This window comes from Triticum urartu, chromosome 3A (genome assembly GCF_056163025.1).
Source record: "Triticum urartu cultivar PI428250 chromosome 3A, HENAU_Tu73, whole genome shotgun sequence".
NCBI lineage: Eukaryota > Viridiplantae > Streptophyta > Magnoliopsida > Poales > Poaceae > Triticum > Triticum urartu.
Genome location: NC_141875.1, coordinates 101162016 through 101234104, shown reverse-complemented (window position 1 = coordinate 101234104; position 72089 = coordinate 101162016). Strand labels below are relative to the sequence as shown.

Sequence of the window (72089 nt, the reverse complement as noted above, 5' to 3'; positions counted from 1 at the left end):
CAAAGAAAGGGTTCTTGCCTGTGTTGCAAGGTGTGAAGTTGAGTCAGACTCAATGCCCGACCACTACAGAGATAGAGAGAAAATGAAAGTCATTCCCTATGCCTCAGCCATAGGTTCTATCATGTATGCAATGCTGTGTAACAGACCTGATGTGTGCCTTGCTATAAGTTTAGCAGGGAGGTACCAAAGTAATCCAGGAGTGGATCACTGGACAGCGGCCAAGAACATCCTAAAATACCTGAAAAGGACTAAGGATATGTTTCTCATTTATGGAGGTGACAAAGATCTTGTCGTAAATGGTTACGTCGATGCAAGCTTTGACACTGATTTGGATGACTCTAAGTCACAAACTGGATACGTATTTATATTGAATGGTGGAGCTGTAAGTTGGTGCAGTTCCAAGCAGAGCGTCGTGGCGGGATCTACGTGTGAAGAAGAGTACATAGCTGCTTCGGAAGTAGCAAATGAAGGAGTCTGGATGAAAGAGTTCACATCCGATCTAGGTGTAATACCTAGTGCATCGGGTCCAATGAAAATCTTTTGTGACAATACTGGAGCAAATGCCTTGGGGAAGGAATCCAGATTTCACAAGATTATTGACTCTAGTGCAAGTGGGAGATTGAAGGAAATATGCCCTAGAGGCAATAATAAAGTTGTTATTTATATTTACTTATATCATGATAAATGTTTATTATTCATGCTAGAATTGTATTAACCGGAAACTTAGTACATGTGTGAATACATAGACAAACAAAGGGTCCCTACTATGCCTCTACTTGACTAGCTCGTTAATCAAAGATGGTTAAGTTTCCTAGCCATAGACATGTGTTGTCACTTGATGAACGGGATCACATCATTAGAGAATGATGTGATGGACAAGACCCATCCGTTAGCTTAGCACTATGATCGTTTAGTTTATTGCTATTGCTTTTTTCATGACTTATACATGTTCCTCAGACTATGAGATTATGCAACTCCCGAATACCGGAGGAACACCTTGTGTGCTATCAAACGTCACAACGTAACTGGGTGATTATAAAGATGCTCTACAGGTATCTCCGATGGTGTTTTTTGAGTTGGCTTAGATCGAGACTAGGAATTGTCACTCCGTGTATCGGAGAGGTATCTCTGGGCCCTCTCGGTAATGCACATCACTATGAGCCTTGCAAGCAATGTGACTAATGAGTTTGTCACGGGATGATGCATTACGGAACGAGTAAAGAGACTTGCCGGTAACGAGATTGAACTAGGTATTGAGATACCGATGGTCGAATCTCGGGCAAGTAACATACCGATGACAAAGGGAACAACGTATGTTGTTATGCGGTTTGACCGATAAAGATCTTCGTAGAATATGTAGGAACCAATATGAGCATCTAGGTTCTGTTATTGGTTATTGACCGGAGATGTGTCTCAATCATGTCTACATAGTTCTTGAACCCGTAGGGTCCGCACGCTTAACGTTCGATCACGATTTGTATTATGAGTTATGTGATTTGATGTACCGAAGTTTGTTCGGAGTCCGATATGAGAGCACGGACATGACGAGGAGTCTCGAAATGTTCAAGAGGTAAAGATTCATATATTGGAAGGTTGCATTTGGACATCGAAATGGTTCTGAGTGGTTCATGCATTTTTTCGGAGTACCGGGAGGTTACCGGAACCCCCCGGGATAAGTTATGGGCCTTATGGGCGATTAGAGGGAAGCACACTATCCCACAAGGGGATGGTGTGTCCCCCTAGGGCAGGAGGTCGATTAGGACTAGGAGAAGGGGGCGCCCCCCCCCTTCCTTCTCCCTTCCCCCTTTCCTACTCCGTGTGGGAGGTGGAATCCTACTAGGACTAGGGAGTCCTAGTAGGACTCCACACCTTGGCGCGCGCCCCTAGGGCCGGCTGCCTATCCCTCTCCCTCCTTTATATACGGAGGCAGGGGGCACCCCAAGGACACACAAGTTGATCTTTTAGCCATGTGTGGTGCCCCCTCCACAGTTACACACCTCGATCATATCGTTGTAGTGCTTAGGCGAAGCCCTATGTCGGTAAATTCATCATCACCGTCACCACGCCGTCGTGCTGACAGAACTCTCCCTCGGCCTCAACTAGATCAAGAGTTTGAGGGACGTCAGCGAGTTGAACGTGTGCAGATCGCGGAGGTGCCGTGTGTTTGGTACTTGGATCGGTTGGATCGCAAAGACGTTCGACTACATCAACCGCATTACTAAACGCTTCCGCTTTCTGTAACATCCCAAATTTGCAATTTGGAATGTTATACACTAGATCATCATGCATAGCATATTTTCTTGCATTTTGGTCGATCCTAGAAATTTCACGCAACTCAAGGACCCACGGAGAGAGTTGGAGATTTCGTTATTTTCATATTTGAGAGTTTTCTCAAATTTTGAAAAGAGGATCATTTGATTTATTTATTGCATCTTCAATTATTTTTCCAATATCAAATATAAGAGAGGGAATAATATGACTTTCCCAAATTTAGGAAAAATGAAGATCTAATGAATAAATCAAATTTTGGTTTTCGGTGTTTGTTTGCTTTTTATTTGGATAGGGAAAAATGCGCGTTTTCAAAAAATTGCATTCTAGGTCCGGAGTAAAGTTCATTTTCTTCGACTCATTTTTAGGAGTCGGGGAAAATTTACTTTAGTAATTTTGGAGTTCGTTTAGTTTAGTTTTCTTTTGTTTTTCTGCGGGCGAATCCAGTCAAAAAAAAGGACCAAGGCCAGCCGGGCCAAAGGCCCAGCCAGCCGGCCGCCTCCCCAGCCAGTGCGCGCGCCAGGCGCAGCGCCAGGCCGCCGCCTCCCTCGCTCTAGGCCGAGTCCCAGAGGGACTCTAGGCCGGTTAGCCTCCCCCCCTTTCCTTGTTTTGTTTTCCCTCTTTTGCTTGCCCCCTACCCCAAGTAATCCCCCCCCTATATAAATACACCCCAAACCCCCCCTCTCCTCACATCAATCCCAAGCCCCTCTCCTCCTTAGCCGCGCCCCACCCCGCGCCCCTCACCCGCCGCCGCCGCCCTATAGCCGCCATTCGCCGGAGCCTCGCCGAGGTTGTCCCGTGCCGCGTCTCTTTTTCTCCCCTCGGTTCAGTTTTTCTTCTAAACCGTTCCGGTTCTTTCTTAACCGTTCCGGTTTTCTTTCGTTCTTTGTTTCGGTTTTCTTTTCCGAAAACCCTAGATCGGTTTTCGTTCTTCTTTCAGACCGTTCGTCTCAACGAACGTGATCACCGATTTTTCCCCCGTTAACGACGCCCGTTCGTTTAATCGTTCTTCTTTTTCTTTTCGTCGGATTTATTCCGCGATCGTGATCTCAGATCCGATCTTCGTTCTAGTCTTTCTTTCCGCTCGCTTATCGGAATCAGGTGATTCAAGCGCCTGGAGTTTCGTTTCGAAACCGCCATTCCGACTAATCAACTTGAACAAGCCTTTGCTACAGTAAAATTTGACCTAGTTTCAACTTGCTAGAACCGAGTTGTTTCTTCCGCCGTTTGTTTTTCGTTTCTTTGTTCGGTTCGCTCTTTCTTTGCAACCGGAGTTCTTAAGTTAAACTTTCTGGTTCGTTCTCTTGTTCGAGTTTTACCTGTGCATTAGATGAGTACTTATTGTGTGCTTGTTGTTTGTCGATGATAGATCACCTGGATTGCGCCGCTTGTTACTTCGAAACCCTAGGTCTCGCGGATCATCAGCAAGGCAAGTAACACTTTGATCATACCTTTTCTACAACCCATGTTTTATTGCATTAGATCAATCCTCTCACATTGCATGATTAGGATCTAATTAAATTGTGGGATGGGAAGTAGATGAGGTAGTACCTATTACCTGTATTATTATGAAACCTTTGGGAGTTACTTCTACGTTTGCTTATTATGCCATGCTATGCTAGTAGACGTGGATTGGGTGAGTGATATCCATGACAGATGTGAGTTGATAATTTTAATGGTTTATCTAAGGTGGCCACTTAAACACACATCTGGGTGGATTGAGGCACCTGATGTCTATCAGGACTTGCCTGTTTTTATTTCGGACCGCCACCCAGGCTCAAAGGGATCATAAGATAATTCATGCTAGAAACTTCCGTGTGCATCCATATGCTACTATGGGCTCTGGCATAGTTGACTAAGTTTTGCGAACTCTTATGGGGTGGACTAGCAGATGTAGGGGTTGTAGGTGGTACGGTCTACCCCACATGTAAGGTGCTAGCGCTTCTGAAAGACTATGTCTCGGTCATCCGTTTCTCAAACACCATGTAGTGCGAGAAAACAAACGGAGGCGATCAAGTCATGTGGGGAAAAGTGCGCAAACCTCTGCAGAGTGTACAAACTAATCATGATTAGCCGTGTCCCCGGTTATGGACAACTTGAGTATCTAGTACTTGAATATCATGTGAATCTCAACATGTTACTTCTAATTAATGTTGTTGGGTTTTAATTGTTCACTTAATTGGGATCAGAATGCTGTCAACCATTCTCGATGTTTAACAACTACCATGATAGTTAAATAAATTTATTCCTTTGCAGTAGGGAAAAATTGGCTTTACGCAAAACTATAACCATAGAGCTTTCCACCAGCCATATATGCATGTAGTATAGCTGTTTCATTCCATTACTCTCTATGTGTTACATTGCCAGCATATTCCTTGTGCTGACCCGTTTTCGGGCTGCAACTTCTCATGTTGCAGACTTTTCAGACGATGAGTAAGGTGCTTTTAGGTCGTGGTTCTATACTCAGTGATGCCGTTGGAGTTGATGGACCCATTTATCTTCCGAGTCTTCCGTTGTTATCGTTATTAGATGGCCTTAAGCCATATTTATTGTAATAAGTTCTCTTTGAGACAACGATGTAATAAGTGTGTGATTGCCACTCTGCTATAAATCCTTCGATGTACTGTGTGGTGTCAGCATTACTGATCCAGGGATGACACCGGAGCACAGAGCACTTGATCCATTCGGGTCGGGTCGCTACAGAGATGGTATCAGAGCACACGCTGACTGTAGGACACGACCACTAAGTTAAAGCCATAGATCACCATTCTCTTCTCATATTCTAACTCCTCATCTTTTCTACCCTTTTAGGATGACGAACGCGAAGATTAAGTACGCTCAACCGGATGAAGGCACACCATTTGGATTTCACCTGAAGGAAGTCACCAAGTACCTGAACATTGGATTACCAAGCTTCACGGGCACCTTCAACGCCACTCTGCCTGAAGAGGAGCGTTGGAAGATTCAAGCTCACGTTCCGGGAAGGACATTCACGCCAATCACGAAGTCTATAGATAGTGTTTTCAATGCACCAACCTGGAGTCTGGGAAAGAGCATGGCAGCTCATATCACCATAGGACGCATTGGGGAAGTTTATCAAGAAGACCTTAAGGACACTATCTACCAGATTTGCAGACGCCGAGACGAACAGTGGGAGTTAGTCAGCACCAAGAAGGATAGATCCATTGCATCTTTCATCTAGGAGTTAAACCAGCACATTCGACGCCACGAGAACCAGATGTGCAATGATATGATAGAGTTGAAGAATGCGAAGGCAAGGATCATCGAGCTAGAAGGAGAACTGAAGTCTACACGCAAGGACTACATGGACGAGATCGTAGCTTTAGCAAGACACAATGGCGATCTTAAGCAGGAGATTGAAGAACTCGAGAGGAAGTTAGCATCCCAGGAGGAAGACGAGTACGTCGCATGTCCGGACAACTACATCATCATCAATGACATCGATTCGGATCCAAGTGAACCCGACTTTGAAGACGAAGCTGGAGCAGATATCATGGAGTCTTCCACCGGTTCAAATTTCTAGATGATCACCAGATAGTAGTAGTATTCCCCCATGTAAACACAATAGTTTGAGCACTTTTGCGATAGTTTTAGACCGATTGTAAGCCCTTGTTTGATTGAATGAAGTGATTTTGTGTGCATTTGCTCATGTGCATTGGGGTAGTGTTTTCCCTTTAGACCTCACTCTATTCTTAATTCTCGTCTTTTCTAAACCCTCAGATGCCTCCGAGACGTGACAATGGATTCCCACCGGAGCTCACTCAGTCGATCCAGCAGCAGAATCAATTGATGCAGATGTTAGTTCAGAACCAGCAGAACAACAACAACAACCCACCACCACCACCACCACCTGTTGACCACTTAGCCCGTTTCCTTAGGCTGAATCCGCCGGTGTTTTCCAGTAGCACCGAGCCAATAGTAGCAGACGATTGGCTCCGCAAGATAGGAAGGGAGTTGACCACTGCAGGATGCACGGATGGTGAGAAAGTGAAGTTTGCCATTCACCAGCTTGACGGACCCGCGGCAGCATGGTGGGAGAATTTCACAGCCACTTACCCAGTTGACACTGTCACATGGGATCAGTTTCAGCAAGCTTTCCACACTGCCCATGTTTCAGCAGGAGCTATGGCCATGAAGAAGCGTGAGTTTCGCAACTTACGCCAAGGAGGAAGGACAGTTGGCCAGTACGTTGACGATTTCAGCAAGTTAGCATGTTATGCCCCAGATGATGTTGCTACGGATGCAGCTAAGCAGGAGAAGTTTCTGGAAGGACTGAATGATGAACTAAGCATGAAGTTGATGGTAGCGAGTTTCAACAACTACCAGGAGTTGGTAGATCGTGCCATCATGATTGAAGGAAAGCAACAGCAGATTGAGAACCGTAAGAGGAAGTATGGACAGGGGAAGTATAACTTTGGAGCCCAGCAGAAGCCCTGTTTTACCCCTAAACCGGGATTTCAGTTTCAGCACACCCATGGAGGAGGTAGTTCGCACAACCATAATGGCCACAAGAATGGTAATGGGAATGGAGGAAGCAACGGCCAGAACCGTACCACCCCATCGACCCCAACCAAGAGAGATCTGAGTCAAGTCACTTGTTTTAAGTGTTCGAAGACCGGACATTATGCCAATGAATGTCCCGAAGGCCAGAATGGAAATGGCAATGGAAGCTCTGGGAAGAAGCCGAACCCTTTCAATAGGGGACAGGTGAACCACATTAATGTGGAGGAGGTTGAAGATCAGCCTGATGCAGTAATCGGTAAGTTTTGGTTAAGTCATTTACTGCACTCGTTCTTTTTGATACTGGTGCATCGCATTCATACATATCAAGGGGATTTGTGGATAAATATAACCTGCCAACCCAAGCCCTTAGGTCACCCATGTTAGTAAGCTCACCAGGAGCGGAGTTTATGGCTAGACGATGGTGTGAGCGGTTACCATTAAGGATTGGTAACTATGTGTTTCCCTCAGACCTAATAGTATTGGAATCTCAAGGATTGGATGTGATTCTTGGTATGGATTGGCTGTCGATGTATGGAGGAAACATCGATTGCGCCAGTAAGACAATTTTGCTTACCACACCAGAAGGAAGAAGGATCAAGTATGTATCCCGGCATGTGCCAAACAGGACACAAGTAAACTGCCTAACAGGAGTTGTGCAAGAGGAATTACCGGTGGTGAAGGATTTTCCTGATGTATTTCCTGAGGAATTGCCAGGCATGCCACCGGATAGAGACATTGAGTTTTTGATTGAGTTATTACCAGGTACAGGCCCAATATCGAAGCGACCGTACCGGATGCCAGCAAAGGATTTGGTGGAAATTAAGAATCAGATTAAGGAGTTATTGGATGAAGGTTACATTCGCCCAAGTTCTTCGCCTTGGGGATCACCCGTACTTCTAGTGGAAAAGAAGGATGGATCATTAAGGATGGTTGTAGATTATCGGGGATTGAATGAAGTAACCATCAAGAACAAGTACCCACTGCCAATGATCAACGATCTGTTTGATCGGTTGCAAGGAGCTAAAGTGTTTTCCAAGATCAATTTGCGATCAGGGTACCATCAATTGAAGATTCGGGAGCAGGACATACCTAAGACAGCATTCACCACGAGATATGGACTGTATGAGTATACCGTTATGTCATTTGGATTGACTAACGCACCTGCCTATTTTATGAACCTGATGAACAAAGTGTTTATGGAGTTTTTGGATAAGTTCGTCGTAGTGTTCATTGATGACATCCTAGTTTATTCAAAGAATGAAGAGGAGCATAAGGAACATTTGCGTTTGGTTTTGGAGAAACTAAGGGAACATCAGTTATACGCCAAATTCAGCAAATGTGAGTTTTGGTTGAAGGAAGTTGGATTCCTCGGACACGTTATATCCGGAGAAGGTATAGCAATTGACCCCACTAAGGTTGAGACCGTGACCAAATGGGAATCACCAACGACAATTGGAGAGATCCGGAGTTTTCTTGGACTCGCAGGATACTACCGGAGGTTCATTGAGAACTTTTCAAGGATTGCAAAGCCTATGACTGAATTGTTGAAGAAGGATACTAAGTTCAATTGGACTGAGGAATGTGAGGATAGTTTCCAAGAGCTGAAGAAACGTTTGGTTACCTCACCAGTATTGATTTTGCCAGATCAGACCAAGGATTATGAGGTGTATTGCGACGCTTCACGTCGAGGACTTGGAGCAGTGCTTATGCAGGAAGGGAGAGTTGTTTCGTATGCTTCACGGCAACTGAAGCCTCATGAGTTGAATTTTGCCACGCATGATTTGGAGTTAGCAGCCGTAGTGCATGCATTGAAGACGTGGAGACATTTCCTCATTGGAAATCATTGTGAGGTGTACACGGATCACAAGAGTTTGAAGTACATTTTCACGCAGAAGGAGTTGAACCTCAGACAAAGGAGATGGTTGGAGCTCATCAAGGATTATGACCTGAGATTGCATTACCATCCCGGAAAAGCTAATGTAGTAGCTGACGCATTGAGCCGTAAGAGCCATGTCAATACTCTAATGACGGGGAAAATACCAAAGGAGTTAGCAGAAAACCTTCGTGAGCTATGTTTGGAAATAGTTCCGAGAGGCTATGTAGCAGCATTGGAGATTCAGTCAACATTGATGGATAAGATCAGAGAAGCTCAGAAATCTGACAAGGAGATTGCTGCTATAAAAGAGAAATTGAGCGAAGGAAACGCAAAGGGATTTCGTGAGGACGAGCATGATACCTTATGGTTTGAGGACCGTGTTTATGTGCCCAATGACCCAGAGATCAGGAAGTTGATTTTGCAAGAGGCACATGATTCACCGTATTCGATTCACCCAGGGAATACCAAGATGTATTTGGATTTGAAGGAAACATTGGTGGACCGGAATGAAGAAGGATATTGCAGCATATGTAGCAGTTTGTGACGTATGTCAGAGAGTAAAGGCAGAGCATCAGAAGCCAGCAGGATTGTTACAACCATTGTCGATACCCGAACAGAAGTGGGATAAGATAGGCATGGATTTTATCATAGGACTACCCAGGACAAAAGCAGGCTATGACTCGATATGGGTAGTAGTTGATCGTTTGACGAAGGTAGCACATTTCATTCCAGTTAAGACTACTTACACCAGTGCTAAGTTGGCAAAGATATACATGACTAGAATCATTTGTTTGCATGGAGTTCCGAGGAGTATTGTATCAGATAAAGGAACCCAATTTACCTCAAAATTTTGGAATCAGTTGCATGAAACTTTAGGAACCAGACTGGAGTTCAGCACAGCTTTTCACCCACAGACGGATGGACAGACCGAGAGAGTCAATCAGATTTTGGAAGATATGCTGAGAGCTTGTGCACTAGATTATGGATCTAGTTGGGACGATAACTTGCCGTATGCGGAGTTTTCTTATAACAACAGTTACCAAACCAGTTTGAAGATGGCACCTTTCGAAGCTTTATACGGAAGGGGGTGCAGGACACCGTTGTCATGGGACGAAGTTGGAGACCGTCAACTCTTTGGACCAGATTTGATTAAGGAGTCTGAACGGAAAGTTAAGTTGATTCGCGATAGGCTCAAGGTAGCCCAGTCCAGGTAGAAGAGCTACGCAGATTCTAAACGCAAGGAGACAGTTTACGAAACCGGAGACAGAGTTTATCTTCGAGTATCTCCACTTCGAGGAGTTAAGCGCTTTGGAGTTAAGGGAAAGTTAGCACCGCGTTTCGTTGGACCGTACAAGATCTTGCAACGTATGGGAGAAGTCGCTTATAAGTTGGAATTACCCGAGGAGCTGTCAGGAGTTCATGATGTATTCCATGTTTCTCAGCTGAAGAAATGTCACGCCGAGATGGCGGAGGTACCGCTAAGAGATACCGTGCCACTCGAAGCGATTCAGTTGAAGGACGACTTAACGTATGAGGAGAAGCCAGTCAAGATTCTCGATTATGCCAGCAGAGTTACCCGCAGCAAGGTTATCAAGTTTTGCAAAGTTCAGTGGAACCACCACTCAGAGGATGAAGCCACCTGGGAAAGAGAAGAAGATTTGCTCAAGGACCACCCTCACCTATTTTCTAGCCAACCCGAATCTCGAGGGCGAGATTCATCTTAAGGGGGTAGGTTTGTAACATCCCAAATTTGCAATTTGGAATGTTATACACTAGATCATCATGCATAGCATATTTTCTTGCATTTTGGTCGATCCTAGAAATTTCACGCAACTCAAGGACCCACGGAGAGAGTTGGAGATTTCGTTATTTTCATATTTGAGAGTTTTCTCAAATTTTGAAAAGAGGATCATTTGATTTATTTATTGCATCTTCAATTATTTTTCCAATATCAAATATAAGAGAGGGAATAATATGACTTTCCCAAATTTAGGAAAAATGAAGATCTAATGAATAAATCAAATTTTGGTTTTCGGTGTTTGTTTGCTTTTTATTTGGATAGGGAAAAATGCGCGTTTTCAAAAAATTGCATTCTAGGTCCGGAGTAAAGTTCATTTTGTTCGACTCATTTTTAGGAGTCGGGGAAAATTTACTTTAGTAATTTTGGAGTTCGTTTAGTTTAGTTTTATTTTGTTTTTCTGCGCGCGAATCCAGTCAAAAAAAAGGACCAAGGCCAGCCGGGCCAAAGGCCCAGCCAGCCGGCCGCCTCCCCAGCCAGTGCGCGCGCCAGGCGCAGCGCCAGGCCGCCGCCTCCCTCGCTCTAGGCCGAGTCCCAGAGGGACTCTAGGCCGGTTAGCCCCCCCCCCCTTTCCTTGTTTTGTTTTCCCTCTTTTGCTTGCCCCCTACCCCAAGTAATCCCCCCCCTATATAAATACACCCCAAACCCCCCCTCTCCTCACATCAATCCCAAGCCCCTCTCCTCCTTAGCCGCGCCCCACCCCGCGCCCCTCACCCGCCGCCGCCGTCGCCGCCGTTCGTCAGAGCCTCGCCGAGGTTGTCCCGCGCCGCGTCTCTTTTTCTCCCCTCGGTTCAGTTTTTCTTCTAAACCGTTCTGGTTCTTTCTTAACCGTTCCGGTTTTCTTTCGTTCTTTGTTTCAGTTTTCTTTTCCGAAAACCCTAGATCGGTTTTCGTTCTTCTTTCGGACCGTTCGTCTCAACGAACGTGATCACCGATTTTTCCCCGGTTAACGACGCCCGTTCGTTTAATCGTTCTTCTTTTTCTTTTCGTCGGATTTATTCCGCGATCGTGATCTCAGATCCGATCTTCGTTCTAGTCTTTCTTTCCGCTCGCTTATCGGAATCAGGTGATTCAAGCGCCTGGAGTTTTGTTTCGAAACCGCCATTCCGACTAATCAACTTGAACAAGCCTTTGCTACAGTAAAATTTGACCTAGTTTCAACTTGCTAGAACCGAGTTGTTTCTTCCGCCGTTTGTTTTCCGTTTCTTTGTTCGGTTCGTTCTTTCTTTGCAACCGGAGTTCTTAAGTTGAACTTTCTGGTTCGTTCTCTTGTTCGAGTTTTACCTGTGCATTAGATGAGTACTTATTGTGTGCTTGTTGTTTGTCTGCGATAGATCACCCGGATTGCGCCGCTTGTTACTTCGAAACCCTAGGTCTCGCGGATCATCAGCAAGGCAAGTAACACTTTGATCATACCTTTTCTACAACCCATGTTTTATTGCATTAGATCAATCCTCTCACATTGCATGATTAGGATCTAATTAAATTGTGGGATGGGAAGTAGATGAGGTAGTACCTATTACCTGTATTATTATGAAACCTTTGGGAGTTACTTCTATGTTTGCTTATTATGCCATGCTATGCTAGTAGACGTGGATTGGGTGAGTGATATCCATGACAGATGTGAGTTGATAATTTTAATGGTTTATCTAAGGTGGCCACTTAAACACACATCTGGGTGGATTGAGGCACCTGATGTCTATCAGGACTTGCCTGTTTTTATTTCGGACCGCCACCCAGGCTCAAAGGGATCATAAGATAATTCATGCTAGAAACTTCCGTGTGCAGCCACATGCTACTATGGGCTCTGGCATAGTTGACTAAGTTTTGCGAACTCTTACGGGGTGGACTAGCAGATGTAGGGGTTGTAGGTGGTACGGTCTACCCCACATGTAAGGTGCTAGCGCTTCTGAAAGACTATGTCTCGGTCATCCGTTTCTCAAACACCATGTAGTGCGAGAAAACAAACGGAGGCGATCGAGTCATGTGGGGAAAAGTGCGCAAACCTCTGCAGAGTGTACAAACTAATCATGATTAGCCGTGTCCCCGGTTATGGACAACTTGAGTATCTAGTACTTGAATATCATGTGAATCTCAACATGTTACTTCTAATTAATGTTGTTGGGTTTTAATTGTTCACTTAATTGGGATCGGAATGCTGTCAACCATTCTCGATGTTTAACAACTACCATGATAGTTAAATAAATTTATTCCTTTGCAGTAGGGAAAAATTGGCTTTACGCAAAACTATAACCATAGAGCTTTCCACCAGCCATATATGCATGTAGTATAGCTGTTTCATTTCATTACTCTCTATGTGTTACATTGCCAGCATATTCCATGTGCTGACCCGTTTTCGGGCTGCAACTTCTCATGTTGCAGACTTTTCAGACGACGAGTAAGGTGCTTTTAGGTCGTGGTTCTATACTCAGTGATGCCGTTGGAGATGATGGACCCATTTATCTTCCGAGTCTTCCACTGTTATCGTTATTAGATGGCCTTAAGCCATATTTATTGTAATAAGTTCTCTTTGAGACAACGATGTAATAAGTGTGTGATTGCCACTCTGCTATAAATCCTTCGATGTACTGTGTGGTGTCAGCATTACTGATCCAGGGATGACACCGGAGCACAGAGCACTTGATCCATTCGGGTCGGGTCGCTACACTTTCAGTCTATGAGGGTATGCAGACATACTATCCCCTCTCGTTGCTATGCATCTCCTAGATAGATCTTGTGTGATCGTAGGTAAAAAATTTGAAATACTGCGTTCCCCAATAGTGGCATCAGAGCCAGGTCTATGTGTAGATGTTATATGCATGAGTAGAACCCAAGGAGCTGTGGGCGATAATAGTCATACTGCTTACCAGCATGTCATACTTTGATTCGGCGGTATTGTTGGATGAAGTGGCCCAGACCGACATTACATGTCCGCATTCATGAGACTGGTTCTACCGCCGTGCTTCGCACATAGGTGGCTAGTGGGTGTCTGTTTCTCCATCTTTAGTTGAATCGAGTTTGACTATGCCCGGTCCTTGTTGAAGGTTAAAATAGCACACTTGACGAATAATCGTTGTGGTTTTGATGCGTAGGTAAGAACCGTTCTTGCTAGAAGCCCATAGCAGCCACGTAAAACTTGCAACAACAAAGTAGAGGGCGTCTAACTTGTTTTTGCAGGGCATGTTGTGATGTGATATGGTCAAGACGTGATTATATAAATTGTTGTATGAGATGATCATGTTTTGTAACAGTTATCGGCAACTGGGAGGATCCATATGGTTGTCACTTTATTGTATGAAATGCAATCACCATGTAATTGCTTTACTTTATCACTAAGCGGTAGCGATAGTCATAGAGGCAATAGTTGGCGAGATGACAACGATGCTACGATGGTGATCATGACGGTGCTTTGGAGATGGAGATCAAAGGCACAAGATGATGATGGCCATATCATATCACTTATATTGATTTCATGTGATGTTTATACTTTATGCATCTTATTTTTCTTAGTTCGGTGGTAGCATTATAAGATGATCTCTCACTAAATTTCAAGGTATAAGTGTTCTCCCTGAGTATGCACCGTTGCTATAGTTCGTCGTGCCGAGACACCACGCGATGATCGGGTGTGATAAGCTCTACGTTCACATACAACGGGTGCAAGCCATTTTTTTGCACGTGCAGAATACTCGGGTTAAACTTGACGAGCCTAGCATATGCAGATATGGCCTCGGAACACTGAGACCGAAAGGTCGAGCATGAATCATATAGTAGATATGATGAACATAGTGATGTTCACCATTGAAAACTTCTCCATCTCACGTGATGATCGGACATGGTTTAGTTGATATGGATCACGTGATCATTTAGATGACTAGAGGGATGTCTATCTAAGTGAGAGTTCTTAAGTAATATGATTAACTGAACTTTAATTCATCATGAACTTAGTACCTGATAGTATTTTGCATGTCTATGTTGTTGTAGATAAATGGCCCGTGCTACTGTTCCTTTGAATTTTAATGTGTTCCTAGAGAAAGCTAAGCCGGAAGACGATGGTAGCAACTACACAGACTGGGTCTGTAACCTAAGGATTATCCTCATTGTTGCACAGAAGAATTATGTCCTTGATGCACCACTAGGTGACGGACCTATTGTAGGAGCAGATTTCGATGTTATGAACGTTTGGCAAGCTCGGTATGATGACTACTTGATAGTTTAGTGCACCATGCTTTACGGCTTAGAACCGGGATTTCAAAAACGTTTTGAATGCCACAGAGCATATAAGAAGTTCCAAGAGCTAAAATTGGTATTTCAGACTCATGCCCGAGTCGAGAGGTATGAGACCTCTGACAAGTACTTTGCCTACAAGATGGAGGAGAATAGCTCAACCAGTGAGCATGTGCTAAGAATGTCTGAGTACTACAATCGCTTGAATCAAGTGGGAGTTAATCTTCCAGATAAGATAGTAATTAACAGAGTTCTCTAGTCACTATCGCCAAGTTACTAGAACTTCGTGATGAACTATAATATGCAAGGGATTGCGAAAATGATTCCCGAGCTCTTCATGATGCTGAAATCAACGAAGGTAGAAATCAAGAAAAGCATCAAATTTTGATGGTTGACAAGACCACTAGTTTTAAGTAAAAGGGCAAGGGAAAGAAAGAGAACTTCAAGAAGAATGGCAAGCAAGTTGTCACTCTCATGAAGAAGCCCAAAGCTAGACCCAAGCCTGAAACTGAGTGCTTCTACTGCAAAGGAAATGGTCACTAGAAGCGGAACTGCCCCAATTACTTGGCAAATAAGAAGGATGGCAAATTGAACAAAAGTATATATGGTATACATGTTATTGATGTGTACTTTACTAGTATTCATAGTAGCCCCTGGGTATTTGATACCGGTTCAGTTGCTAAGATTAGTAACTCGAAACAGGAGTTACAAAATGAACAGAGACTAGTTGAGGGTGAAGTGACGATGTGTGTTGGAAGAGATTCCAAGGTTGATAAGATCACCATCGCACACTCCCTTTACCATCGGGATTAGTGTTGAACCTAAAATAAATGTTCTTTGGTGTTTGCGTTGAGCATAATATGATTGGATCATGTTTATTGCAATACGGTTATTCATTTAAGTCAAAGAATAATTGATATTCTGTTTACATGAATAAAACCTTCTGTGGCCATACTCCCAAGGTGAATGGTTTATTGAATCTCGATCGTAGTGATACACATATTCATGATATTGATGCCAAAAGATGCAAAGTTGATAATGATAGTGCAAAATAATAGTGGCACTGCCGTTTAGGTCATATTGGTGTAAAGCGCATGAAGAAACTCCATGTTGACGGGCTTTTGGAATCACTTGATTATGAATCACTTGATGCTTGCGAACCATGCCTCATGGGCAAGATGAATAAGACTCCGTTCTCCGGAACAATGGAGCGAGCAACAGACTTATTAGAAATAATACATACTGATGTATGCGATCCAATGAGTGTTGAGGCTCGCGGCGGGTATCGTTATTTTCTGACCTTCACAGGTGATTTGAGCAGATATGAGTATATCTACTTAATGAAACACAAGTCTGAAACGTTTGGAAAGTTCAAAGAATTTCATAGTGAAGTGGAGAATCATCGTAACAAGAAAATAAAGTTTCTACGATCTGATCGCGGAGACAAAATATTTGAGTAACAAGTTTGGCCTTCAGTTGAAACAATGTCGAATAGTTTCGCAACTCACGCCACCTGGAACACCATAGTGTAATGGTGTGTCCGAACGTCATAACCGTACTTTATTATATATGGTGCGATCTATGATGTCTCTTACCGATTTACCACTATCATTTTAGGGTTATGCATTAGAGACAACTGCATTCACGTTAAATAGGGCACCGTCTAAAAAACCGTTGAGATGACACTATATGTACTGTGGTTTAGCAAGAAACCTAAGCTGTTGTTTCTTAAAGTTTGGGGTTGCGATGCTTATGTGAAAAAGTTTCAGCCTGATAAGATCAAACCCAAATCGGAGAAGTGCATCTTCATAGGATACCCAAAAGAAACTGTTGGGTACACCTTCTATCACAAATCCAAAGGCAAGATCTTTGTTGCTAAGAGTGGATTCTTTCGAGAGAAGGAGTTTTTCTTGAAAGAAGTGAGTGGGAGGAAAGTAGAACTTGATGTGGTAATTGTACCTTCTCCCAAATTGGAAAGTAGTTCAACACAGAAATTAGTTCCAGTGATGCCTACACCAATTAGTGAGGAAGTTAATGATGATGATCGTGAAACTTCAGATCAAGTTACTACCGAACCTCATAGGTCAACCAGAGTACGTTCCGCACCAGAGTGGTACAGTAATCATGTACTGGAAGTCATGTTACTAGACCGTGACGAACCTACGAACTATGAGGAAGCGATGATGAGCCCAGATTCCGCGAAATGGCTTAAGGCCATGAAATCTGAGGTGGGATCCATGTATGAGAACAAAGTATGGACTTTGATTGACTTTCCTGATGATCGGTGAGCCATTCAGAATAAATGGATCTTTAAGAGGAAGATGGACGCTGATAGTAGTGTTACTATCTACAAAGCTCGAATTGTCGCAAAAGGCTTTCGACAAGTTCAAGGTGTTGACTACGATGAGATTTTGTCACTCGTATCGATGCTTAAAAGTCTGTCCAAATCATGTTAGCAGTTGCCGCATTTTATGAAATCTGGCAAATGGATATCAAAACTACATTCCTTAATGAATTTATTAAAGAAGAGTTGTATACGATGCAACCAGAAGGTTTTGTCAATCCTAAAGGTGCTAACAAAGTGTACAAGCTCCAGCGATCCATTTATGGACTAGTGCAAGCATCTTGGAGTTGGAATATACGCTTTGATGAGTTGATCAAAGCATATAGTTTTATACAGACTTTTGGAGAAGCATGTATTTACAAGAAAGTGAGTGGGAGCTCTGTAGCATTTCTGATATTATATGTGGATGACATACTGTTGATCAGAAATGATACTGAATTTCTGGATAGCATAAAAGGATACTTGAATAAGAATTTTTCAATGGAAGACCTTGGTGAAGCTGCTTACATATTGGGCATCAAGATCTATAGAGATAGATCAAGACGCTTGATAATTTTTTTTCAATAAGTACATACCTTCACAAGTTTTTGAAGTAGTTCAAAATGGAATAGTGAAAGAAGGAGTTCTTGCCTGTGTTGCAAGGTGTGAAGTGAGTAAAGACTCAAAACCCGACCACGGCAGAAAATAGAAAGAGAATGAAAAGTCATTCCCTATGCCTCAGTCATAGGTTCTATAAAGTATGTTATGCTGTGTACCAGATCTATTGTATACCTTAGCATGATTTTGGCAAGGGAGTACAATAGTGATCTAGGATTAGATCACTGGACAGCGGTCAAAATTATCCTTAGAGGACTAAGGAAATATTTCTCGGTTATGGAGGTGATAAAAGAGTTCGTCGCAAAGAGTTACGTCAATGCAATATTTTGGCACCGATCTAGATGACTCTAAGTCTCTAGATACATATTGAAAGTGGGAGCAATTAGCTAGAGTAGCTCCGTGCAAAGTATTGTAGAAATAGAAATTTGCAAAATACATACGGATCTGAATGTTGCAGACCCATAGATTAAACTTCTCTCACAAGCAAAACATGACCACTCTTTGGGAGTTAATCACATAGCGATGTGAACTAGACTATTGACACTAGTAAACCCTTTGGGTATTAGTCACATGAAGATGTGAACTGATCACATAAAGATGTGAACTATTGCTGTGAAATCACATGATGATGTGAACTAGATTATTGACTCTAGTGCAAGTGTGGGAGACTGAAGGAAATATGCCCTAGAGGCAATAATAAAGTTGTTATTTATATTTACTTATATCATGATAAATGTTTATTATTCATGCCAGAATTGTATTAACCGGAAACTTAGTACATGTGTGAATACAAAGACAAACAAAGGGTCCCTAGTATGCCTCTACTTGACTAGCTCGTTAATCAAAGATGGTTAAGTTTCCTAGCCATAGACATGTGTTGTCATTTGATGAATGGGATCACATCATTAGACAATGATGTGATGGACAAGACCCATCTATTAGCTTAGCACTATGATCGTTTAGTTTATTGCTATTGCTTTCTTCATGACTTATACATGTTCCTCGGACTATGAGATTATGCAACTTCCGAATACCGGAGGAACACCTTGTGTGCTATCAAACATCGCAACGTAACTGGGTGATTATAAAGATGCTCTATAGGTGTCTCCGATGGTGTTTGTTGAGTTGGCATAGATCGAAATTAGGATTTGTCACTCTGTGTATCGAAGAGGTATCTCTGAGCCCTCTCGGTAATGCACATCACTATGAGCCTTGCAAGCGATGTGACTAATGAGTTAGTCACGGGATGATGCATTACGGAACGAGTAAAGAGACTTGCCGGTAACGAGATTGAACTAGGTATGATGATACCGACGATCGAGTCTCGGGGAAGTAACATACCGATGACAAAGGGAACAACGTATGTTGTTATGCGGTTTGACCGATAAAGATCTCCGTAGAATATGTAGGAACCAATATGAGCGTCCAAGTTCTGCTATTGGTTATTGACTGGAGATATGTCTCGGTCATGTCTACATAGTTCTCGAATCCGTAGGGTCCGCACGCTTAACGTTCGATGATGATTTCTATTATGAGTTATGTGATTTGATGTACCGAAGTTTGTTCGGAGTCCCGGATAAGATCATGGACATGACGAGGAGTCTAGAAATGGTCGAGAGGTAAAGATTCATATATTGCATGGTTGCATTTGGACATCGGAATTGTTCCAATTGGTTCGGGCATTTTTCCGGAGTACCGGGAGGTTACCGGAACCCCCCGGGAGAAGTTATGGGCCTTATGGGACATAAGAGGGAAGCACACCAGCCCACAAGGGGCTAGTGCGCCCCCCTAGGGCAGGAGGTCGATTAGGACTAGGAGAAGCCCCCCTTCCTTCTCCTTCTCCCTTCCCCCTTTCCTACTCCGCATGGGAGGTGGAATCCTACTAGGACTAGGGAGTCCTAGTAGGACTCCACACCTTGGCGCGCCCCCCTAGGGCCGGCTGCCTCTCCCTTTCCCTCTCCCTCCTAAATATACGGAGGCAGGGGCACCCCAAAGACACACAAGTTGATCTTTTAGCCGTGTGCGGTGCCCCCCTCCTTAGTTACACACCTCGGTCATATCGTTGTAGTGCTTAGGCGAAGCCCTGCGTCGGTAACTTCATCATCACCGTCACCACGCCGTCGTGCTGACGGAACTCTCCCTCGGCCTCAACTGGATCAAGATTTCCAGGGATGTCACCGAGATGAACGTGTGCAGATCGCGGAGGTGCCGTGCGTTCGGTACTTGGATCGGTTGGATCGCGAAGATGTTCGACTACATCAACCGCGTTACTAAACGCTTCCGCTTTCGGTCTACGAGGGTACGTAGACATACTCTCCCCTCTCATTGCTATGCATCTCCTATATAGATCTTGTGTGATCGTAGGTAAAAAATTTGAAATACCGTGTTCCCCGACAGTATGGATGAAGGAGTTCATATCCGATCTAGGTGTAATACCTAGTGCATCGGGTCCAATGAAAATCTTTTGTGACAATACTGGAGCAATTGCTTAGCGAAGGAATCCAGATTTCACAAGAGAACCAAGCACATCAAGAGACGCTTCAATTCCATCCGTGATCAAGTCAAGGAGCGAGACATAGAGATTTGCAAGATACATACGGATCTGAATGTTGCAGGCTCATTGACTAAACCTCTTCCACGAGCAAAACATGATCCGCACCAAGACTCCATGGGTGTTAGAATCATTACAATGTAGTCTAGATTATTGACTCTAGTGCAAGTGGGAGACTGAAGGAAATATGCCCTAGAGGCAATAATAAAGTTGTTATTTATATTTCCTTATATCATGGTGAATGTTTATTATTCATGCTAGAATTGTATTAACCAGAAAGTTGATACATGTGTGAATACATGCAATAATAAAGTTGTTATTTGATGAACGATATCACATCATTAGGAGAATGATGAGATGGACAAGACCCATCCGTTAGCTTAGCATAATGATCGTTAAGTTTTATTGCTATTGCTTTCTTCATGACTTATACATATTCCTTTGACTATGAGATTATGCAACTCCCGAATACCGGAAGGATACCTTGTGTGCTATCAAACATCACAACATAACTGGGTGATTATAAAGATGCTCTATAGGTATCTCCGAAGGTGTTTGTTGGGTTGGCATAGATCGAGATTAGGATTTGTCACTCCGAGTATCAGAGAGGTATCACTGGGCCCTCTCGGTAATGCACATCATGATAAGCCTTGCAAGCAATGTGACTAATGAGTTAGTTACGGGATGATGCATTACGGAACGAGTAAAGAGACTTGCCGGTAACGAGATTGAACTAGGTATGAAGATACCGACAATCGAATCTCGGGCAAGTAACATACCAATGACAAAGGGAATAACGTATGTTGTCATTGCGGTTTGACCAATAAAGATCTTCGTTGCATATGTAGGAACCAATATGAGCATCCAGGTTCCGATGTTGGTTATTGACATGTGATGTGTCTCGGTCATGTCTACATAGTAATCGAACCCCTAGGGTCCGCACGCTTAACGTTCGATGACGATTGTATTATGAGTTATGTGTTTTGGCAACCGAAGATTGTTCGGAGTCCCGGATGAGATTACGGACATGACGAGGAGTCTCGAAATGGTCAAGAGGTAAAGATTAATATATTGGATGATAGTATTCATACACCGGAATGGTTCCGAAGTGTTTTGGGTATTTATTGGAATACCGGGAGGTTACCGGAACCCCCCGGGGGAAGTAATGGGCCACATGGGCCATAGGGGAGAGGCAAGGCAGCCCACAAGGGGGTGGCGCCCCCCCCCCCATGGGGAGTCCGAATTGGACAAGGGGAGGGGCGCGGCCCCCCTTTCCTTCTCCCTCTCCCTCTCCTTCCCCATTTCTCCCTCCAATAGAAGGAAGGGGGCGAATAGGACTAGGAGTCCAAGTGGGTTTCCCCCCACTTGGCGCGCCCCCTAGGCCGGCCTCCTCCCCTCTCCCTCCTTTATATATGGGGGCAGGGGCACCTCTAAGGCACATCAATTGTTCTTAGCTGTGTGTGGTGCCCCCCTCCACCGTTTAATCCTCCAGTCATATTGTCGTAGTGCTTAGGTGAAGCCCTGCGCGGATCACTTCACGATCACCGTTGTGACGCCCGGGTAATTAAGCTACAGTGATCCTTTGCTAATGATGCCACGTCACCTCGTTTATAGTTGCTAATCTCGAGTTAGTTCGAAACCGATTCAAATTCAAATTTAAAATATAGGCAAACGACAAAAGTTTTCAAATAATAAAACTAAAATGTTCGGTGGGTGCCGAATATTACAAGGGTAATTATAATAAAGAAAACATATTTTTAGAAAGTGTCTGAATATTTTAAAATGAATTAAAACAGAAAAGGAAAAATAAGAAAAGAAAAACAAACAAAATAAATAAAGGGGGGAAACCCCCTGGCCAACTGGGCCAAACGGCCCAGCCGGCCGGCCCACTGACCCCTCCGGCCAGCCCACTGGCCCATCCAGCCCCCTCACTCCCTTAACCCCCCCACTCCCCACCGAACCCTAACCCCACCCGCAGCACCCCCAACTCCCCCCCGTCGCCCCCACGAGCTGGATCGGGCTCGCCCCCGATCCTGTCGCCCCATCCCACGATCCCACTCGCCCTCCCCACTACGCTCCCCCCCCGATCCGATCTGGACCAGGGCTTTTCTCGTCGCCCCTGACGCCGCTCGTCGCCGCACCGCCGGCGCCCGTCGCTCCGACTCGCCGGCCCGACCTCGCTTCCTCGTCCTCCTCCCCGACTCGCAGCACCGAGCCCCCACCGCGCCCGACGTCGCCGTCCTCTCCGCCGTCGCCTCGCCCCGTCACCAACCCCGAAGCCGCCAGATCGATCCGCGCCGCCCCTCGCCGATTGGACACCGCCGCCCGGAGCCCGCGCCACCACCGCCGACTTCGTCCTCTTCCTCTCCCTCGTCGGACCTCCCCGACCTCCGCCGAGCCCGCTGCCCCGCCCCCTACATCCCCCCTGTGAGCTGCGCCCCTCCCCTCTCTCCCGTCACCGGATCTGGCCGCGCCTCCGCGCGCACGCGCCCCCGCCACCACGCCGACCGCGGCTCTCCCCCGACCGCGCGCTCGCGTGCCCAGCGCCCCGCTGCCATCCCGGGGCCGCGACCTCCTTCTCCGCGCCGTGCCTGGGCCGCGTGCCCCACCATCCCGCTCGCCCGCTCGCCTACGCGCACCCACCCCGTCGCGCCGCGCCTCCCCCTGTAGCCTCGCCTCCCACCTCAGCTTCGCCGCGCCAGGCCGCGCCGGCGCCGTCCCTTGGCCGCTGCCGCTGCTCCAGTCGAAGCGGCGCCCCTGCCGAGCCCGCTCCTCCCTCCGTCCGCCCCTGTTCCGTGCGCCGTCGCAATCCCCGTCCTCCGCCCGGTTGGCGCCCGGCGAGCCCCGCCGTGGTCACCAACCCCCCCTGCTCCGGCGATCTGCCGGCTCCGCCCGCCCCTGTGGTGCACCCGAAAGAGCGGGTGCTGGACACCGTTGCGCCCGCGCCCATTCGGGCGACAACCGCGCGGCCATGCGCCCGAAAACCGCAAGGCCCCCTGGGGCCAATGACATGGGGGCCCCACCCCACAGAACGTTTTAATAAAAAAAAGAAAAGGAAAAGAATTTAAAAAATATATATAATAATAAAATTAATTAATTAATTAATTAATTAATTAAGGAATTAATTAAGTTAATTAATTATAATTAGATTAACCTAATCACTAATTAACCTAATTAACTGTTAGTTAATTAAAACAGAGTATGAAGAACGGGACCCACCTGTCAGGTTGACCAAGTCAACTACTGACGTCATGCTGACGTCATGATGATGTCAGCAGACACTATTCTGGATAATGTTGATTAAATTAAATAAATAAATCCTAAAAATGATTTAAATCTTTTAAAATTAATATAAAATAAACCGTAGCTCGGATGGAAAAACTTTGTACATGAAAGTTGCTCAGAACGACGAGATGAATTCGGATACGCAACCCGTTCGTCCGCCACGCATCCCTAGCATAGCAAACACGCAACTTCCCCCCTCCGGTTCATCTGTCCAAAAACGCGAAACACCGGGGATACTTTCCCGGATGTTTTCCCCCTTCACCGGTATCTCCTCATACCGCGATAGGGCACCCCTAGCACCGCTACTTGTCTTGTCATGCATCGTTATGCATCTGTTTGCATTATATTTATTGTTTCTTCCCCCCTCTTCTTCCGCTAGACACCGAGACCGACGCCGCTGCTACCCAGTACGACTACGGAGTTGACGACCCCTCTCTCTTGCCAGAGCAACCAGGCAGGCCCCCCCTTTGATCAGCAGATATCGCCTACTCTTCTCTATACTGCTTGCATTAGAGTAGTGTAGCATGTTACTGCTTCCCGTTAATCCTATCCTGATGCATAGCCTATCCTTGCTACTACTGTTGTTACCTTTACCTGCAATCCTAATGCTTAGTATAGGATGCTAGTTTATCATCAGTGGCCCTACATCCTTGTCCGTCTGCCATGCTATACTATCGGGCCGTGATCACTCGGGAGTTGATCACGGGTATATACTATATACTTTATACATGATACATGTGGTGACTAAAGACGGGTCGGCTTGAGGAGCACCCGCGAGTGGAGTTTTGAGGCGGAGCGGCAGGGCAGGTTCCGACCACCTAGGAGAGAGGTGGGCCTGGCCCTGGTCGGCGTTCGCAGATACTTAACACGCTTAACGAGATCTGGGTATTTGATCTAAGTCTGGCCATTTGGTCTATACGCACTAACCATCTACGTGGGAGTAGTTATGGGTATCCCGGCGTCGTGGTATCAGCCGAAGCCTTCGTGACGTCAGCGACTGAGTGGCGCGCGCCGGATTGGACTAGAAGGCCACTAGGCTAGGTCTGCTTTCGGCCGCGTTCGCAACGTGCAGGTGTGCTAAGGGCGATGGGCCCAGACCCCTGGGCGCTTAGGTTTAGACCGGCGTGCTGACCTCTCTGTTGGTCTAGGTGGGGCTGCGACGTGTTGATCTTCCGAGGCCGGGCATGACCCAGGAAAGTGTGTCCGGCCAAATGGGATCGAGCGTGTTGGGGTATGTGGTGCACCCCTGCAGGGAAGTTAATCTATTCGAATAGCCGTGATCTTCGGTAACAGGACGACTTGGAGTTGTATCTTGACCTTATGACAACTAGAACCGGATACTTAATAAAACACACCCTTCCAAGTGCCAGATACAACCGGTGGTCGCTCTCTCACAGGGCGACGAGGGGAGGATCATCGGTTAGGGTTATGCTATGCGATGATACTTGGAGGACTTCAGTCTACTCCCTTCTACATGCTGCAAGACGAAGGCTGCCAGAAGCGTAGTCTTCGAAAGGACTAGCTATCCCCCCCTTATTCCGGCTTTCTACAGTTCAGTCCACATATGATACCCTTATTCCATTTGATACCAATGCATACATATGTAGTATAGCTCCTTGCTTGCGAGTACTTTGGATGAGTACTCACGGTTGCTTTCTCCTTCTTTTCCCTCTATCCCTTCTACCTGGTTGTCGCAACCAGATGTTGGAGCCCAGGAGCCAGACGCCACCTTCGACGACGACTCCTACTACACCGGAGGTGCCTACTACTACGTGATGCCCGCTGACGACGACCAGGAGTAGTTAGGAGGATCCCAGGCAGGAGGCCTGCGCCTCTTTTGATCTGTATCCCAGTTTGTGCTAGCCTTCTTAAGGCAAACTTGTTTAACTTATGTCTGTACTCAGATATTGTTGCTTCCGCTGACTCGTCTATGATCGAGCTCTTGTATTCGAGCCCTCGAGGCCCCTGGCTTGTAATATGATGCTTGTATGACTTATTTTAATTGTAGAGTTGTGTTGTGATATCTTCCCGTGAGTCCTTGATCTTGATCGTACACATTTGCGTGCATGATTAGTGTACGGTCAAATCGGGGGCGTCACAACCGTCACCACGCCATAGTTCTGACGAAACTCTCCCTTGACACTTTGCTGGATCAAGAGTTAGAGGGACGTCATCGAGCTGAACATGTGCAGAACTCGGAGGTGCCGTACGTTCAGTGCTTGATTGGTTGAATCGAGAAGACGTTCGACTACATCAACCGCGTTAAGCTAACGCTTCCGCTTTCGGTCTACGAGGGTATGTGGACACACTCTCCCCCTCTCGTTGCTATGCATCTCCTGGATAGATCTTGCGTGATCATAGGAAATTTTTTGAAATTGCATGCTACGTTCCCCAACACTTGCACTAGTGAAAGTATGAACCCTAGGCCTTGTTTTCAAGCATTGCAATACCGTTTTCGCTCACTTTTACTACTAGTTACCTTGTTGTTTTTATATTTTCAGATTACAAAAACCTATATCTACCATCCATATTGCATTTGTATCACCATCTCTTCGCCGAACTAGTGCACCTATACAATTTACCATTCTATTTGGTGTGTTGGGGAGACAAGAAACTCTTTTGTTATTTGGTTGCAGGGTTGTTTGAGAGAGACCATTTTCATCCTACGCCTCCCACGGATTGATAAACCTTATCCACTTGAGGGAAATTTGCTACTGTCCTACAAAACTCTGCGCTTGGAGGCCCAACACGAGTCTACAAGAAGAAGGTTGCGTAGTAGACATCAAGCTCTTTTCTGGCGTCGTTGCTGGGGAGGTAAGTGCTTGAAGGTATATCTTTAGATCTTGCAATTAAATCTTTTAGTTTCTTGTTTTATCACTAGTTTAGTCTATAAAAGAAAACTACAAATAAATTGAATTGAGGTTGCCTCATATGCTTCATCTTTTTAATGTCTTTTGTGAAAATGATGGAAAAGAAAATTGTGCTCAAGTATTATAAGAAGTTAATAAAATGTTTGGCACTAAATTTTTGAATGATTAGCATGATTGCAATGTTCTTAGTATGAATTCTTTGAATATCCATGATGCTAATGATATGCAGAGCTACAAGCTTGGGGATGCTATGTTTGATGAAGATGATATTTTTAGTCCCTCAAGTTTTGATGAGCAAATTTATTATGATGATAGCATGCCTCCTATTTATGATGATTATGTTGATGAAAGTGGTTTCGGAGAGGTCATGACTTTATTTAGTGATGAATCCACTATTTTAGAAGAGGTTCCAATTGATTATGGGAACAAAGTTGCTATCTATGATGATTATTGTGATGACATGTATGCTATAAAGAAAAATGATAACCATGAAACTTGTCATCATGATTTTAATTTTTAATTGGATTATGCCTCACATGATAGTTATTTTCTTGAGTTTGCTCCCACTACTATGAATGAGAAGAATTTTGCTTATGTGGAGAGTAGTAAAATTTCTATGCTTGTGCATCATGAAAATAATGCTTTATGAGATGGTTACACTACAAAAAAAGACATCCGTGACATTTTGGGCCGAACAAATTTTTTTCCTGTCATGCTTATGACATTTCTATGACGATAATTGTGACAAAACCCGGTATCATCATAGATGTGGTAGGCTCTTACTTCTATGACAAAAAATCATGACAGAAAATGGGCTTTTCGTCCTCGGCAGGATGGAGACTGTAACGCCCTCGATGCGGCTATATCTCCCACGTGTCGAAGCACGACTTAGAGGCATAACCGCATTGAAAGCAATGTCGCAAGTGAGGTAATCTTCACACAACCCATGTAATACATAAGGGAAAGAGATACATAGTTGGCTTACAATCGCCACTTCACACAATACATGAATAAAGCATTACATCATCCAGATACAATCAAGGTCCGACTACGGAACCAAAATAAAAGAAGACTACCCCAAAGGCTACACAGATCCCCGATCGTCCCGACTGGGCTCCAGTACTGATCAACTAGAACGAAACAACACAAAGGACAAGATCTTCATCGAGCTCCTCCTTGAGCTTGGTTGCGTCCCTTGTAGGGTTCAACGGCACCTGCAAACTGGTTTTGGAAGTATCTGTGAGTCACGGGGACTCAGCAATCTCACACCCTCACGATCAAGACTATTTAAGCTTATAGGTAAGGTAAAGGTATGAGGTGGATCTGCAGCAAGCGACTAGCATATTTGGTGGCTAACAACGCAAATGAGAGCGAGAAGAGAAGGCAAAAGCACGGTCGAACAACTATGATCAAGAAGTGATCCTAGAACAACCTACGTCAAGCATTACTCCAATACCGTGTTCACTTTCCGGACTCCACCGGAAAGAGACCATCACGGCTACACACGCGGTTGATGCATTTTAATTAAGATCAACTTCAGGTTTTCTACAACCGGACATTAACAAATTCCCATCTGCCCATAACCGCGGGCATGGCTTTCGAAAGTTCAAATCCCTGCAGGGGTGTCCCAACTTAGCCCATCACAAGCTCTCACGGTCAACGAAGGATATTCCTTCTCCCAAGACAATCCGATCAGACTCGGCATCCCGGTTACAAGACATCCTCGACAATGGTAAAACAAGTCCAGCAAGACCGCCCGATGCGCCGACATCCTGATGGGAGCTGCACATATCTCGTTCTCAGGGCAACACCAGATAAGCAATCCGTACAACTAAAACCAGCCCTCGAGTTTCCCCGAGGTGGCACTGCAAGGGGCTCTAGTTTGTACCAACACTTAGACAAGCACTGGCCCGAGGGGGTTAAAATAAGATGACCCTCGGGATGCGTGACTCCCAAGGGAAAAAGGCTAGGTGGCGAATGGTAAAACCAAGGTTGGGCCTTGCTAGAGGAGTTTTATTCAAAGCGAACTGTCAAGGGGTTCCCATTATGACCCAACCATGTAAGGAACGCAAAATCTGGGAACATAACACCGATATGACGGAAACTAGGGCGGCAAGAGTGGAACAAAACACCAGGCATAAGGCCGAGCCTTCCACCCTTTACCAAGTATATAGATGCATTAATTAAATAAGAGATATTGTGATATCCCAACAATAATATCCATGTTCCAAACACGGAACAAGCTCCAATCTTCACCTACAACTAACAACGCTATAAGAGGGGCTGAGCAAAGCGGTAACATAGCCAAATAATGGTTTGCTAGGACAAGGTGGGTTAGAGGCTTGGCTTAACAATATGGGAGGCATGATAAGCAAGTGGTAGGTATCGCAGCATAGGCATAGCAAAAGAGCGAGCATCTAGCAAGCAAAGATAGAAGTGATTTCGAGGGTATGGTCATCTTGTCTGAAATCCCGCAAGGAAGAAGAACGAGACCATGAAGAATACAAACGGACATAGTCGAACGGGTCCTCACAAGCGCGACGTTAACAGAACCAACCCGAAGAAGCAACACCGGAAAGAAGAACACACAACATAGTAAACAACCAACACACGAACATGGTATGATATGCGGTATGCGGTATGCGGTGCATATGCATGATTTGGAAAATAATGTTTGAACCTGGCCTCAACTTGGAAATCCAAGAGTGCCACTGGAAAGATGAGGTGATTTCGGTCGAAATCGATATAAAGATCACCGGAATCGGATGCACGGTTTGGAAATGGCAAGCAAAACAAATATGGCACCGGTCTGCGATAATCAGCAAGTAGCCATCTAAATGCATCAAGATAAATAAACTACTGCACTCAAACATGGCAACAAAATACATGGAAGGGATCCACTCATGATGCTTGACAAAAGATGAACACTGAGCTACGTCTAATTCACTCAATAACAGGTTCAAACAAGCATGGCAAAAGTGCAAAAGATAACAGGTTTCAGACTTCGTGAAATTAACAGGATAACAGGAATTTATCATCAGGAAGCAATGTTTAGAGCACGAAAACTACATGCTACAGGAACATATCATGGCAAAGCAAGGCATGGCATGAAGCTACTCAAAGCATACAACAAAAGTCCCTTAATGACCATGAGCCAAAAGGGATCAGAAAATACAATTGCAAGCATGTGAACATAGCAATTAACAAAAACAGATTCAGACTTAGTGAAAAACTGGAGCATGCAAAACAGTTAACGAGTAGGCATGTTTACAAGCTCGATGCACTCACTACAGAGCATGGCATGACAACCTAAGCATACACCCATCAAGAATACATGGCATAGAAGCTAGACGTGGCAAGAACAACAACATAGCATGCACGGATCAACAACAACACCCTCGGCAAAATTGCTAAACATGCTAACAATCTGTCAGGAACATATTATAACAAAAGTAGAGCTCGATTGAATCAAGCTAGGCTACTCCATAAATGCAAACAAAGACATGGATGGATAGATCACAACAATATTAACAAAACATCCTTACTGATCATCCTCAAAAGAGACACGGATCACTAGGAAACAACATGAACATATGACATAAAAATAATGATAGGGCAAGGACAGTGAAATTCTAAGTCCCTAAAATCAGCATCATCGAGTAAGCTACTTTGCATGCTTGTGCTAGTCACCACAAAGATCAAAAAAATACATGGCATACACCCCTATAAAGATGGCATGGCATATAACAGAACACATGCAGAGCTCAGGATCATAGCATGCACACATTAAACATGACAAAAATGACAAAAGGCCATTTGTTGAAACAGATCTGAAATATTCCTCACATAGCCCTCTTCCAACAGCATTTCGGGCATCAAGATGAGCTCAAATGAAAATGATGCATGCAATGAGATGAAATGATGTACTCGTCGAGACGAACATCTTGATATGCTACACGCACGAATCAGAGCTACGAATGCAGATTTATGGCATGATGAAGATTGCATAAAAATTAGGGTTCGGAGGGAAAAGTCAACCCCAAGATTTCGGATCTAAGATCTGGCACTGTAGCGGTTCGTCTCCTGAGGTGCTCCGGCGAGAGGACGCGGCTCCGGCGAGCAGGGGCTCGCTCCGGCGAGGGGGGAGCGAGGAGGAAGCCGGAGAGGAGCTCCGGTGGCCGGCGCGTGAAGGCGGTGGCCAGGCGGCGTGCCGCGACGGACGGCGTCGGCCGGCGAACTCGGGTGCCGAGACGAGCGACGGCGATGCGGAGCGACGAGCTCCGGCGAGCGGCGGTGCCGGCCGGCGAGAAGGCGGCAGCGGCGAACGGGGAGGCAAGGCGTGGCTCGCGGCGGCATCTCCCGGGCGGCGGCGCTCGATCCGGGCCGGGCGGGCCCCGCCTGGGCTCCGCGGGCCAGCGGCGGGCGCGGGAGGACAGAGAAGGAGGAGGCCGCTGAGGTGGTGGCGCGTGGTTGGAGGAGATCGGCGGCGGGGTGACGTGTCGGGCGCTGATTCGCCGAAGTGAGGTGGCCGGTGGACGCGTCCGGCGCGGACGGACATGTCCGGCGGCGCGGAGGGAGCGGTGCTAGGGTTTGCTCTGCGCGAGAAAATCGGAGGGAGACACATATATATAGGTAGAGGGAGTTAGGAGAGTCCAAATGAGGTGCGGTTTTCGACCACGCGGTCATGATCGAACGAACGAGATGAAGGAGGGGATTTAGGTGGGTTTTTGGCCACTTTGGAGGGGTGTTGGGCTGCAACACACACGAGGCCTTTTCGGTCCCTCGGTTAACCGTTGGAGTATCAAACAAAGTCCAAACGGCACGAAACTTGATAGGCGGTCTACCGGTAGTAAACCAAGGCCACATGGCAAGTCTCGGTCCAATCCAAAAATGTTTAACACCCCCACACGAAAAGAGGTAGAAAGGGACATCGTGTGACATAGGAGCGCCGGATTGCAAAACGGACAACGGGGTAAATGCTTGGATGCATGAGACGAACATGTATGCAAATGAAATACACATGATGACATGATATGACATGCATGACACGCAAGTAATGACAAGGCAACAACAGCGAATAACTGGAAGACACCTGGCACATAGGTCTCGGAGCGTTACAGAGACACAGTTGCATGACATTCTTTGGGCCGTCCATGAGGAAAAAAACTGTGGTAGAAGCGAGGGCGAGGAAAATATCAAGGAGTTCCCGGTTACGGTGGGTGGTCGGGGCCGAGCGATGCGCATTTCTCTCATACACGTATGCTGGTGGGTGCGAGGCGTTGGGCTCTAACTGAACCCGAGCAAGGCTTTCGGTTACTGAACTCGAGCAATTGCACTGCAGGCTACGCGTTACTGAACCCGAGCGATCGATCGATCCCTATCTGTTAACTGAACCCGATCGAGCGATTCCTTCGCTATTGCTGCTAATTGAAGCCGATCGAACCTGCTACCTTTTGATGAACAGTGAGCGTTGTTGGGGTTTGGATGAGCAGTTCCCGGTTGGGGTTGGATGAACAGGACCCCGTGGTACTAGAGGCCGTTGCCGCTGGATGAACAGGATTCCGTGGAGGGCTGGTTAAACAGGACCCCATGGAGAGGGCTGGTTGAACAGTAGCCGATGGAGGGCTGGTTGAACAGTAGCCGGTGAAGGGCTTGATGAACAGTAGCCGGTAGAGGGCTGGTTGAGCAGGACCCCATGGAGAGGGTTGGTTGAACAGTAGCCGGTGGAGGAGCGGTGGAGGCTGGATGAACAGGAGCCCGTGGATGAACAGTAGCTAGTGGAGGCAGGAGGGAGACGCCGTGGATGAACAGTCGCAGGTGGAGACTAGAGGAGATCGACGGTGGAGATGAACAGTAGCCCGTGGAGTCCCGTTTTGCGGTACGCCACACCCCTCCTGATGAATAGGATCCCCGTTTCGACCATAGCGCTCCAACACAAGTCCGTTTCCTCCGTTTTGCGATACGCCACACCCCTCCCGATCAACAGGACCCCGTTTCGACCGTAGGAGGTCCAAGAAAAGTCCGTTTTCTCTGTTTTACGGTACGCCAGACCCTTCCCAATGGACAGGATCCCGTTTCGACTGTCCGCGGTCGAACACAAGGCCGTTTTCATCCGTTTTGCAGTACGCCAGACCCCGTTCCGTCCAAGCCAATAGGCTCCCATTGAACACGACCCATTCCGACCCGGTCTGTTGCCTCCCGATGAACATGACACGTTCCGACCCAGTCACTTGACTCCCAGTGAACACGACGCTGTTTCCTCCGTTCCGACCCAGCCGGTTGGCTGTCAATGAACAGGACGCCGTCGCTGCCTCTCCATGTACATGAGCCCTAACCGTACGTATACGCGAGTAGGCGTTCGAGACCCCGCCCGTATGTACGTACATGGCCGTATTTATTTTCTTGCACCTTGGTTGTACGTACGTGTACACGATATTGTCGGGACCGCGTGACATGCTACGTGCGCGCCTCTACTACGACACATGCCCTTCCTTACTCGGCTACGGTTCATCGCTGCAGCGTGCACACAGACCGATCGACCAGTATGTGCGTATACGTTCGCAACCAAAATGACAATGCTACGTACGCTTCGACCAGATGGGTCCCGACTGTCAGGGAGAATAAAGAAGCACTTCCTTGCGTGCGAAGATATAGTTAATGGGTCGCAGCAGTCCGGGGGACGGTTTTTTTGCGAAATACCGGGCAGACATCCAAGAGCATGGCACCCGACCAGGGGACGCGATGACAAGAGACTGTCACACAACCCGACAGCCACTTGGTAGGAACGAAACAGTCCGACAGGATGCGACCGACACGCAGGTCAAGATGGGTGCTCGCACATAAACTGAACTACATCTTACATACCGAAGTTGAAGCATGTGTGGAGGCAATAAACCAAGCTCGATCTATTGACATCAGCCAAGTCATGGTGGAAATGGGTGTGTTGCTCCTCGCCTGGCATTAAGTCATCAAGCTCTGACCTATCACCGAATGGTGTGATGTTCTGAGAGATTAAAGCTTTTACTTCTTTGGATTTTAGCCCTTTTGATATTGCTCATTGCCCTTAGACATGTAATTAGGCCAAAAACACTTTATCGATGTTTGAGTCGAAGACGAAGCATGCACCGCAAGGCCCCAATCCTATGGCTGTTGCTCCTACCTTTGCCAGTGTTTCGTTGCCAGCGATTCTGCTCGGCATGTCGAGTAATGGAACAAAATGTCCAAGTTCAAAAAACAAAACAAAATAAAACAAAAAAATATTGGTCACCCTTAATGCCCTCTTCTCTTTCTCTTCCCCCCACCTACCCTGGTTGTGCCAGCCCTTCATTTGAGAACGTTGGCACGGCATACAAATCTACAATTTTTTGTAACTACAGCAAAAATATTTTTATAACAGGGCGACAAGTTTTTTTTTTGTTATAGAAAACGACAGGGGTAACAAAACGACGGCCTAATTATCCCTGAAAGCTAGGTGGGCCAGGCGATTCGGTTTGTCTTGCTCTCGTGGGCCGATAGGATAAAAAGAAGCTTCGCTTTAGCGCTGGCCAGCTGGGCCCTTGCCGGCAGCATGGCGCGGCCCTCGTCACGACGCACCCCGGCCCCCGCTACGCTGATCGACCAGCTCAGCTCGCGCCGCCGGGAAAACCGCATTCCGTTCTGGCTCGATCACCATTGGCAAACCAAGCAACAACTCCCTCTCGTCAGCGGGCTCGCCGGTCGCCGTCACGCACGGCCGGAGATTCCGGACTCGGTCGGCAGGCCGGCCAGTGCTCGACCCCCTGCCCGCGTACATTTGTCTGCGGTCGTCATAGATACTTGCCTTTATATCTTAAAATGAAGGTATATACGATTTGCCTCATACATTAATTAAGTTTAGAAATGGTTTTGCATAAAAAAAAATCATAATGACATTGGGAAACGTGGACCCTCAAACCTCCCGAATCCATCCGGACCGCTTGGTTCGGACCCCTCAAGTCATCCAACTGAGTCCCACATCCGTCTGTGGACTAGTCTAAACTTTTGGTTTCCCGCAAACCGGAAACAAATCATCAAATCAGGGTGGCTTTGCCGGAGTTCAGACACCGACACCCCAGCCCATCCAGAGGCAGAGCCCGCGCACTTGGAGCTAGCTGCAATGGTTTCGCGGCAAAATCACTCTTGTTCAACCCTCTCCTCTGCCATCCCGCCGCTCTCCACCTCAAGTTTTTTTTTGTTGCAACTGCCGCATGGAGAAACCTTACGAAAAGCTGCGGAGTTAGCGTTGGAGCATCCAACAAAGACGGCCGCCCGCAAGATCAACTTGGAGACACGGCAAGAAGGTCGCCGGCTCAGACATAAGGCAAAGGCGACACCGTTTAAGACGTAGAAGGCCGGTGGAGGTGGTGGTCGTGTAGGGGCGGACGTGGTGCCGGTGGCGGTTGTGGTGCCTGGCGGGGCCAGGGATGCAGGACGCCATCGTCGTGCCGTCTGTGCTGAAGCCGTCCTTGGCGGAGCAATATAGGCTCCCTAATTCTACCCCTCCCATCAACTCGGTAAGCATCACATGTTTTTCCGTGTCGTCAATGTGACACTGCTTTTCTCAAAGTCTACATTGTCACAACTTGCCTTGTCGCGGACGCCAGGCGTGAAGCAACCCGTTGCCCACATGCTGATAGTTAGTGTGCCTTAAGCGGGCGAGCCGGCGTAGATGACGTGGACAGGCGCTGTGTGATCGGGAGCTTTTGAATTGTAAATTGACTGAACCTGGATGGACATTTAGGTATTGCTTTGGATGACCGACTCCTGCATCAATGTTCACGGTTATTCCTCATCATTCTATGGACGGATACGGTGCCCGGTTTGTGAGTTATCGTTGAAAATGCCCTTACTCTTTTGACATGATTTGTCCCAAAAGTTTCACGACTATTGAAGTATGTGATGTCGCAACGCAGCACATACATTGACATATTGCCACCAAAGCTTGTTCTGTCAGCGCAAAAACATGCTATACATAGTACCAGTAGTACTACGTAGCTAGGCGAGTGACGTTCATTTTGCTCTACCTATATACTATTACTTATTTTCTTTCTCTCACGATTATTGCTTTTCTTTAGCTTCATGGAACATATGAATGCATTAAAAACCGATCATTTTGTCACGTCTTGTTCTTATCCCGTAACAGACAGGCACACACTCTTGCTGTTGCTGTTTGGCGGAGACATAGGCATATATGCCTGCCTCACCTAGCCAGCTCGATGATTGATGATCGATCAAGATCGAAGACTAATAATCTGCTCGCATCACCGCCAGATTGCCGTAATGATTGGGATGATGATAATGTGGATACGTGTGCGCTTCCTAGCTAATCAATCCGGCCTAGCTGCCCCCTCCTCGATCCTCTCGAGAAATATTTTCGATCCTCTCGAGAAATATTTTCGATCCATTCATCAACAATTAAAGTAGTAGTACATACAACATCAAAAGTGAAAAAAATAGAATTGTAGACCACCTAGCGACAACTAAAAACATTGGAATAAGCCAAATGTGCGCTACCGTCATCGCCCCTCTCTCATCGAACCCGTGCAAACCTTGTTGTAGTACACTCAGAAAGTCGTCATGTTAAGGCCCTATAGGACCAGTGCACTAGAACAGCAACCGCCGCTCATGAAGGGAAATGTATATCGGAAGGATCGAATATATAGACACACGAATACAGATGAACGAATACCGGATCCACGGAAGACAAACGCGGATCGAAACCCATAAGATCCGCTGGAGACAAATCTTCATACACCCTCTGACGATGCTAGAAGCACCGTCGGGACAGGGGCTAGGCGGGGAGAACTTATTCCATCATCAGAAAGCCGCTACCGCCTGATCTTCCTGAGCGGGACACAAATCCGAACATAACTTAAAGAAACATCTAAAGAGTCATCCCACCGACAAAAGCCGGGATTCACTGTGCCTCTATAGCGGGCCACAGGAAACGAGGCAGGCCGACAATAGCGCCGGCTAGAGGCAGGGGAAACCCTAACGCCTGGGTGCCCTTGGGTCGCGAACAAGGGGTAAGAGGCCGAGGCTCCTCAATCCTCTCTCATACACACATATTGACATCGTCGTTTTTTATGTAACATGATTTTCTGTTGTTGCATTATATGTGTTGGCTGTATGCGTCGTGTTATGCGGAAGCTAACTATTCGCTCAATGCGATTGTATCATTTGGATACGTCGACGAAATGAAAATATCCTATACAGTATTTTATATTAAGAAAAGGATCATCGACCAATGGAGCCACCATGTGTGATTCGACTCGTCTGAATTCGGCCACGCATGCATCACCTCACCTGTCAGGAATTTCCTTTCCTTTCCTCTCATCGACCGGTAGAGAAAGAGAGAGGGAAAGATAAAGAGAAAGAGGAGCTAGCAACATGACAAGAGCTACCAAAGCGCATGGCGAAAAGGTTTGCAATCGAGCTGAGAGAGATGCCGTTGGCTCGCTCGATGGGCTCCAAAAGAGAAGGGAATCGACGCAGATCGAGCGACGGGACGCATGCCGGTACGCGCGAGCAGTGCCAGGCGCATGCAGATCGATCGATTCTCCCGTCCGCCTCGATTTGAATTCATGATTTGGTTCTTGCGCGGTGGTGGTGGCCAGCGAATATACGTACGGCGCGTACGTGACGTATGCTCATGGCCGATCGTTATCATATGCCCGGCCGGCGGCCGTCAGGTCCGATCGACGGATCCCGCCGGCCCCCGTCGCCGTCCCGTACGTGCCATCCCATCCGTCAGATCGTGCGTCGTCGAGTCAAGCCATATGCTCCATGAGAACTCTGAGAAGCTTCTTCTTTCCCTCTCCTCCCAGCTCGGCGTGTCGGGTCGCTTGCTGGTGTTGCACCGTCGAGCTAGCGAGCAGGCATCGACCGATCGCTCTCGCCACTCGCTCCTCGATATCTAATGGTGGTGGTGGCGGTGGCGGTGCCCAAGATGTTCTCTAGCTCGCTCCTTTCCTTTTCTTTTCTGTCTCGATTGGTTCTGGCATGCATGCCCCATCGCCTTTCTTCTTTCAATCAACAAGGGCCAGTCATGTCTAGCTATAATTTCCAATTGGACGAGACATTCACCACTGCTCATTTTTTGGTCTTGTTTTCAATATATATGCGTCATTAGTTACTCCCTCCGATCCAAATCACTTATCGCTTAATGGATGTATCTATTAGATGCGTCTGAGCGACAGGGAGTACATGTATTCATGTCAGCATAATCAAGATACATGCATTGTTCCGTCTTGTTGCGCTCTGTCCACTGTGGATGAAAGCCCAGAATCACGCACATAAATATTGTTGTTGTTGTGCTGCGGTGTAGCTTGGATCCATGCATGCACCCTAACCACCAAATAGTTCCCTTCACTAGTCAGTCATCGGCGTTGTTGCTCCTCCGATGGATACACGCTCATCACCCACTGATTAATCACTCGACCGGTTCTCGAGCAAGCAGAGACCCGAAGATTGGAAATGATTGGCTCCTGACTGACGGCGATCTGTCCATTTATTACAGTTGGCTTCAGCTAGCGCTGCACCCTCTCGCAAAACACATGGATCATGCGATGATAGCAGATCGACCACCCGATCACGTTTCAGACATACTAGCAGATGGCACCATCACACGTATACACAGTGCTTGAACAGTCGCCCCTGGAGAGAGATGGATCGAAATGACAAGATGAAAATGTATGCACACTAGCTACTTGGAGCCATGTACTTACCTCACTGTCACTGTGTATATGTGTGTGATGAGATGGATGGATTGATGGATATGCATCATCCCATGATTCCACACGTTTTACCCGATCTGGCAGCCGGGGTGTGGCCGAGCTCAGCCGGTGCGTGATTGCTCAGCGGGGGAAGCATCAGGGAAACGGACATGGGTAGATATAACCTGGACCTGACCCTGCTCCTCCAATTGCATGTCAAGTCTTTTCCCTCCCTCCCTCCCTCACTCTCATCTCCGTCCATCCATGATCCATCCTTGGCCACCACCACCGTCACGCATCGCAGCAACAGCGCCGCGCACTGCCTGCATGCATGGCGCCTCTCCTCCGGCCGTCCGCTGCTTGCTAGCTGCAGTCACTGTAGGAGCTAAGCTTTGCTTCTCACATCACGCACACAGCACCCAGAAGAAAACTTTGGCACGTTCTCGGGGGCACACCGCTCGACGCAAACAGTGCCGAGATAGCCAGAGATCTTGTTCATCGGTCAGGCCAGCGTTTTGATACCTCAGGTAGCTAGCTAGAGAAAGACTTCCGTCAGACACCTGCAGGTTTTCAGGCACACCCACACCAGGACTCAGATCGATGGGGCAAAAAGCGACTCTACTATTCGGCTGTCATATAATGTGCATATGTGAAGATGTAATTCATACGATATCCTTGTGCAGCGATGCTATGCATGGATGCATGAACGTACATGCATATGCGTATACACACATGCATGTGCCGTGGCATGGCTATAGTGGCAGTGCTAATCATCCGCAGCTCCAGTTTTAGCAGCTCAACAGAAACGAGCCAAGCGGGAGCAGGTGGCGAGCAACACATCAGGTGAGCAGTGGGGGATCGAGGCTAATACAAGCTAGCTCTGGTGGTGGTGTACAACCAACCATGCATGCCACTTGTGCATTATTGTGCAAAGTCATGTCACTGGTACTGGGGGCTCTTACAAGTTTTAGCCTTTTATTTAGGCAACATGTACATGGTATATGACACTGCCACACTACACATCCCCCTTTTCCCCTTCAATCATGCTAAGTGATCAATGGAGAAAGAAAGGAAACAAATCATGAATGCGTTCCATTCACATTCATACATGTACGTACCTTCAATGCGGACGGACGCACGCACCAAATGTTGCAAACCAGCACATCTGATGTGATCTCTCTAGCAGCTCCAAACATAATGGTGTTACTGGTTGATGCATGCCAGCCTGCAGGATTAGATTCCATCAAGTCAACTTTGGCATGGGTTTACACAATTAGCAAGTACAAGTAACAGTTGCGGCTTCATTATTTGCTGCCTTGCCCTGCATTGATCCATGCAAGCATGCATGATGGGGTTAAGTAGTGTAGTTCCAATTTCCAAACCGAGAGGCGCCTGTTACATTTGATCGAGCTTGATAAAATATTTTTGGAGGAAGGAGTTAGGAACCATATAGATAGCTGTTGTTGTTGGTGTGTAGTACGCTAGAATAGAACAAAGGTGCAATTAATACGAGTGAGTGTTCTTCAAAAGAAAAGGCACTGGCAGATAAGGCTCCCCTGCAAATCCGGGAGCTTGATGTGAAACAAACAAAACCGGCCACAAAGGTATGCAACAATTCACTGGGAAGGAGGAATGAATACTGCCTGGAGTTTGTTAGAGACACTGAAGAAGGGATCTGAAGAAATGGAGTTTGTTTGTTGTACAATACTTCCCTTTTTTCTTGAATGGTTTGTTGTATACAAAATACTGCTGCAACTAGATAATGCCACATGCGTTGTTGGGGAAATTTCTACCAACGAACTTACCAAAAAATAAAATTATAATATATAAATATAGGCTTGAATGTGGTAGAAAGTGGAAAGTTGAATGGTTGCATTAGGGCTTGATGATATGAATCACGTGCATGTGGTAGAAAATGGAAAGCTGATTTTTTAAGGGAAAAATGAAAAGCTGATTGATTGCATGCATTTGATGATGCGTATTACTTGCATGTGTATTTAAACGGAAAGTGATATTATGGGACATATGTCATAAGGTGAATATATTGTGTGTTAAGTTAAACAAGATAGTGAAGATAAACTTCTTAAGTATATACTGCAGATCAAAGATTTCCCTACACTGCAGAGCCTGTCAATCTAACCTCAGTTTACTCCTAATAATAGCCAGCGGTGTGATTTAGTTCAGCTCAACCACACACAAAAAACAGAGCAAAGGCTAAGTACGTGTAAACTAGACATGCACTAATAATTCGGCTATAGGAACAGAGCCCATCAGCCCTAACGGTGTATGATTGATTGATTATACATAGCCAGCACTTTTTCAGCACTCTATCACCCTTTTCTCTACTATACACATATATAATAAACAAACAATTAAAGAAACACTAGACTTGATGCATCTCCAATCGCCCTTGTCTCTTCTGAGGTTAGGCTTAGGAGGAGCCCACAGGCCACAAAGCCCCCTGTATTTCTTTCTTTCGTTTGCCCCCTTGCATCCATGATGATCCATCCCCCAAAAGGTAGAACCGCGGGCGATACAGCAAAATGCAGCCGCGCATAACCCTCAAGAGATCTCATCAATCTCATCGGGGTGATGACTGATGAGATGAGATGAGATGAAGCCCCACCCAGGTAGCCAGCCCCTCAAAAGCTACATGCAGGAGCCATTGCCGCTGTGAAAGGAGAGAAAAGGCGCCCCGCATCGCGCACATAACAACCTGACTGACACGCCACACAGCCCGGCACAGTGCGGAGCAGAGCACAGCAGAGCGCAAGGATAATTACACACACAGAGAGAGATACTAGTAGCAACATGAATGAGTGAGCGCTACTCATACTACTCCTACTACTACTACATTAGATGTCAGTACGTGTAAGGACGGACGGCACGGCAGCATGTCCATCAGAGATTCAGAGGGGAGGGGAGGGTGCTGAGAACAGAGCAGAATCCTCTCTGTAGCACGCTGCGGCTGGTGCTGCGCGCACCACACTGGCAAGGCTTTGCAGCGGAGCGGTGAAAATGGAACAGTGTTGGCACGTTATCACAGGGCGCCAGGAGAGAGAGAGAGGCTGAGGCTCGAGGGAGAGAGGCTGGAGAGAGAAAGGTCGAGAGAGAGAAGGGGGGAGGCCAAAACGAAAGAGAACAAAGTTGCCAATTTGGGTTGACCCCGCCATTAATCCCCGCGACGGCGGCTCCAACGGCGCCGGCCCTGCTCGCTCCACATCACATCCTCCTCTCTCTCTCTCGCTCTCGCTCTCGGCCAGCTTTTACCGTTGTGCCCCCTCCCTTGCTCCCCTCTATCTAGATTAAATGAAACGAAACCGATGGATGGATCCATCCGACGCTTTCAGCGACGATACTAATCCTACTACTACTACACACATGCTGGTCCAGAGCCCGGCTCCCCTATATAAATCCACCCCCGTTTTCTCTCCTCTCCTCTCACCTCACCACGCACACCGCGTCTCCGCCCCTGCCACCTCACGCGCCCTCCTCCTCTGTTCCTCTCTCCTCTGCTTCTAGTTGTTTCTTCTTCTCTGAGGACGGACGACACAGCACAGCTCAACGAGTGAGTGAGTGAGTGAGTAAGGCGAGAGGAGGGGGGATATACATACATACATAGATAGAATTGAGCGGTGCTGTTGGCGCGGATGATGGGCTGGTGGTGGATCGCGGCGGCGGCGGCGGCGGCGCTGGCGTACGTGGCGGCCAAGCTGATGGAGGTGCTGTGGTGGCGGCCGCGGCGCGTGGAGGAGCACTTCGCGCGGCAGGGGATCAGGGGCCCGCCCTACCGCTTCTTCATCGGGTGCGTCCGGGAGATGGTGGCGCTCATGGTGGCCGCCTCCGCCAAGCCAATGCCGCCACCCTACCGCTCCCACAACGTCCTCCCCCGCGTCCTCGCCTTCTACCACCACTGGAAGAAAATCTACGGTAAACACATCCATACATACGTCCCCAGCCATTTCCATGGCCTTGCTTGCTTCTTCGTCTTCCTCGGCACACTCTGCTTCTTCGCTTGCTTGATTGCTTGATCTCCCAACGACAAACTCTTTTTCTTCTTTCTTTTTCCTCCCTCTTTTAATCTGATGAATGAAGAGAACAAGGAAAGAAAACAGAATTCAGAACGAAAATCAAGGGAATGGGATCGGTGGCGAGCAGAACAGAGCTTAGAGAGAAGAGCGGCGGGCAGGCAGGCAGGCAGCGGCAACAACTTGCAGCAGCTGTTGTCGAGCGAGCGCGTCTTGTTCCCGAAATGCCGCCTTGGAGTGACATGCATTAAGTGGCATGTCGAGCGCCTGGGCTTGGCTTGTCGGAGTGGTTTGCCGTAGTTGTCTCTCGTTATCGCTGTCCCCCGGCTGCAGCCCGGTTAGGTGGCCACGGGTCTATTCCCTGCTTGCCGCCCCCTCGGACATGAGCGAGCCTACACATTTCCTTTTCTGCTCCCCCCTCGCTTCCCCGGACGGCCGGCCACCGTCCGTCGGCCCATCCGTCGCCATTCCCATTTACTCCCGCATGGCCTTGCGCAACGCCATCCACATCCACTGCTGTGCCACCCCGTCGCAGTCCCTCACCAGTTCTTCCACCACCTGCCACTGCTCCATCCTCTGCTTGCTTATAGTAGTACTAGTCGTTCTTCAGACTATAACTCATCTTGCTTGGGTCACAGTTTTGCAGCTTAGTCGTCGTAGAAACTGATTGCCACCTTGCTGTATGTATGTATTTGTGCCTGCGTTTTTCTACTTACATGTATGTACCCATGCCATGCCATGCCATGCCAGCGTCTTGTCCTGGTGCCTTGTGCGTTCATGCCGCATTGGCATTTTTGCAGCTTAATTAGCGGTACCAGTAACCTTGCTGTATGTATTTATGTCTGTATTTTTGTGCCCATGTCGTGTCATGCCATGCCATGCCAGCGTCTTCTCCCGCTGCGCTGCCTGGTCTGGTGGATGCTGATGTGGCGGAACATGGCCTCCCTCGTCAATCATTGATCCCCTTGTTTGCTTGCCTGCTTGTCGCTCACGGCCACTTAATTTTGCTGCTGCTGCTCACAGGCTCCACGTTCCTCATATGGTTCGGCCCGACGCCGCGGCTCGCCGTCGCCGACCCCGACCTCATCCGGGAGATCCTCCTCTCGCGCGCCGAGCACTTCGACCGCTACGAGTCGCACCCCATGGTGCGGCAGCTCGAGGGGGAGGGGCTCGTCAGCCTGCGCGGCGAGAAGTGGGCGCACCACCGCAGGGTGCTCGCGCCCACCTTCCACATGGAGAACCTCAAGGTCGGTCGCTCGGTCCCCTCCTTTACCAAATTGGCTCTGCTGCCCTTGCCTCCTTTGGCATTATGGCGGTGATGCGATCGGGTTGTGGTTGGTGCTGACGTGCATGGCGACGCCGCAGATGCTGCTGCCGTTCATCGGGAAGACGGTGGTGGACATGGCGGAGAAGTGGGTCACCATGGCCGACCCCGCGTCCGGCGAGGTCGAGATCGACGTGTCCGAGTGGTTCCAGATCGTGACAGAGGACGCCATCACGCGCACGGCCTTCGGCCGGAGCTACGAGGACGGCAAGGCAGTCTTCAAGCTGCAGACGCAGCTCATGGCCTTCGCCTCCGAGGCATTCCGCAAGGTCTTCATCCCTGGATACAGGTACTTGATTAACCATAATTACTGTGCTTAACAGAGTGCTCACTGATTTTTAAGTAATGCATAGTAACATAACTTGTGTGTGCTTACGCATCCAGGTTCTTGCCGACCAAGAAGAACACGAGCTCGTGGAAACTGGACAAGGAGATCAGGAAGAACCTGGTGACGCTCATCGGCCGGCGGCAGGAGGCTACCGACGACGAGAGGCTCCAAGGGTGCGCCAAGGACCTCCTCGGCCTCATGATCAACGCCAGCAGCAACGGCGGCAGGAGAGGGCAGCCGGTCAGCCCCATCACTGTGAACGACATCGTGGAGGAGTGCAAGACGTTCTTCTTCGCCGGCAAGCAGACGACGTCCAACCTCCTGACATGGACCACCGTGGTGCTCGCCATGCACCCGGAGTGGCAGGAGCGTGCCCGGCATGAGGTCCTCGAAGTCTGCGGCGCGCACGACATCCCCTGCCGCGAGCAGCTCGCCAAGCTCAAGACTGTAAGCAACGTGTTCCCTGGCACCCTGACACGCACATTTCCACCATCATTTCAAACCAGCCTCCTCCCAGAAAGTAGTGCGTGACCTGACCGCGTGCTGCCGATTCCCCTGACAGCTCGGCATGATCCTGAACGAGACGCTGCGGCTGTACCCTCCGGCGGTGGCGACGGTGCGGCGGGCCAAGTCCGACGTGGTGCTCGGCGGCTATCACATCCCGCGCGACACAGAGCTGCTGATCCCCATCATGGCCGTGCACCACGACGCGCGGCTGTGGGGGCCGGACGCGACCCAGTTCAACCCGGCGCGGTTCGCGGACGGCGTGGCGCGGGCGGCCAAGCACCCGACGGCCTTCATACCCTTCGGGCTGGGCGCGCGGATGTGCATCGGCCAGAACCTGGCGCTCCTGGAGGCCAAGCTCACGGTGGCCATCATCCTCCAGCGGTTCGAGTTCCGGCTGTCGCCCAAGTACGTCCACGCGCCGACGGTCCTGATGCTCCTCCACCCGCAGTACGGCGCGCCCGTGATCTTCCGATCCCGCCCATCATCCCAGACGCCAGATCATCGCCTGTGAAAAGATGATGAATTCACTAACAACATTGTCAGTGCGAATTGTGACTGGCAGAATGACAGGCCGAAATGACCATGTGCTGCTCATGGTGTGTGCTGCTTTGCTTTGTCATATCCAGGGCAGAGATCACTGGAGCAAAGCTCTGCTGCCACCAAGAGAATGACTACAAGAACCACCCCCCTGTACTGTACTGCACTAACATATAATGCCTGCCAGCAGCTTAGAGATTAGTAGAGAGGTAGTAACAGTGTAGAAGGCTTGAGCTTGAGCTGGTGTCTCCCAAGTTTTTCTGTCTTTTTCGGGTTGATGATGGTTTCTTCCTCGGTGGATGGATGGGGTTTGGTGTGTATGGATGGAAGATTGCAAATTGTACACATGTCATGTTCCTTTTGTTCTTTGGCAAGGGCGAGGGGATAAACGGAGAGGCAAAAAGAGTACGAGAGGAAAGGCAGGTACGAGAGATGCATGCATGATGCAAAGATTGTGGCGCCACAGTGCCGCTCTGATTACTTTCTCTGTCATTCTTGTGGTCCTTCTCCCGCGATGCAGAGTAGAAGCCATTAAAGGAAGAGATGGGCACCGCTGGGTGCGGGCCATTTAAGAGTGCCTTGCCAAGGGAACAAATGGTGTGCCACAGTTGGAGCAAGCACGGCAGCCAAGATAGCAGCAGCAGCAGCAGCATCAAGCAGCAGATAGACGAAGGGTAGAAGATAGATTTGATCATAACATAGGCATAGCAATGGTGGTGTGCGCCTGCTCTGCTCTGCTCAGCGTCGCTGCATCATCAGCAGCTCCATTGCTAACACCTCCTCTGTAAACAACGCAGCACACATGGACATGTACCGTACGGCGCCGGGGCAAGCTGTCACTCACCACTGGCAAGGGCGGGCGGGCGATCGCGGGCCGACCGAGGACCAGGACTGTAGCGGCCGATAAAGGCGCTGCCTGCCGCACCGGACCTGGTGGAGGGGCCTGCGAACTGTTCATCTCCTCTGTCAGACTGCGCTGGCTGCAACATTGTTTGCATCACACAAGAGGGTGCATGGAAATGGGGTGGGATGAGATGAGATGAGATGGCCACCTGCCCTGCTTGCCGCTGCCGCTGCTGGAGTGGATTGGACTCCAGTGCTTGTGCTTGTGGGGGGAGTACTTGGGACAGCCAAGGCGAGGCTCTTGGGATCTGCAAAATGATTCAAATTTAGTTTTGGATCTGGATCACTACAGCTCAGACCAGATTCATTTCATGGAGCACAAGAAACCTGCTCACCTGCTGCTTACCGGTTTCCATGGCGAGATTATTAATAAACAAACGCATGCTTCCAATATGATGATACAGGCACACTTGTCCTTGTGCACAGGGAATGTTTTTGCCTTGCAGCCGCAGCAGAATTCTACATAGTAGTATATTGCTCACTCTCAAGTCCCAGTTCCTGGACTCATGCTGCTTAACTGTGTTGTGTTGCAAACAATCTGGGGCACAAGCTCAGCTAGTGCCCTACAGCGGCCGCCTAAGGGGTAAAAGAAACCATAAAGTACCTACCATATGCCTCAAAACTCCCAATCATTGATCTGCAGAAAAAGAAAAAGGGGCACCCACTGCTCAGTGTGCATTGCATTGCACAGCAGGATTTACTTATACCCAAATTGACTGTTGCTGTTGCTGCTGCTGCTGCTGCATCATCTCACAAGCTCCACAGACAGGAGGTACTCCCATAATGCCCGGTACGTGTAGGCTTGCCAGCATCAAAGTTTCAAGTGCACAGCTCCTTTTTACCTCTTTTGTGAAAAAAGGCAAAGGCATTGACAGGGCAGCCAGCCACCACTTCACTGGCCAGGTGGAGCACAGGCTCTTCTCCCCACCTGAGGGACGGACGGACGGACGGACGGACCTGCCTCCATCAAACGCCTTTCTCTTCTTCCCAAAGCCAAGCTCGATTGGGCAAAAGGAAAAAACTCATGCCTGCACAACATCCAACCCCTCAGCTGCACATTTTCCCCCGCAGATGTTTGTTTGTCATCTTCCTTTTAAGGCCTTAGCGTCATTTGGGAAACACTCGCTTTTCCTTCCAAGAAATGCTGAAAATCACAAATGGGGAAATCAATCTCAGAGACGATTCACCTCTTGCTAACTTTACTAGTAGTGCTTTTAACACGAGCATTTATTTTCAGTTCATTATTATAATTGACAGTTAACATGCTACAACTTTCAACCATCGCTTTAGTGTCGAGTAGAAAATACAGCTGCCTGACGGCAGAAAACATAATTGACAGTTAACATGCTACAACTTTCAACCGTCGCTTTAGTGTCGTGCACCTGTAATTTACTATGGAAATTGGACCAGGGAAGGGGAATATGGTGATGTTATGGGCAAGAAAGCTCTAATCTTAGAGATCTCCGAAGGGGGCCACAGCCTTGTTCCTCTTGAGGGGGGGCTCTAGTTATGTAGCTCCCATGTGTTTCTGGTCCCCATAAGGGAAGGCATGTGCCAGAGAGCATCCTTCCTTGCCCTTAATTAATCGTAGTGAGATGGCACTTCCTCCCTATCCTAACAATGTGCCCTAAAACAAATGAGGCAATTGGGCATGCCAAAAGAGCATGTGACCCCAACGCACCGCATAATTACCTTTATGATTAAACAAACACATAGTGGCTTCAACACTGTTAAATCTTCATAAGAGTAGGTTTAGGGTTAACTATCGCTTAACAGTTAACACAGAATTGGTCATAGGGTTCTCCACTAATCTCTAGCTGGCATGCGAAGCGCGCTTTATTATCAAAATCCGGGGGGCTAGAAACACCTTTACCATCACAATGGCATCCTAAAAAGGCGCGGCACGTAAACTATTGAACAGTTTATGACAAGTTTCCGGGAGGAAGGCATGTTTAGCCTCACTAGGAGGGCTAGGGCCGTTGTGCAGCATGGTTCAAAACATCGAACTGAAATGGGACCGCAGTGGCACTTGTAAATGTGTTTCTATTTGGTGCATAATCGCCACATGCTGCAAAAGTATGTAGCAGCACACAAGATTAGATTTCTGCATGCAATGATCATAGCAGGCTACCTTTCTTTTTCGAACTCATCATTCATGTGACTGAAGCATATAAAGATAGGGACTTTGCAATAGCAAATGATAAGGGCAACAGGGTTTGAACTCTAGGATAACTGAATGCATGCTGCAGGATCATATGAGTGCGAAAATGATTATTTTGAGCAGAAACATAAGGGGCGAGGTCCGTGAAGAAGGCGGGATGGGATAGATGGATGTCTTGATACCAAGGAATCGTTCTTGTCCTCTATCACTAGTCTTTTTAGTTTGTTAATTTGTGCAAACCTGCTCCCCTCCTAGGGGCAATGCACATCTCACCAGTAATCTTCTCCTCTCTGCTGCCAGTCAACCAAATGCATCTTCCGGAACCTTTCTTTCCATGCACCAACCAATCTAAAAGATTCAAAAATGATCATTCACTCTTGGTGAGCTTTCCAAAAAAAATCTTCAGTCTCAAAAGGAGATCACAGGATCATTAATCTAGGTTAACTCAACTGTAGCTAGCTTATACTATATTGAGATTGCCAGCTAAAGCCAAGTAGCTAAAATACAGTGCCCTCCATATGATGAAAGCAGGTGGCATTCTCATATGACATTCTCATACGAGCTGATCCCAAAATGACTCAAGGATTTAAGTTTTGTCCTAAGCAGGAAAATATCTATGGAAATCTACATATTTTTTAAAATCTATGCGCATAAAGTGCATTTTTGTCTATGCACATAATTAAATATGGCATTTGTATTATGCAATAAAATGTAACCTGACCCAAATGACCACGAGAGAGAACATATCTCTGAGTTCCCCCATTAGTACTAAAATGGCATCTCTTTGCCTTTTTAAGTCAGACCAACCTAAATATAAATGGAGACCGTACAAAATATTCATGTGAAACAGTTGGTTCTCGGGCAATAATGGAGTATCTCTTGTCCATCCACCCGGTGCAGCACCGGCCACACATCTATTATAAAGATCGTTATGTACTTGCCTAATGTGAAACAACATACATTATATGAGCTAGCACTGGATCAGATGTGCATGTCAATTCACCAACACAGAAATACTTTAAATTTCAACAATCAATACAAAGTGCAAACGAGGAGCAATTCTCGAATTTAACTCCAAAATATACTCCCATTAGAAAATATTCCCTCAGTCCGGAATTGACTGTAGCTGAAATGGGTGAACACTCATTTCAGTGACAGTTAATTCCGGACAGAGGTAGTAGATTGCTGCCTAGAAATTTCTGACATTAGCTTTGGAAGTTTTGTAGCATATATTTTGTAAGTTCAACTTATTTATCAGTTTTAAGAAGAAAACAACCGTTTTATAAGATTAGAAGACAGTACAGCACGTTTGATTCTTTACGAGATGTGAGTAGACCTCATTAGCACGTTGTCGGGCGCTAGCTGCGTTAACTTAAGGTGCTGTTGTCATTTTCCTGCGGCACCTACAGGCTGTAGCTATCCAGCAGAAAACTGATCAGGGCAAGTGGAAATTAAAAAGATGAAAAGGTTGTAAATCCAGAAAATAATAACGACCAAAAGAAGCAGCAAGGCCTCAAGTTAAACTGAACCGGTATGGGAATATTACGGAGCACGTGCTAGGCAACGGAAGAAAACTAATGTAATGGTTCACCATTGTACCCCATGGAAATATTATTCTACCATCAAATAGACTCAAATTGGGAGGGAAAGAGCATCAAACAAGCGACAAAGAATACATAAAAGTTCTCTACAGCCGTACCTTCCGGCACAGGCCAAATGACAGGATCAAGAGGGTCTAGCATCACATGCGAGAGCAGGTCCGCCAAAAAGCTTCCCGTCAGTTAACAAACTGTATCGTGCCCGACAGCCGTCCGACCAACGACTGCACAGCTGTGATCAGGGTGTGGAACACCGTATTAACCCCAAGCTCTCTCCTAATTCCGATACCACCACAGAAAACAAATCAAGCTCACGCCAACCAAACCTTCCCTCAACTATCTAAAGATATGATGAGCTCGACATGCTTGGAGTGTACACTCTTCCATGGATTCCAGCTCATAGACTTACCGAGGGAGACCTCGAAGACCCAAATCTACTTAGTTTTTACTGGCATTACAACCCCCCAGTAAATCCCCTAAGATCTATGGTCCTTCAGATAATCTAATCCCTCATCACGTAGACCGTTTGGTTTTTGTTTTGTTTGAGTGCCTTGGGGCACTACGTACCAAACTCTTGTGGCCCTTAGCACCCTTGAATTATGCCATTATGTCGGAGAGTAGTAGACAGCAGCAGCGCGCCAAGCTGCGTCCTGATGATTGGAGTCCTTCCAGCTTTCACTGCCTCATAGCAAGGAAGTATCTTCTCTCTCGTCTTGTTAGTAATGGGAAAAATGGAAATCAATGTTCTTGCTATCGGAAAAGGTTAGCTCGACGCCTCCAACCACTGGCATACACTGTTCCAGGATCAAAGCAAGGCCGGTACAAGTTTTTCATTGCCCAAATTTCTAGTGGGTCTTGGCTCTTGTCCTTAGATTGGTCCAGCCTGGATTGAGCAGATATAGGAACAAATATCTGATCTGGATACTCCTCTTTTAAAAAGGAGAAAAACTAACCATCGGCATTATACATCTTTCCTCCACCGTGCAGATGTCTGTTCAATTGATATAGTGCTCATGATCCCTTGTTGGCATGATCATCATCTATGCATGAATAGTAACAGTCTCCTTGTTCAACTAACTCATCCCAAAGCTAACATTTGAAAACATGTGACAATTAACATACTGAATTTGTTACAACACCATGACATTGTCATTACAGGTTCATTGATCTAGTCATCACAGTACTTTTCTACTGCTTGCTTGCTAGGTTTGTTTTAGACTGCCCATTTGCTAAGTTTCTAAGCATAGCTCATGTCCAGCATACATAACTGTCTGGTTCAGTTCTTAACGGCATGAATAGATGCTCAAAAATCATCATGGAATACAATTTCTAGGTAAATAGTCATAGTTTTGCTGTAACCAGCATAAATCGTTTTGCATATCGTTAGGAAAGCAACTAAAATTATATTTAAGAAATTAATGCATGCAACAGACTACATGAAAACATACCAACATGGGGATACGTGATTCTGACCTGTCGTGTCAGATGCCAAGAGCAGGCACCATGAATCGATGATCATGCCATTCGTCCAAGAATCCATGGCATCACATGTGCATCACGTGACTGTGCTCTTCTGATAATACCCAAATGTATAACAGGGATTGGTGGACTGGTACGGCAGACCAAATAAAAAGCATCATCAAACAAATTACTGCCCCACTTATTTCGAATCCTCCTTATAATGGATGTTCCACCAACCTAAGGGCATTGTCGTCTTGAAATTATATCTCACCTGAACAGGGAGGGATAAGAATAGCTAAGAACTAGATTGTGCTATCTGCATGCTTTTTTTACAGGAGGAACAAACAGGCCATTTGAAGAGGGAGGATGGTTCGGATATACACAGAAAGTAAATGAGCAAGACTATACTCTCTGCAGGCATTTTGGTGAATAGTTGAATGGAACAAACAAGACATTTGAATAGAAAGAACTGTGCAGGCATACACGAAGTAAATGAAGTAGTTACATCTTTGATACCAATTCATGAATTGCGATGCTGCCTGCCTCAGGAATATAACTAATAAATTGCAGCAATGATGTCCGAGCAGGTAAACACAAGAACAGTAAGATATTTATTAATGAATGTCTCTTGAGCAGTAACTGCGCAGCTGAGAGAGATAGAGAGGTGGGGGTAGGGAAAGGTCCATATGAATATGATCACTGTACGCACAGTTGATGAAAACATATTCAGGCCCATACTAGCCCATCAGTGTATAGAGATATTGAATGCAGAAGCAGGAATATTTACCACATCATGACTGCCAACACCAGGCATTGAGCTGCTCTCATGACCCATCTGGGTACCTTCTCAGAGTAACTGTTCTGCGTTCCACTTGCTGACATGTACTGTATAGACAATGTCATGGCTTTGGCTGCAGCATTGCAGACATCCAGTTTTGGCCAACGCCATCTCACTGTAAAAATATCTTTCTCTAACCTCCCTGTATTTTCCTGAAGTTGCAAAATAAAATTCAAGAGAGTCAGAAACTGGTCGAGTGCTATACCAACTTCAACCATCACAAGATTCATCCTAACGCAGGCATGCAACACAGTCAGAGACAATGTCAGGTGAAATGTGCCATCTGAAAATGAGTCGGTAACATTTCCACAGTTCAATAAAAGTTTATATTTGCTAGATAACTTAAATATTCACTTTGTCAATATCAGAATATAGTACCTTTGGATCCAATTACCAAGAAAACCAATGTACTGCTCTTAACAGTGGACTCTTTCAGTTGCTTACATAACTGCTATGGAATGTTTCATAAGCTGATGCAAACTAACCATGACAGGTGTTAGTACAAAGGGTCAGCATCACACTGGTAAACCACTAGTAATACACAGCCCATGAAGTCATCTATATGAACTACTTCAGAGTGGTTTAATCACTAAGCACCTGAGGCTTAACAATTGTAAAAGGTTAGAATCATCTCTTCCTGTTCTTTCTCCCCGGTTTCCACTCCCTATAAACCATTTGCATTCCCTACACTCCCTAATCTTTTCCCACCTGATTTCGGTCAATCTGACAGACACAGTTCTTCCTTAGTTGTGCAATGTCAGCACCGAATCCAGCCCTCGTTACTGATATTCAACCAATGGCATTTAGTGATTTAGATGTGTGTGGCATATCCAAGGGTGACATGTTTATTTATGTAACCCAGATTAAAATATCCCCTGATGTTACAATTTGATAATCCTTCGCAGGGAACAAACGCGGGACCGTCGAATTTGAATAATCAGTCGGATCTCTCTTGCCGGTGCATGTTTTCACTAAATTAAAAGGGAGGAGGCCGCAGCTTCGAGGATAAGGGGAGCTTCTCGACAATAATAACGAGATTGGGCTGAATGTTCTACGAATTTCTCAAATCGGAAACCACAAATCGACGGTCCTACCGTACACATTCCTCAACCGCCGCATGCAGCGCAATCGAATCATTCGTTCAATCCAGCACGAATTCGGCCCTAATTTCCGCAAAAACTAAAACGCGCCTTTCACCCTCGATCGGCGCATCTCGGCTCCTACGGCAGCGGCGGGCACAAGGGATCGATCGATGGGAGGAGCCCTAGGGCGATCGGGCGTGGGCGCGCGCCGCCCCCAGCGCGCAGTGCATACATAATGCGGAGGGAATCCGGGAAGATCCAAGCGGGTGGAGACAAGTACGGAGTGGGGAAGGAACAAAAATCCAGGCGGGGAGGAGGGGGCGAGTACCATCTCCTCGGATCATGGATCTTGTCGCGGCCCACTTCCCGTTGTCGCCTTCCGCCCTGCCCGGATCGCCCCGCCGTACGCCCCTCTCTCCTCCCAATCATTCGCGTCGCCGTCGTCGCCGTCGTCGTCTCGTGGCGTGGCCGCTGGCCGCGGCCGCCTCCGTGGTGTTGTTTTCGCCATGTTTTTTTCTTTTTTTGAATGAATGGAGGCTGGGTCATTGCGAGGGTGGACACCTGCGTGCCGCCGGGCCCGGCCGGTTTCGACGGGGTATCGGGCGCCGCTTGTTCGGTGCCAACTGTCACGGCCTCTTCTTTGGACAAGAAAACACTTGTACTTCCTCCGTTTTAAGTTACTCGTTACAGAACTGGATGTATCTATAATTAAAATATATCTAGATACATTCATTTCTATGACGAGTAATTCGGAACGGAGGGAGTATTTGTGCTAAGAAACACTTGTACCGTCGTCGCAAACCCTGGTAAACAGAAAAGGACATGTTTAAAATTGATAGCGCAGATGATTTCAGGCAAAGTATCTAGTTTTTACCTGAATGCTATAGATCTCATGTAGATTTTTGAGCAATCCGAGCGAAAGGCCCCCAAAGCACGTCAGATCTTGTGCATCAGTTTTAAAGCGTTTGCTCCCATGTACCCTCACTGAGCGAGCTACGAGCTAACGATAAAAATGTTTCGCTCGGGATGACAATCTAAGCGAACACATTGGGGATGACAACTTTAGTTCTTTTAGAACATGGCAATTTTTAGCTTTTCCCACTTGATGTAGCATGACAATTCTTTCCAGACAGCATGACAATTCTGAGCATGGCAGGTTTTAATTTAGAATATGACAAGAAGAAAACCGTAAAAAAAACAAAGAACCCTAAGAAAACCAATGTAAACTTGTGAGAAAACTGATAAAAAAACAAAGAAAAAAAATCAAGAGCAGCTATCCTATTGGACCGGCCCAGAAGCCGCCGCACTACTATAGATGAGACGTATTACTTCTCCGTATAGTCTTCCCGAAATCACTAATCGAGTAGTAATCCTTGCAAAGATCACTTCCATCTTCTCAGATTGTAATAAGTGGCGTGCTGCATGTGCGTTACTTATCGCAACATGAGAGTTTTTTTTCTTTTTTCGTATATCCGTTTATTCAAAATGTTTTTATCTTTTAAACCGTGCGTTCAAATATCAAACCATTTTCACGGTTGGATTCCTCGCGTCGAGATTTTTAAAACTAGATCCCAAGTCGATAGGTTTTGATAAACTTTTTTTCACAAAAAAAACCTGACAAAAAAAACGAACCGGGTGCACGATTTTTTTCCTTCCCGAAAAAGGCACGGTCGTGCCTCTTGCGAAAAGCACAACCTTGCCTCTCGCAGAAGCAAGACCGTACTTCTCGCGGAAGAAGAAAAAAACAGAAAACGTGTTTTTTTCATTTTCGAAAGGCACGGCGGTGCCTCCCGCGGAAGCAAAATTGTGCCTCTCGCGAAAGGAAAAAAAAACAAAAAACATGTTATTTTTCGTTTTCAAGAGGCACAGAGTCGTGCCTCTCGAAAGTACAACCGTGCCTCTTGCGGAAGAAAAAAATAGAATGTGTTTCTTTACGTTTCTGATAGGCACGACCGCGCCTCTCGCGGAAGCAAAATCGTGCCTTTCGCGGGAGAAAAAAACATGTTTTTCGAGCAATTTTTTTTCTAAAATTGTTTTTGTTCCAAAAGCTAAGGAAGATTGGTGAAAAACCAAAAAGTAAAAAAAAAGTTTAAAAAACAGAAAACGCGTGTGAAAAAATAAAATAAAAATCTAGAGAGAGCGATCAAAAAGCGGCACATGGCGGCGGCTAAGAGCGCACCCTCAGCTCCCCCGAGTAATCGTTGCGACTTTGGAGCGCTCGTCAACTAGTCCTTCTATGCGAGTTCGCGCATGCATTGTTGGTCCGGCCTATTAGGCCTCGTTTGACAGGGGAGGTTTTGCAGCCCCGGAATGGAGGGGGATATGAGGGGATTTGGTTAATCCCTCTCTTCCACCCAAATCCCCTCAATTCCCCACTAATCCCCCCCCCCCCTCATAAACCCCTCTATTTGGTTAAACCTCCTACAACAGCAGCATCAAAGCAAAGCGTCCAATTCCATGGGTGTCTTGGGAGGTTTTCTGTACCACATGGATTGAAGGGGATTCGTGGGGATCGAAGAGGATTGGTCTGCTCAATTTCTACGTGTCAAATGGGCTGACAAGGATTTCTGTGGATTTTGAACCCTGCGAGGACATTCCCCTCCAAACCTCTCCAAACCTCCTCCACCAAACAAGGCCTTAAGCTTTCTTGTTAGATCGCTACACCGGCTCGCTCCTAGCTCGATCGTGGCTCACGTGTGCTTATGGTTTGACTTTCTGACGACTAAAAAAATCGACTCTTTACAGTGGACTGTTTGACAAGTGTTGACCGCTGAATTTTCAAAATTGGAAAAGGTTCACGAGTTTGAAAAAGTTCACAAATTTGAAAAAGGTTCATAAATTTCGAAAAATATTCACAAATTTGAATGTGAAAAAGTTCATGAATTTGAAAAATACACGAATTTCAAAAAAGTTATTGAGTTTGAAAAAGTTCACGGATTTGAAAAACAGTTCACAAACTTGTAAAAAGTTCACGAATTTTGGAAAGAAATTATTTTCTTCAGAAAATTATAAAAAATTCAGGAATCTGAGAAACATTCATTTTTTTTAAAATCATAAATTTGAAAAAATTTCACGCATTTAAAAAAATTTATGAATTCAAAAAATTCATGTGTTTTGCATAAAAATTCTCCCAAATTTGAAAAAAATACTCACGAATTGAGAGCTTCTGAGGGACGTGCGTCCATATATGCGCTGGCCCACTAAAACGATCCAAGGGAACATGGGCTGTATACGATTTGGGGTCACATAGCCCACCGTGCGAGAGCTGTGTTGCTCATAGTGATTTGTATAGATCAGAGGCTATTAGGCCGCCCCAGCGCTGTAACCGAGTGAAAGTTTTTTTCTTTGTTTCTTCTTCGGTTTTCTTTTGGTTTTTTTGTTTATTTATTTGTTTTTATTTTTATTCTTCCTTTTTATATTTTTTCATTTTTTGAACACACACACACACACACATGGTATACAGCACGAATATATTTATACATGTTTAACATTTTTAAAATACATGATTAAAAAATCAAATATATTTTTATGTCGCTATTTTTTCGTATAAATTGTACATTTAAAAAATTAAATACGTTTAAATTTTTTAAATACATTATTAACCAAAAATTTCAAATGTTGTTTAGATTTTATTAAAATACACGATGAATCATATTTTTGTATGATACGAAACTTAATTTTTCAAGTAATTGAATATTTTCATATGCTTGATAAATATATTTTTAAAAATGTCACAAACATTTTGTTCGAAACACGTGAACATTTTGCAAAATGCAGTATACGTTTTTTAAACGACATGAAGTTTTTTTGAATTACGCAAACATTTCTTGTCGTCGTATAAAACTCTTTTTAAAATGTGACATATATTTTTTAAACACATGATCATTTTTGTAATGTCACAGGCATTCGTTTTCAATGGTACACACATTTTTTTCAAAGTAGAGCGAACATTTTTTACACTGCATTTACATTCTTTCTAATGTACAATGAACACTTTTTAAGAAGTTAAATAATTTATTTATTTCATAATGTATCTATTTGGCATTTTTAGTTTAAATATAAACAAAAGTAAAATGGATTACTGGGGTGGTAGAGTACCAACTCCCTACAGGAGTCGCTGCTTGCGATAGATAGACGCGCCCGCTAGTGTAGCCCTCCTAATGGGCTTCAATGGGTTGACTGGTCAGCCCAAAATGAAAAGGATCCCAGTATCCGTCCCACGAGCCTCGAACACGATTACCTTAAAAAACAAGCCTCGAACATGAAGCACAAGCATTGCCCCTGTGCGAGTGTGTCGGACGAACCCTACTTGCCGTTGTCGTGCCCCTGCAGATATGCCATCTGCTCCCCCTCCGGGCTGTAGCCCAGCTGTGAAACTTGTGATAAGCGCCGTGCCATGATCGTGGCGACGCCTTCATGTTATATAGGAAGGGGCTTATCCTTGATGCGCATACAAAATTGTTGGAATTACATCTTGCAATATAAGGAAAGATAAAGAGTAGTATGCGGCCAGCGGCCCTGCTTTTACATCTACTATCTAATATACCACTATAAAAAAAAAAGAGGGCGGAGAACTAAATCATCCTATCCATCGAAACCTGCAATCTGATGGTCTACATCCCTCCAGCATACTAAACGCGTTTTACGCTTTAATTACCCACCATTGCCATTACTTAATTAATTACCGATCATTGCCATTGGGTTAACATCGTTTCCCGACCACGTCGCTCCCCTCTGCCCTCACGCAACCAACAGTTTTGGCACCGCAACCAACAGTTTTGGCACCGCCCCACCCCTCGCCCGCCCTCTTGCTGCAGCCGCGCCAGCCACCGCCTCGACCGCCGTCGGAGAACCTCCGCCCGTGCCTCCCGTGCCACGCACTGCCGCGCCGACCCGCGCCGCCGCGCCGTCCGCACCCGCGCCTCCGCTCCGGGCTTCCTGTTGATAAACTCAAAGGCCGCAGAAAACGAGAAGACCACCAACCCTCCTCTGACGCATCTGAGAGCAGGTCATCGCCCCGGCCGATCCACTTCCGACGGACGCAAGAGTAGGCCGCCGTCCTCGCCGCTCCTCCAACGGAGACGAGAGCAGGACGGTGCCCCCGCCGCTCCTCCTCTGTTGTCGCATGTAGGCCGCCGGTCCTCTTCCGTTGGACGCGGGTGCAGGCCGACGCCCCCGCCGCTCCTCCTCCAGTGGACGCGAGAGTAGACCGCCGCCCCACCACTCTTCTTCCAACGGATGCGAGAGCGGGCTGCCGCGCCGCCGCTCCTTTTCTGCTACCCCAGGTACCTCGCCGCTGAACAGACATCACGGCCGCCGCCCGCGGCTCCTCATCGTCTGCACCCATGAAGATGCCACTAATTAAGGTGGCTTAGCGCTCTGCGGGTCGATTGATTTGTAGGATTTGAGTTCATAGGATTTTAATGGTTTCTTAGCGCTTTATTTGGAGGTAATTTCTGTCAATTTCTGATTCAAATTCTTGTGGTTCTCTAATCTTGGGCAGCGTTACCAGAATAGGAGGAGCGCAGCGGAAGGAGCATCAGGTACGTGCTTGCGGTGACCGCGAAGACCAGAAAAGAGATGGATGGGTTCTCGCCAAGTTTCTGCGGCTCACGGTTTTCATCCAGCTCTCTACAATAACTAGAAGATGAGTTACAACAACTTTTTACATAAAAGGTTGGATCTTTCAGCAGTTTGTTGTTGGCTGTGCCTACTTACTAATTTGATTTGATAAGTCAACCCGGGGAATAGCCGATTGGGTGTGAATGAAGTTGTTAATATGATTTTATTTGTGTGTGCTAATGATAGATCTTGCATTTCTCTACTATATTTGTTTGAATGAGCTACTGCAGCGGATAAGGCCGACGTGCACCATTGTAAACTTTAGATGAAGCTTACAGCACGACGAGGAATAACCTTGATTTATGCATGGGTATTGTACTTGTACTATTTCATGCCGTGTTCCTGGAGTACCAACATTTGAGAATGATAAGCATTATGCATCAGATTTTTCTCCACATGTCAATTGGTATGATAGTTGCTTGACTAAATGATTTAAAGGCGTAAATTGATTCGAAAACATGTCATGTGTTCTAATTTCTGAATCATATAGTTCAATATTTTGAAGCTGGACTAGATTGCTCTTTGAGTTTGCCACTTACTGCACCTGCACATGTACATGCTAAATTTGTAACATGTTACCTTACAATAAAATGAATCAGATAAAAAGAAGTGGATGTAACAAAATTAATTTAGGTAACATGTTACCTCTCTTTCGATGTTATTGACGATTCCAATTGGATTGAATGTTCAGAGTTTCTTTGCAGCCTGTGTGATGTACAACACTTACATTATTAGTAAAGAAGAATAAATTTAATCAGAGATGCTTCTATTTATTATCTAATGATGTAATCATGTAACTTGTATGCTTTCTCTTGTCAACAAGCAAGGTACTTCTTCCAGCAACTACTTTTGGAGGTCTGCTACTGCCATTTCATGGTACGCTTTGCTTTTGAAAATTATCAAAGGAAACTGATGCGGAAAAAATTGCCCATGAACTGAAGCTAGAAATGCAGGAAATCTGTCACCGTCATCTTAACATGATGAGAGTCCAACATCCCAGTAAAAAAATTTATCTTTGGTTACTCAAAGGTGCTAAAACTTATGTCATGTATCATGGATTGCTTGAATTGATCTTTCCGTTTTATGCTCTTCAGTTCATATACCATATTCGGCTATCTATCTCTTGCTTTCCATACACTTCTTTAGCAGAACATCATCATATATTTTGCTCCTTAAAGAGACAACTTTGAATGGAAAATGAGCGAAGACATTGACTATTATCACAGCCAATAGCTTTATTTGTTGTGCCCTTCCGAACTGGAATACCCTTAATGCTAATAATTTATTAATTTTATTTAGATGACACCTCAACCCGTAAGTCATGTTTCCTGCAGTGTATTTTTTTACACTTCCTTAAAATTAATCATATAGGTCTAGAATAGTTGCTTCTTTAAATTAAAGTAGTCTGCTTATGAGCGATATAAAACTATCCAGTTCTCTGGCCATGAATAATGTGGGAAATTTCAAATTATTTGATGGAAAATTCTAAACACTTGAAAAGTAAAATAGGGTATTTTTGAAACGGAAGATTCTCTTGCATGCATTTTCTAAGTTGTCATACTCTGCCTTCACTTCCACAATAACACTGCTCATAGATGTACTATGCCTTGACATGCACAATAGCATTGCCTTGATGTACTATTTGGAAGGAATATGTAAAATTATATTTGCTCAGAGAATCATTTTAATTGTCTTCCTAACATAAATATATTAGTGGCACAGTATGCCTCACTCCAGGAACAATGTACCATTGCGGCCGCTTCTAATCGAATTTTATATTTAATCATTTTTCCTCAAAGCGCATTGAACACCCATGTATCTTTCTTAAACTGATCGGTTCCTGGACTTCGGCAAATACATTTCTGATATGGTAGTTTGGCTGTTGTTCTTTGGTTATTTACATATTGTTACATGTATATATACCAGTTGTAAAGTGCTCGCCTGTGTGGTCACGCCTGGATCAATATTGTTAGCATCCAACTATGGTGTGGCTCTGCATGCCAAGGGTGGTGCGTGATTGGACAGGGTACAGGTTGTCGCCAGTGACGAAAGGATGAAGGAGAGCGTAAAGGAATTGGTGCTGGTTGTCGTGGTGATGGCGCATCACTGATGTGGTTGAGTACAGTTTGTAGGCAGTTAAGAGGAGAAAATAGAAGAGTTGGGTGCAGCTGAATCCGAACATGTATTACTGGAGTTACCTCCACATTGCCTAGAGCCTAAACTAGAGGACATATTCATTCGTTATTTTCTTGATTTTGTGACTCTTCCACAAGTTTTATAGATTATCTTTCTATGGTACATGTTTTCCCTTTTTTGTCCTTTAACACAAGTTGCATTGCATTGTGAAATGGGTGTACCTATTATTATTATTTATGTGATCAGTGGAATTTTCAAAATACTATGTATATGATCTAAACAATGGATGGAAATCAATTTTAGTTGACACGATATTCGAAGCTATGGCTAAATTGTACAACATCCAATATAATTTATAAATTTGTGTGACCGTTATTATTTATATTAGTCAAGACGTTGCACGTGCACGCGTACTAGTGAAAGGAGGTAGTTAACACTCCCCCTTAATCGCAATTTTCTTAAGTTGAGATTACGCTTGTGGCTAACACCAGTTGAGATTACGCTTGACCGGGGTGGCTAACACCAAGCCAAGGCCTATGCGTTCGGTATAAACCAAAAATCGGTTCCCACCATTCGGTTTTTTTGGAACTAGGTGTTGGGGCGTGCCCGTGGCGCGCCTCTTGAGGAGGAGCTGGGCGGTGTCTGGTTGTAGTCGACCCTTTAACACTCTTTTCTATTCCAATTAGCGTTTGGGATGATTGCTTTAATTAACAAACTCAGCAGCAGAAATAGAAATATAAACAACCAAGCTGCGGCAGTAAGAAAACTACCCAGGAACACATATGCAGGAGGTGATTATCAAAACAAAAGGACTGGTAAATTTAGCATCAACAAATGTATAATTTTCTGTTTTCAAATTCATAGTTTAACTCGAAAGCAAAAAAAGATGGGCCAGAAATCAACATATGTTAAACTGGTGCTGCCAACAGTTCTATAGTTAATCGCTAATCATCAATCTAATCTAATTTCACTGCATACTCTATAGCACTGAAAGCATATTGATGAAGTGACAACAAGTCCATATCTCCAAAAATGACAACTCCTTGCAAAAAATTCTTCCCCGGGATAAGGAGGAGCATCAAATAATAAACATAGATCCATGCTGGTAATATAAAATGCATAGGTCCAACATATCTATTAATCCATCTAGCTAGAAGCCTAGAACTGCATATACATGTTCCAAATCAGTGAAATAGCAAGATCCAAAACACAAAATCAGATCCATGACTATGTATGTGTGGGCTCCAGTCACAAATATGTTGGAAAAAATATTAAGCATCGGCTGGAAGCAGTGTAAAAATTCAGAGACGTTCATGGCATTATAGAAAAAGGATAAAAGGCCATCCTTCGACAAACCAAACGGACATGGCTTGCTGATCCAAACCCGAGTAGCTCCCAAATTCTATATGTTCTGCTGCATCAGGGTAGAAATGAAGGAGAAGAGACACGAGAGAACAAATCGCTCAATTCATTAGGACTACAAAAAAGGTTCTTCGGGAATATATATGTTTAGAAAAGCACATACCACTCTGTCTCCATCCGAAAGCCGCCACGAGCAACACCACAATGCACGTCCAGAGCAGCACGGTGGTACCACCCACAGGCTAACCCATGCCGCCGGCCACGCCTTCACGGCCTTCACGACAGCGCCCATCTGATCGGTAGCGCCTCGCGGGGAAGATCTGCAGAACAATAAAAGCAACTACATTCTTCGGCATTATATTTATGTGTACTTGATGTAGAGAGAAAGCTACAATAAATACATGGCTCTTCTAATTGGTAAATCTGCATGGATTATGTAAACATCAACCAGATTGGTGCACAACACTCCCTAGAAACATCTATCTAAGTAAATAGGTACAAAATCTCCTATAGTAAACCAGAACGAATGATTTAGGATCAGTAAGCATACATATTCTAATGAACATAAAAGAAACCCTCCCTAGAAACACATTCTGATGCAGGTGCAGTCATCGTGTCCTTCCACATAATTCAGGACAGAAACATCTATCTAAGTAAATGACAAGGATAAAGACAGACGGAATTAAGTTGATTAGCTTGTATAAGTAAGGATAGTGGCGAGCTCAGGTAGCTTTAAAATATGTTTTTTAGAAGAAATTAAGTTGAGTATAGTTGTATATACCACCTGAAAAATAATGCCTTGAGTATAAACTATGGAAGCAATTTCATATGGCATCGCTTAGGCCAAGTTTGGCATTGTATTTTTTTTAAAATTCATACTACTCTAAAATCACAGTATTGTGATGATGAGTTTCATCAACCACCAGATGTGTATTTGGGAGGAAATTTTCAATCTGCAATTAATTTTTTACCTACGAAATCAGAACTTAAACTTTGTTGTTGCTTCAATACAATAAGGAGACCTACACATTCAGTTTTAATTTGCAAAAGAATGGCTTTCGTCACTCAGTTCTCTTTCTAAAACTGAATGTCGCAACTAATCACAAACCTCCCACAATTTGACCAGTAAAGCTAAAAGGACGATATAAAATAATGTGTGCATCCATACGTCAAGTGCAAACTATGAAATAAGTGTCTTAATATAACTTACGTTGTTCATAGTTTGCACTTCATCAGAATCCAACGGCTCAGCTCAGGCCATCAATGGAGATCTAAACACTGATTAGTAAGGAGGTTAAATACATTCTATACAACAAACTCAGTACACTTCCAGATAGTAGTATCCAGCTTTAAGTTCAGACATTAAATATAGAATTGCATCAGCCATTTTGGATAAACAAAAAAGCATACGCTATTCTAAAGATCATTCTGTATATGTAAGATCTGCCTTGCTATAAAGCTGACAAAAGAAAAGATTAGCCAACTTTCTAAATCCTAACAAATAGACATGTTAGTATCCAATTTTAATGAGTGCACCTTCAGGATAAGCCAATAATCACCATTGACTGATTATTAGAGCTTTTCAAGGCTCTGAATATATTTTGTTTATTATAGCCCGACTCTTCCAAAAAGAATTAATAAAGAAGGGCACACTCTAGTTTATTCATGGATTTAACACATATGGCAACATATCTGTCATGAAACAGCGGGGAGAAGATTAATCTTTATATCTACTACCTCCATTCCTAAATATAAGACTTTTGGACAGTTTAATAGGGTGTTAGGTGTCACCATAAGAGCGAACACCCTATTAAACTGGGGTGTAAGAAGGACACACTCTAGTAGTTACCATAATAGGGCGTTATCTCTGAAATATTGAGGATGAAAGGATAGCAAATAAAGAATGATCAAGTAAAGGAGAACTCAACATGATCTACAGATTATACATCTCTAGCAATACCATCATGACGCCTTCCGATTGAAGTAATCTGCGGCATGTACAGCTGGGTTGGCAGAGAACTTCTACAACCAATGCTTGAGACCGACCAGCAGAGACATGCACATGCCAGGTTGGCGGAGAACTTCTACATCCAACGCTTGAGACTGACGGAGTGCAGGCTAGTGGTGCGCCTGCATAGTTCGCGCCACCTGGTGTCTAGCACACAAGTCTTCAGGGCATCTTCGGGCTGAAGAAGGGACAACAGATGCCGGAGGAGGTTGTCAGTGAGGTCACTGAGGCAGTCCTTGCCACCCTCTGTGGGCATCACAAGCTTTCTGTCGAACATGTAATGGGTGTTGAGGGAGCAAGCCAAAAAAAATCAATAGAAGCACGAGAAAGCACAAAGTCGATCAACGTGATAGGGTCTAAAGAAAATGGAAGAGAATGCAGCATCACCTGATCAGGAAGCTCTGGCCGCCGGCAGCAGCGGGAACGAACAGGGAGAGCAAGACGCCTCCTCCCATTCCTCCGGTATTTAAACCACAAGGGAGAGGAGACGATTTGGTGTCGTCCCTCGATTCCCCTGTGTGCCATTATTGCCGTGATCATCTCTTTGAAATCATACTATACTCCACTAATAATTGCCGTGATCGAGAAAATTCCTATGAGACGTGATATGGCTTCTTCCCCACATGCACAATAGAAGCTCTTCGAATAGGGAACCAGAAAACAAATTGTAAGTTGTGAAGCACTCGAACTTCAATAAAAACAACCAGGAAAAAGTATATATCTAGCCTGAAATTCCAACGTATCTGTATAAGTACAACATAAACCGAAGGATTTACCTGCTTCAAAGTAGTTAGCTTTGCTTCTCCAAAAAATAGAAGGATTTACCTGCTCCAATAAGTAAATAAGGTATTGTGCGATACACTGACAATTGCCACTGACTTCTTCGTGTCGCTTAGTTACTATGATCTTGATATATATTTATTTTCAGAGTTCTCATTTCAGAAGGAATATAATATATATGTAGCATAGTGAAGACTGCACTTCTAGCATTAGTTATTTTTCTCCAATAATTTGTTATTGACATCATCATCAGGTCATCGGAGCCATGCACCCGCATAGCCATTGCCTATCTCTTTGGCGAATTTATACAAAATTCATACAATCGGAAAGCTATTGCTAGAACCTAAGATATACAAACGGAATTTACATAAATTCACGGCAGCACAATTTATGATGTCCTAAAAATTTACTCATATCTTGCATAGACAACTAACATAGAAAATTGATATATCTTCAATCACTTTGATCATATTTTGAATGTACTGCAATCAATTATAGAGAAAACTTGATAACGTCGTTGCCGGGCTTGAAGGAAATCACTTGAGTATTCGCTTGGGGAAAATTGTTCACGTATGAATTAAGACTAAGAGAGATGAACCTACATCCTTTTAATACATCTAATGCTTAACAATGCCAAAAACATTTTTTAATTGCATAGAAGTACAAATAATAAGCTATATTTAAAAATCTTCCTTGCATGAATAACTAACAATATACAATCACAACAGTGTTGTCAAATATTATGTCATGTCTTCCTGTGTTTAATTAGCCGATAGTTCTATAGTAATGTCTGGGTTCAAAGCAGAGTCCTATGGGCAGCAACTAATTTACTCTTTTGACCTTCCATTTTTACTTTATATGTGTGTGTGTAATCTGCCTAGCCTAACCACAGGCAAATACCATAAATCAGAGTCTAATCACAGGTAATCAATTGTTCCGTAAAGCAATATAGCAAAAATAGAAGCTAGTATAAAGTATTTAAGGAAATGGGATTGGAAAATGCATCCAACATCAACTGTACTATATCTGCAACAATATAATCCAGCCACCCAAAGTGCACATGCTACTCATTTCTCAAGAGAAGCCACTTCTTACTGTTGGAAAATGACAACAAGTAGGAATAGGATGAACTCAGGTTGCAATCTAGGACCACTGCACTAAGAATCTAATATGACAAGATAAAAAAAGTTATTTGTAAGCCATTTCTGCAGGCTCTTAGGCAGCCTGGCTGAGCATTTTCCTGCTCCTTAACCATATGGGAATAACGTTTTATGAAGGATGGATCTGCTGACATATACTAAGTAAGAACTACTGGAATTAAAAATAATTTGATATCTCGCAAAACCACTGAGTAAAAGAAATAACTTCAAAGGATTGGTAGAATAGTAGGTAAATATCCTTCAGGAGAAGCCCAGATAATCAATATACCTTTTTTTAGGGAAATTCAGTTTTCTGTGTGTTCTTTTAATGCAGGAGGAAAAAAAATTAACAATCTCTTTGGTTTTACCTTGAAATAACATAAGATAACTCCGTACTTGTTTGGTTGATTTAGGCATAAACAGCTGATCCAATAAGCTTGATGTTGAACAGTACATTGATGTAGGCATGAACAACCAATCCAATAAGCTTGATGAAGATTGCTAGTCCCCCTTTTGGATATAAAAGAAGACTTGTAATGTGGTAATCATACAGAGATATTAACATGGGGGTGGGGAATCAGAACCATAAAGAAACACTCCTCTAAAATTGTGCTCTTCTTGGATAGACACATTTGATGTACCTAAGGAACCAAATCGAATATAGTCATGATGGTATGACCTGGTCTACAAGAGAATCAAAGACTTGATATTAGTTATCGTCAGCAGGCACCATTAGCTTACACAAATAAATGAGCATATGTAAAATCATTTACTTCATCAATCCTAGATGCAAAATAGATATAAAGATTTGTGTACCTTCTGAATCCATCAGGACCTGACCATCCTATGGACTACAGATCCTCATCCAAACTGTAATTTCCTTCCTGTAGGAGGTTGGCCACCAATTGTTTGATGTTACATTGTAGCTAAATTTAGTGCAGCTTCAATCATCTCCTGAAGTTGGCCTCGTTCCTAGATTGCAGAACTGTTATGATAAAACAAAGTGTCAATCATCTCTTATCAGAGACGTAGAGAGACCCAGCGAGACCCAGCGACAAGGGGAAGTAAGAAATTGCCACAAAAGTAGAGTAAAAAAGTGCTCCTACCGGATTTCACCGATGCCTAAGAGTATGGCAAGGCCGCATCGCGCCGCCGACACCCGTGCGGCAAATCCAACCACCGATACCTTCTCCACCAGCTCTGTGCCACTTCCGGCGCTCGCGTGGCTTGGAGATGGAGACGAGGAAGACCCGCTATGGGCTGCTCCTCTCGAATGTGATTATGGTCGCGGCAGCCGCGCCGATGATGGGTTCCAGATGGAGACGAAGTCGTTGCTGAGCCCGCCAGCGAGGAGGGGGGCATGCTCGCAACGGCGGTATCCGCCTTCTAGCCTGGGGCGGCCTTGGGGATAGACTGGAGGAGAAGGTATGGTGGAGGTGGCTTTGGCGGCGCCGGCGGAACCCTAGCAAGCGCACGGCATGACGGCGAGCGCCGGCGGTGACCACGCTGGCCGGGCAGCGCCATGGGCGCGGGAGGAGGAGGAGGAGGCGGCGGGCCTGTAGGAGAGGGACGGCACGGCAGGCGGCGAGCCAGCGAGAGTGCCAGCATGTGGCGGCGGAGGCGGAGTGGGAGGAAACGAGAGAGAGGCGCCTGCGTAGCCCTTCGCCATCCACCAGCTGTTTTTTTTGTCGTATTTGTGATGACGTGGCTAGCGCGGGCGTTCCCCTTGATGCACAGCTGAATGGTTTTAATTTCGGTTAGCAAAGTTGAAAACCAAAAAACACTTTACAAAATATGTAACCGAAAATTCGGTTAACCGAGATTTTGGTTTGGTATTCGGTTTTACACCGTATTAGCTGAATGCAAATGCAGTAGCTACCATCCACCAGCGCTCTTATATATATAGGCTAGGACTGCAACCCCTTCTGTGTCTCCAATCGATGTGGGACTAAACCGAAAACGCACACGTACAGTAGCCTCACAGGAGAAAAAGAAAGCCCATAACAGCTTGGGCCTTGCATGCAGGTTGGTCGACTTGGGCCATGGAAACCGGCGGCGCGTGTGTGCTGCCGCGTAGCACCGGAGAATAAGTAGGGCTGGAGAAACTCTTTTACCGTAGGTTCACATGTCGTGAGGTATGTTTAGTTTCCTTTTCGGCTAACCAAACTAAAAACCGTACCGACTGAAGTAAGTTCGGTGTACAGAGTTAAAAACCAAATTTTCCTGCAACAACACTAAAAACCAAAAATTCGGTTTTCTCGGTTTCGGTATCGGTTCGGTCTTCGGTTCATCGGTTTTTATGCCCACCCCAAGGAGCTCGGCCCAATCAACTACAAGGGGGACAAACAGGCCCACGACATGGTGCTAACCCTAGGAGGCCAGAGGACCTTCTTGACGCCCTATACTATCGAACGACGACGCCTAGATCGCATCCGGCATGTAAACCCTAGACCTCTCCTGTCTATATAAAGGGAGGTCTTGGGTTCTACTTGGGATATCTACCCTCAGATAGGAGAACTCTCGGTAGCAACATCATACACCATTGTAACCCCTCGCACGAGGTGTCCCTCCATTATGAATAACCAAAACCAGCAGGACGTAGGGTATTACTCTCCGGAGGCCCGAACCTGGATAAACCCCTCGTGTGACCTCCAATCCATGACTTCCAGCTACGCTTGGACCCCTACCGAGGGATCAGACATGAATTTGCTCCGTCAGTTGGTGCGCCAGCCACAGGCGGCGCCAGCTGGGATCGATAATGGATCGGATCTTTCTCTACTTCTAGCGGCCTATCGCCGAGGAAGAGCTTAACCTCTGGCCCCTTCACGTTCACCGCAGACGAGTCGGGCTGGGTCGACATCAACCTACTGACCGACCTAGCCGTTGTGGGACCTCTCAAAGGACCCCCATCGCGATCTCGTCCGGACTAAGGGACACACCACGCCACCAACCTAGTGAAGGAAATATGCCCTAGAGGCAACAATAAAGTTATTATTTATTTCCTTATATAATGATAAATGTTTATTATTCATGCTAGAATTGTATTAACTGGAAACATAATACATGTGTGAATACATAGACAAACAGAGTGTCACTAGTATGCCTCTACTTGACTAGCTCGTTGATCAAAGATGGTTATGTTTCCTAACCATAGACATGAGTTGTCATTTGATAAACGGGATCACATCATTAGGAGAATGATGTGATTGACTTGACCCATTCCGTTAGCTTAGCACTTGATCGTTTTAGTTTACTGCTATTGCTTTCTTCATGACTTATACATGTTCCTATGACTATGAGATTATGTAACTCCCGATTACCGGAGGAACACTTTGTGTGCTACCAAACATCACAACGTAACTGGGTGATTATAAAGGTGCTCTACAGGTGTCTCCGATGGTACTTGTTGAGTTGGCATAGATCAAGATTAGGATTTGTCACTCCGATTGTTGGAGAGGTATCTCGGGGCCCTCTTGGTAATGCACATCATTATAAGCCTTGCAAGCAATGTAACTAATGAGTTAGTTGCGGGATGATGCATTACGGAACGAGTAAAGAGACTTGCTAGTAACGAGATTGAACTGGGTATTGAGATTCCGACAATCGAATCTCGGGCAAGTAACATACCGATGACAAAGGGAACAACATATGTTGTTATGCGGTTTGACCGATAAAGATCTTCGTAGAATATGTAGGAACCAATATGAGCATCCAGGTTCTGCTATTGGTTAGTGACTGGAGACGAGTCTTGGTCATGTCTACATAGTTCTCGAACCCGTAGGGTCCGCACGCTTAAACTTCGGTGACGATCGATATTATAAGTTTATGTGTTTTGATGTACCAAAGGTAGTTTGGAGTCTCGGATGAGATCGGGGACATGACGAGGAGTCTCAAAATGGTCGAGACGTAAAAATCGATATATTGGACGACTATATTTAGACACCGGAAAGGTTCCGAGTGATTCAGGTATTTTTCAAAGTACCGAGGAGTTACGGGAATACGAGGAAGAAGTAATGGGCCTCATGGGCCAAGTGGTGGAAGTGAGGAGGTAGGGCGCGCGGCCCCCTAGCCCAAACCGAATTGGACTAGGGGGCGGCCCCCCTTTTCCTCCCTCTCCTTCCTTCTCCTCTTCCCCTTCCTTTCCTCCTAGTAGGAGTAGGAAAGGGGAGTCCTACTCCTACTAGGAGGAGGACTCCTCCTCCTGGCGCGCCCTACAGGGGCCGGTCGGCCTCCCCCCTTGCTCCTTTATATACGGGGGCAGGGGAGCACCCTAGGACACACAAGTTGATCATTGATCTCTCTTAGCCGTGTGTGGTGCCCCCTCCACCATAATCCACATCGGTCATATCGTAGCGGTGCTTAGGCGAAGCCTTGCATCGGTAGCATCATCATCACCGTCATCACGCCGTCATGTTGACGGAACTCTCCCTCCAAGCTCTGCTGGATCGGAGTTCGTGGGACGTCACCGAGCTGAACGTGTGTTGAACTCGGAGGTGTCGTACGTTCGGTACTTGGATCGGTCGGATCGTGAAGACGTACGACTACATCAACCGCATTCTCATAACGCTTCCGCTTACGGTCTACGAGGGTACGTAGACAATACTCTCCCCTCTCATTGCTATGCATCACCATGATCTTGCGTGTGCGTAGGATTTTTTTTGAAATTACTACATCCCCCAACAGTGGCGTCCGAGCCAGGTTTATGCATAGATGTTATATGCACGAGTACAACACAAGTGAGTTGTGGGCGATACAAGTCATACTGCTTACCAGCATTTCATACTTTGGTTCAGCGGTATTGTTGGATGAAGCGGCCCGGACCGACATTACGCATACGCTTACACGAGACTGATTCTACCGACGTGCTTTGCACACAGGTGGCTGGCGGGTGTCAGTTTCTCCAACTTTAGTTGAACCGAGTGTGACTATGCCCGGTCCTTGTTGAAGGTTAAAACATCACTAACTTGACGAACTAGCGTTGTGGTTTTGATGCGTAGGTAAGAACGGTTCTTGCTCAGCCTGTAGCAGCCACGTAAAACTTGCAACAACAAAGTAGAGGACGTCTAACTTGTTTTTGCAGGGCATGTTGTGATGTGATATGGTCAAGGCATGATGCTATATTTTTATTGTATGAGATGATCATGTTTTTGTTAAAGTTATCAGCAACTGGCAGAAGCCTTATGGTTGTCACTTTATTGCATAAGATGCAAGTGCCATGTAATTGCTTTACTTTATCGCTATGCGATAGCAATAGTTGGCGACACAACCATGTGACGGCACATTGATAGAGATCAAGATGATGAAGATCATGGTGTCATGCCGGTGACGATAGAGATCATGACGGTACTTTGAAGATGGAGATCAAAGGAGCAAGATGATCATGGCCATATCATGTCACATATATTTTGATTGCATGTGATGTTTATCCTTTATGCATCTTATTCTGTTTGATTGACGGTAGCATTATAAGATGATCTCTCACTAGAATTTCAAGGTAAAAGTGTTCTCCCTGAGTATGCACCGTTGCCAAAGTTCGTCGTGCCGAGACACCATGTGATGATCAGGTGTGATAAGCTCAACGTTCATCTATAATGGGTGTAAGACAGTTTTGCACACGCAGAATACTCAGGTTAAACTTGACGAGCCTAGCATATGCAGATATGGCCTCGGAACACTGAGACCGAAAGGTCGAGCGTGAATCATATAGTAGATATGATCAACATAGAGATGTTCACCATTGAAAATTACTCCATCTCACATGATGATCGGTTATGGTTTAGTTGATATGGATCACGTGATCACTTAGATGATTAGATGGATGTCTATCTAAGTGGGAGTTCTTAAGTAATATGATTAACTGAACTTTAATTTATCATGAACTTAGTCCTGGTAGTATTTGCATATCTATGTTGTAGATCAATAGCTCACGATGTAGCTCCCCGTTTTATTTTTTGATATGTTCCTATAGAAAAACTATGTTGAAAGATGATAGTAGCAATGATGCGACTAGGTCTGTGATCTGAGGATTATCCTCATTGCTGCACAGAAGAATTATGTCCTTGATGCACCGCTAGGTGGCAGACCTATTGCAGGAGAAGATACAGACGTTATGAACGTTTGGCAAAGCTCGGTATGATGACTACTTGATAGTTTAGTGCATCATGCTTTACGGCTTAGAACCGGGACTTCAAAAATGTTTTGAAATG

At 45.7% G+C, this 72089-nt stretch overlaps 1 protein-coding gene and 2 long non-coding RNA genes across 22 annotated transcripts; 1 reads left to right on the top strand and 2 right to left on the bottom strand.

Moving 5' to 3' along the window:
* Positions 1–27321: 27321 nt before the first annotated feature.
* On the bottom strand, positions 27322–53478 carry LOC125530450 (uncharacterized). Of its 10 annotated transcripts, none has more exons than XR_015618300.1 (12): positions 53165–53478; positions 51704–51906; positions 50929–51187; positions 49557–50544; positions 46032–46840; positions 45846–45944; positions 45638–45773; positions 43798–44761; positions 41688–43700; positions 39188–39294; positions 38082–38629; positions 36618–38010 (listed from the first exon to the last, which is right to left on the bottom strand). It is a non-coding gene; the product is annotated as an uncharacterized LOC125530450 (long non-coding RNA). The 10 variants fall into 10 exon arrangements; XR_015618299.1 differs by lacking the exon at positions 49557–50544 and adding an exon at positions 48131–48205 and having other exon boundaries at positions 36630–38010; positions 53165–53475; XR_015618303.1 differs by lacking the exon at positions 49557–50544 and having other exon boundaries at positions 36633–38010; positions 43867–44761; positions 53165–53474.
* On the top strand, positions 41720–45151 carry BAS1 (Cytochrome P450 superfamily protein). Its single transcript, XM_087546529.1, has 5 exons — positions 41720–41999; positions 43121–43344; positions 43463–43710; positions 43806–44196; positions 44312–45151. Exons 1-5 carry the CDS (start codon positions 41720–41722, stop codon positions 44765–44767), a joined length of 1599 nt encoding a protein of 532 aa, XP_087402655.1. The 3' UTR covers positions 44768–45151.
* A 5369-nt stretch (positions 53479–58847) lies between the features above and the next one.
* Positions 58848–67750, bottom strand: LOC125532364 (uncharacterized). 11 transcript variants are annotated; one of them, XR_015618287.1, is made up of 9 exons: positions 66990–67750; positions 66700–66868; positions 66252–66567; positions 64741–64789; positions 64352–64603; positions 63167–64230; positions 62120–62296; positions 59104–62008; positions 58857–59002 (listed from the first exon to the last, which is right to left on the bottom strand). It is a non-coding gene; the product is annotated as an uncharacterized LOC125532364 (long non-coding RNA). The 11 variants fall into 11 exon arrangements; XR_015618293.1 differs by having other exon boundaries at positions 58850–59002; positions 63167–63234; positions 63917–64230; positions 64352–66567; XR_015618295.1 differs by having other exon boundaries at positions 58850–59002; positions 62120–62276; positions 63167–63234; positions 63917–64230; positions 64352–66567.
* Positions 67751–72089: the final 4339 nt, after the last annotated feature.

Excerpts from the sequence above, each read along its gene's own strand:
- BAS1 (XM_087546529.1), top strand. The coding sequence starts at position 41,720 with ATGATGGGCTGGTGGTGGATCGCGGCGGCGGCGGCGGCGGCGCTGGCG. Across the intron at positions 43,711-43,805 it reads GTCTTCATCCCTGGATACAG|GTTCTTGCCGACCAAGAAGA; the intron begins GTACTTGATTAA and ends TTACGCATCCAG. Across the intron at positions 44,197-44,311 it reads AGCTCGCCAAGCTCAAGACT|CTCGGCATGATCCTGAACGA; the intron begins GTAAGCAACGTG and ends TTCCCCTGACAG.